This window comes from Diadema antillarum, unplaced genomic scaffold, assembly GCF_040938485.1.
Source record: "Diadema antillarum isolate AM-2024a unplaced genomic scaffold, OU_Dant_1.0 seq00000674_RagTag, whole genome shotgun sequence".
Classification (NCBI taxonomy): Eukaryota; Metazoa; Echinodermata; class Echinoidea; order Diadematoida; family Diadematidae; genus Diadema; species Diadema antillarum.
The window spans coordinates 1,442,747-1,503,694 of record NW_027271580.1 but is presented as its reverse complement, the minus strand read 5'-3'; the positions used below and the strand labels follow the sequence as shown (position 1 = coordinate 1,503,694).

At 39.6% G+C, this 60,948-nt stretch overlaps 2 protein-coding genes and 1 non-coding gene across 3 annotated transcripts in view; all 3 read right to left on the bottom strand.

The window, feature by feature from the left end:
- Window positions 1–6,231: 6,231 nt before the first annotated feature.
- LOC139736953 (protein transport protein Sec24C-like) lies at window positions 6,232–34,838 on the bottom strand. Its single transcript, XM_071647627.1, has 19 exons — window positions 34,737–34,838; window positions 25,416–25,906; window positions 24,444–24,588; window positions 22,516–23,052; window positions 21,026–21,137; window positions 19,928–20,055; window positions 18,843–18,981; window positions 16,905–17,020; window positions 16,432–16,556; window positions 15,511–15,702; window positions 14,923–15,016; window positions 13,953–14,069; window positions 13,232–13,402; window positions 12,544–12,786; window positions 11,326–11,464; window positions 10,610–10,728; window positions 9,436–9,615; window positions 7,312–7,593; window positions 6,232–6,553 (listed from the first exon to the last, which is right to left on the bottom strand). Exons 2-19 carry the CDS (start codon window positions 25,859–25,861, stop codon window positions 6,413–6,415), a joined length of 3,426 nt encoding a protein of 1,141 aa, XP_071503728.1. The 5' UTR covers window positions 25,862–25,906; window positions 34,737–34,838; the 3' UTR covers window positions 6,232–6,412.
- Window positions 34,839–36,462: 1,624 nt separating this feature from the next.
- Window positions 36,463–36,536, bottom strand: Trnat-agu (transfer RNA threonine (anticodon AGU)). Its single transcript has one exon. It is a non-coding gene; the product is annotated as a tRNA-Thr (tRNA).
- A 14,110-nt stretch (window positions 36,537–50,646) lies between these two features.
- The window catches only part of LOC139736952 (uncharacterized), a 17,431-nt gene continuing 7,129 nt past the window's right edge, over window positions 50,647–60,948 (bottom strand). Inside the window, exons 2-5 of the mRNA XM_071647626.1 lie at window positions 54,984–55,149; window positions 53,978–54,175; window positions 53,148–53,554; window positions 50,647–51,775 (exon numbers count right to left, since the gene is read on the bottom strand). Of these exons, the coding sequence (XP_071503727.1) occupies window positions 51,027–51,775; window positions 53,148–53,554; window positions 53,978–54,175; window positions 54,984–55,149 (1,520 nt within the window). The 3' untranslated portion in view covers window positions 50,647–51,026. The remainder of the gene's footprint in view (window positions 51,776–53,147; window positions 53,555–53,977; window positions 54,176–54,983; window positions 55,150–60,948) is intronic.

The window sequence follows — 60,948 nt, the reverse complement described above, 5'->3', positions numbered from 1 at the left end:
ATTCCCCTTAAGATACCTCGTTTTCAGATGTATATTCCCCCATGGACCGTTTTACACACACACACACACACACACACACACACACACACACACACACACACACACACACACGTATATATATATATATATACATATATATATATATATATATATACATATATATATATATATATATATATATATATATATATATTGTATATATATATATATCGTCGCTGGGGCGACAAGACCTCATATCTACAAAATGTCAAATGTTCAGGAGAGCCAAAAAATATGGCGGCCAAAGCACTATACTGAATGGTACAGCCGTTCCTTTGATGTGCCATGGTGGCTTCATTTTTTGGGTAAGACAACTAGGATTTGGACAGGACATCACTTAACCGAAAAGCAGAGATGCCAAGTTCAAAAAAACTTTTATGAGTGAGATTTTTATGACTCAGTGTCTCCGCGCTCGCGCGCATGCGCACGCGAAAGAGGAGGGTGTCCCAATCCCATGGTAGGGAGCTTTTTTTTAATTATTAGCTCTTAATGATGCTATCTGGTGCGTACTTAAGTGACTATTTTGTACTAATTTTGAAAGGCAAAAGGGAAATATACCTTCAATTGCAACTATCACTTTAATCCTTTGAGCTATGCTCCTTATTTTTGGCCCAAATTGCAGACTTCACCAGATGCGTGAGAAAAATGGGTGCCATGCGTGAGATCGTGAGACAGACCCTAAATGCTTGAGTCTCACGCACAATGCGTGAGACTTGGTAGCTCTGGAAAAGTCATTTTCACCAAAATTGCAGATACAAGGTCTTGTCACCCCAGCGACGATATATATATATATATATATATATATATATATATATATATATATATATATATATATATATATATATATATATATATATATACATATAGAGAGAGGGAGGAACTGGAAGATTTCCTGAGAGAGAGAGGAATATTGACCTACAGGGCATACATACACACATATGTACACTAACGGGCGTGTATATAGGGAGGTTTAGCAACATGTACATATGATATTGTACCTTTTATATGTGTATGCTTTCCAGAGTCTAATGTAATCTTGAATGCGAGTGAAAAATGAATCATAGGACTGCTGAACGATGTCCAGTACATGTGTATTAATTTGCAAGTACAGTACACGTACATATAAGATGAACCCCATATTCCAGTTCTTAGACAAAGCAAAATAGAAAAAATGAAATGGCTTGAAAAACATTGAAATAGAAATGGCTCATTGACACAGTGAGAGAACATGTAATCACAAGTGGATTATAACAAGAGCTTGTGTGAATTATAACAGGAGCTAACATGTTTTGACAAACTTGCCAGGGAGGCATCTGTTTGTGTGGATACTTGTTATGTTCCCATGGAAACCACATCCAACTCTGTCAACCGCCGGATTACTATAGATGACAAGTGAAAACATGTGCCTATTCACAACACGCAAGGCCTTACCATGTCAAAGTGGGTAGCTCCTGACAAAATAGATACTTCCGTAAGGGTGATTCTGGGCCTTTTCACCAAAACATCCTGAAGATGATATTGATATGCATGGTTTGAATTACAGTGGTGATATTCGAGTGTATGCAAGTTTTAATGTCATGTGTTTGCCAATGTATTGCCCTTTGTGTAGCACCAATATAAAATCTATTATATTTCTTCAATGATGTAATCATCCTGATTAAGCTGCATAAACTGTGAACATATGCATGTGTGTGTGCATGTGAGTATATATATATATATATATACCGTATAAGCTGTTATTTTCGTGCACAGATATTTTCGCGAATGAGGTTATAGACGTTTTCGCGAGATGTTGTTTTCGCGATCCGACGCCTACGCTAACATAAGTGCGCTATTAACCCTAGCGCATGGAGACATTTTCGAGTGTTGTTAAATTCGTGATCCAACTGAGATTCGCGAAAATTAACAGCTTATACAGTATATCATACATAATTTATCTATTCAAATAAAATTAATAAAACAAAAAACAAAATACAGTACAATACATAACAGGATAATAACTCAAATTGATCTTTATTTGAAATATCAGCAATTATTTTATTTGTTTATTCACAGGGTGTGATGTTTAGTGTACTATGTGCTAATAACATCTCTTATTAGAAGACCAGAAAGAGAGTGCACAACAGAAAAGAAAAAAAAAAAGAGTACAGCACTAATGCCACACACAACATACTGATCCAATTCAAGACCTTTTCTACCAATGGCTTCTTTTCTTGTATGACAAACTGAACATTAACACAGTGGTATTCTCGTTATCACTGGCTGCCAAACTACTTTACCTGGTCTTTAAAAAGTACAAAATTAAATGTTCTTGATAATATGCCTTGTTTCAACATACCCCAAGCCATATTTGTACAATATATGGGCTGATTCTCTCCATCAGCGGTGTCAATGCGGATTCCAATATATCTTTTAGCTATTTACACAGGTTTACCTTAGACAGTCCCTTCTGTAGCTTTAGCTGCTAAATATCAAAACATTTTGATGGCAGCAAAGCGAAAATATTGATAATAGTCATCATATTACATCTTTAAAAAAAAATGATAAAGAAATGCAGAAAGAATCTTAACATCAGCAATGATATAGGCATGAAACACAACTTTGAACCCTTTAAGTAGCTATCAAAGTTCTACAGGAATGGAATTCTATGGTCATAACGTCAGTGATGAAAATGGACATTAAATACTGCTATACATTTTGCCTATTATGTGCTATACATATTTCACTGACTGCAGATGTCTACCAAGTTGAAGTGGCCATCTTCAGACACTGCTACTTTCCACCTTGACACAAATTTTCATTGAAATCTGACATAATCATGCACAGGCAAATCAATCCAAATTTAAATACATGAATATGAATAAGCATCATATGCATATGTATGTTTCACAGAGCAATTGAAAAAAAAAAATGACTTTGTCGACTTGCATAGCCACCACTACAGTTAAACAGAAGTCAACACCTGCAACCTACAGAAATCATCCACCATAAAATTGTCACTTGAAATGGCTCCATCAATTCATCTAGCCTTCATTACCCCAGGAGAAGTTCATCTAATTGCGTTGAAATCAAAAGGCTTTTAAACACACTTCAGAATCAATACCATATTCGAACATTTTGTTAGTTTACACAAGCGATTGCTGTGACTTGTCATTTGAGATGCCATCTAAAACAATCAAAATCAGCCACATGTACATATGCAAAAAAAGAAAAAGAAAAATCACAATGATAGTTTGCACCAGCGACACAAAGGGTTGGCAAATTGTGACACATTGATGAGTTTGCATATGGATCTTATCTCCCTTTCTATTTTAAATTGCAAATAATACACTTTTTAAACACAGTAGTATCCAACATCTGTTTTTAGTGCTGTATTTTTCAGTGACAAGTGACAACTTAACCTTACTTTCCATTCATGGTCCTGGTGAAGAGCAGCTGTAATTTGAGTTGGATTTTGCATGTTTGTTTGTTTGTTTTTAAAATCCTGAAGACAACTGCACCACGTCTTGGGCCAAACTATAAAAACAGAATCTGATGAAAACCATATGAATAGCTCTGATATGTGCAATTTGACATATTCTGTTCTTAAAAATTGTGTTGTTTCTTTTTCTTTGTTTTTTTTTAAAAACAAGTTCATTTCATCCCTATTCATTGCAACAGACTTTACTACAGCTCCCTTAATGATGCGAGGGTCAGGGAGAACAGTAAAAGAAATAAACAAGACCTCGTCCCTCTCAGAAAATGTGGTAAATATGAAACGCAGACATTGGCAGTGTTACTCATGCTTAGTTGAAAGTCTTCTCTGGATTATTGGTCAAAAAGAAAATAAAAATCATTTTCAGACATTTTCCTCTCCAACACTCAAAAGTCATAGAAATTTTTATCATTCATCTGAATAGTGATGCAGCAGGGCAAAGGCAAATGCAATGAAAAAAAGATATTCAAGGAAAAACTATCCCCAACAAGAGATTATTTTGAATGCAAGCAATTAAACATAGGCAACAGCTCTGTGAATACCTGTCCAGAGTTTGACAAACACTCCAAACACGATGAAGTAACTATCATGTGAACATTAACAAGTCATCTAACATGACCTACAGCTTCTTGGTGAAAAACATCTTTCTCATGGAATACAGTATCCCTTGCACAGCACTCTCATGTACTTGGAACATAAAATGACTGAGATATACGGACTTGTGTGACAGTAATACTCGCTATCATCCACTGTGTTGGAAGACATGTAAGAGCATGCTGTCAAATGAAAAAAAAAGGAGTAAAACCTGCAATATTTAAGAAAAAAAAAATACACACACATACTCTGCTAGACATGTTACAATTATACAACGATGGTAGAAAAATAACATGTGACTGACATTTAAACAACTCAAACAACTTTATGAGTACACTATCTCTGAAATCCAAATAAGATTCACTACACAGCTGCTTATGTTTTCCACTGCTTACATTCAAAATAACATTCCATGTCAGGTCAGTTCCCCTCAAAGCCTGTTTAGAAGGTAGTACATGATTATAAACTCGGACATTGCATATACCTGCAGTTGCTAGTAAGATCAGTGGGGTGTTGCAAGAAAGTTGAAATTCATTGCAACTTGCAACTGATTGTCACTGGCCAATCAAAATCATTGTTGCATGCATGTCTTCTTAATAGGGCAGACCCTGAGCCAATCAGAATGGTTGTTTCAAAATTAGCAATTATTTGCAATTGATTGCAACTTTCTTGCAACACCCCACAGGAGAGTGAGAAAGAGAGAAATAAAGGGGAAGTAAGAGGATGACAGAATGAGCGACAGAGAGAGAGAGAACACCACTATTCACATTTAGGTTCTGACACAATGCAGACACATTTCATATTGAACGTGAAGGCATTTCTATCTCAAACTGACAGGTCCACGTTTACGTCTCTGTTCTCAACTACTTCACTCTGAACACTGTCATTAACATGTCTTTAGTCATAATAATTCAGCACAGACGAAGACACACAAGAAAGGAGAACCCACATTCAAGGAAAGAGGCTGGGGAGGGGGAGGGGCATTCAAATGATCATAAACCTGAATCCTGTGTTGCAAGTGTTTCAAAGTAGACTGCTCCTTCTAAGCCATTGGACTCTTTGCCTCAAAAATTATAAATTCACAGCTATCTTATTACCTATTTTCTTTTCATTTCCACTCTCAATAATACTTCAATGAGATACGGTAACTTTAAATAACCATCATGGAATCTGAATCATTGCTCAAATTGAAATAATACACTACACATTAAAAGGTTACTATCTCCTCTTGGCATTGCAAGCAATTTTCCAGCACACAAAGTACTCACGTTTACATCAGATAAATTCAATTCACATGTACCTTAATTCAAGGCTTGCTTTTTTTCTTTTTTCTTTTTTCTTTTTTCAATGGCACTCCGGCAAATATCTGTATCTATGTAGTTATCTTAAGAAGTTTGCGTCTATGTTCCTATTTCTGCGCTACCTCTTCGACAGAATGTATTCCTGTTCACTAGATATATGGGCATCTTGTTTTTGCACATGGTTTAAGAGGAAATTAGGGAAACAAGAATGCGAAGCACAGTTCTAATTTTGATACAGTAAGTGCGGCTACTGTTTAATACTCCATTTGGTGTAGTCAGTATCTTATCAGAACCAAATGCTGAGGTACTTATGTATTTCATTTAGATTCTGTTATTATAATCATACACTATAACAAAAATTCACATTGAATGCAATGACATGATGAACTAGTGCATGTACTATTTCATTACCTAGATCTTTTTTCTTTTTCTTTTTTTTAAACTGCAGAAATGCAACTGTACCAATGTCTCGCAATATCCATTTCACGGAGAACAAAATTGAGACACCAACTTTTGCAAGTAAATTGCTGAATCAACAATAATAATTTCAGGTTTGTGAGAATGCAAAAAAAAGAAAAAAGAGTTGGTATGTTTCAACAACAGCACATGGAACAAGTTTGGTTCACACAGGCAAGTAAAAAAAAAAAGAGAATTAAAATCCCCTTATCTACTTTGAGGACAGTGAGTGAGAGGAAAAACAGGACAAGAGGGAGGGGGAGAATTCATTAAAATGTAAAATGATTGTATCGCTCAGGATGTTTGACATATTGAATAGTTTGGCCATCTATCAACTCGCCAGTGAATGCTTCTTACTGACAGCCACTCAGAAGGACATTAGACAGCCGAGTCTCCGATTCTTTCAGTCAGAGGGAAGCTGCCAAGATTCATTCACACATCCTTTGCAGACTGTCTACACGAAGACCTACAGCAGACCACAACTACATGTGTATCCATCCCTCCTAAGGTCATGCAGTCATCCCCCGAAGGCTTTCTCACTCCCCCCTCAGCTCAGGATGTTCCGAATCTCGCGGTGCATGTGGACGAGGAAGTCGACGTAGGAAGCCGAGGCGTTGGAGCCCTTGTCCTCCATGAGGAAGTGACGGAACCAGGGTTCCAGGGTGTCACGTTGCCGCACCAGAGTCAGCTGCAATGTTTGTGGAGGACAAAAAAAAAGTGTTTTTCACCATCATCTGCATATCATATGCTTCATTTCCCATTCCACTTTACAAGACTATACAGCAATGGTCAGAGAATAGGAGACTACCCTTTCTTAAATGCATTTGTTTTTACAAGCACAATGCTGTGAGATTTCACGAGTAGAATGATTTTCATCAAATTATGGAGTACTTCTGACCATGGCAGGCAGTTGGTTAATTGATATAGGTGTGACTGTATGTGCTGGACTATCACATGACTTTTGAGGGTCATGAAAGAAAAAATAATAATCAAAGTATTAGTGTGTAGGAACATCACTTTAAGACTTACATATAAAAATTCATAGATGATGTGCAAGATGATTTCATGCCACGGTCTAAAGTCGACTCAATAAAGCAAGCAATGTAATGCACTGCCTTCAGGTCTGAAAATAGTGCATTGATGGACTTTGAAAATTGTGGAAGATGGTACATAAGATAAATGAACTTACGTACAGACTGCAATCTATATGACCCTTATGAACATGTAGTTTTGTACATCTCCGGATCAAACTTCACATTCACCGTTTTGTTCATTGCAGCCATACCAGAAGGTTAGAGGGTTCGACCCACATTTAAGCATCAAGTTAAGTATTTCCCACGTACATACAACATAGGTTAAGCTTAAATGTCCCAACTGCTACAAATCTCCAAACTTCCACCATCTGCATAAACCAAGCTAAATGACTAGTGCTCACGGGTTACCCACCTTCATATACCTGGGCCGCTCCGCCCGGACGGCACTGATGACGGCTCGAAGCTTGCGAGACGTCGGGTTGTCCCTCTCTAGTAGCTGCTGAGACTCAATGTTGATCTGGGCCGGCGAGTTGACGCCAAAGACGCTTTGCACCCACTCGTTGTTGACGTGTAGGCCGATCCAGAGGAAGAGCATGATGCCGTTTTCCAGGAGGTACACACCTTGGTCCTGGAAGCGCTCAACGGAGCAGCGTACCGCACTTGGCAACTCCTCGCTGTTCACATCCATGTCATGCTACAACAGGTACAAGGAAATGGACAGGTTTAATCATGAATATGTGTGCCCCAAGTGTTGACTTCAAAAATAATCCTAAAATAACAGCTAAAAATAAAATAATAATTTTTAAAAATTCTTGAAAGATATTCTTGAAATAATAGCAGACTTGCTACAATTGGTGCCTTGGTCTTCTGTGCAGCTGATACTGACGATTATTTGAGGATGCAACACCTAACAAACCAAAGTCTGTGACTGCTTTACCCTATCTCTGGATACCTTTATGAATACATAAAAGACGCATGTGTCTTACACCAACTTGAACAATTACTTATACTCATTACAAAAAGAACTCTTTGTACATTCTAAATAAAATCAATGTAACTTCTCTCCATGCTGAACAATTCTACTACAAATTCCTCTATATAACCAATTCACATGGTACTTCAAACGGTGAGAGATTTAATTTCATGTTATATGCTCTTCATTTACATCAGAAGCCTTTGTTTTAAATGCACAAAATCAATCCAAAGCAGCTATCCATTAATCTCCATTGCAAATTACTGCATGCTAGACTAGAAATGTCGCTATGGCAACTGGTATGCCTCCGCCATAATGCATGATTGTCCTAATAAGTCTAGATAATACATGTGGACAATGTGTGATTACATTTTCACAAAATTGGCAAAATATTACAATGACAAGTTTGTCACAAAGGTGTTGAATGTTCACCTTCCTTGACCTAGGTTTAATTGGATGAATAGGAGAGCATGTATTTGGGATTTAAGGGTTTTAACTTGACTTTGACCCATTCATACGTTTATGCATGGAGTAATTTTCAAGGTATGGAGAAAAAGTGCAATTTCTGTATTGAATAGTAAATTGTTACCATTTTCATCTGGCCTTTGACCCTAAAATTCATAAGATAATCACTGTCAGGCAGAAGATGCATAAATATGTAGTACGTTTCAAGATAACTTGAGCGACTTCTGAGATATGGAGGAAAAAATTAGTTCAGCACTTTCACTTGATCTTTGACCTTTTGACCTTTGAGGCAAAAACAAAAGAAAAAATAAACTTTCCAGAGAATCTCTTTTGGGTTATACATGCATATACCAAGTGTAAAGAAAAATAATAATAATAATCCTGCTGGCATTGCATAAACATGAGGGAAATAGTAAAATTTTGAAGCATTGCCCTTGACCTTTGACCCCTGACCTTTGACCCCATAAACCCTGAATTCTCTAGATAATCATTGCCAGTCAGTACATCTATATATAGTATGTTCCATGAAGATACCTTGAAAAATTTCCATGGTACAGAGAAAAAAGGTGAAGTTTTCATATTTTACTTGACCTTTTGACCTTTGACCTCATGACCCAAACTTTCACCAGAGAATCTTAATTGGGTAATACATGTATACACTAAGTTTCAAGAAAATATCTTCAGGCATTGCATAGATATGGTGGAAATAGTGAAATTTTATGTATTTGACCTTGACCTTTTGACCTTTGACCTTGAGCATGTGCACTCAAAAGTTGATAGGCACAACTTCACCCCCTAATACACATACATACCAAGTTTCATTAGGATACCTCAAAAGGTTTTGATAGTTACCCTGTCCACAAAATTCATTACGGACGGACGGACAGAAGGACGGACGGACGGACGGACAACCCGAAAACATAATGCCTCCGGCACCACTTCGTGGCGGAGGCATAAAAAGTGAGATTAGTTGAGGAGTAAGAAAGAAATGTTTACAAGTAAAATAAAGAGCATGTGGTAAAATTGGTTTCCCCTCTTTCTGTTAAGTCCTCGAGCACCACAACAGGTACATTCCAGTAGCAATTACGGTAGACTCACCACTGGTAGGAGTCTGGGGTAGAAGTAGGCGTGTGTGGAGGCCACATTCATAGAGAGTACCGTCTGCATCAGCCAGCTCCTGTCATCCGTTGTGATGTCAGTGGTGCCGCTGAAGGCATCGCTCTTGAGAACGCAGTTGACGTAGAGAGGCAGCACTTTCATGCACTCCGGTAGAATAAGCTGGAGTAAAAGCAGGGAGATGTGTTTACCAGGCAACTTCTGTCCAGCAATAGCCGGATTGTCCTAAACCACTTTATTGGTGTGGTCTTAACTTCATGGGCTGGCATTAACAGCATCACAATTGAGACCATCTTTCCTCCACATCTTTTGGGAGGAGAGCATTTTGTAATTCTACATTAACTCTAATCATCATCATCATTATCATCATCATCATCATTATCATCATCATCATCATCATCATCATCATCATCATCATTATCATCATCACTTTTGTCATCAGTCAATATCATCACCCTAACCACCACCATTATCATCACCATCACCATCACCATCAAATTGTCTTCTTCATAAATGTTAACACATTTGAAAACAAATCATCAAAACTTTAAAGGAAACCAAAACCCAAAGAGAAATGTGGATTGAGTGAAACTAGTAGAACACATCAATGAAAGTTTGAGGAAAATCGGACAATCGATGTAAAACTTATGAATTATGAAGTTTTGGCATTGGAACCGCTGGATGAGGCGACTACTAGATTTTATGACATCATGTGTGGACAACAATATAAAGAAAATATAAAGGGAATTCCACAAAAATTAATTTTTTATGAAAATTACACATTTCATCAACTTGACACTGACATATGTTAAGGGTAGTAATTATTCCCCCTGCTTTCCAAAAGCGGTTAGTCACATGCTCTTTCATTATGCTAGAAAAGTGAAATCATGTTTAATTTTCTTTATATTTTCTTTATAATAGTTGTCCGTACATGATGTCATAAACTCAAATAGTCTCCTCATCCAGCGGTTCCAACACCAAAACTTTAAAAATTCATAACTTTTGCATCGATTGTCCAATTTTCCTTAAACTTTCACTGATGTGTTCTCCTAATGTTGCTGCTTTCACTCCATCCACATTTCTCTTTGGGTTTTGGTTTCCTTTCATATGGTATGCTTCATCACCACCACCATCAAGGATGCAGTTGGTATCTCACCTGCCCATGAGAAGAGGGTGAGGCACAGTTCTTCCTATAGCAGGCGAGAATGTTGGCACATCTACTGATCACCCCATCTCTAATGGCCTTTGGATTCGATGTGAAGACAGACCTGATGGCTGCCAAATGGAAGACACAAACAACATTAACAACACTAAAAACTGAAACAATGACGAGCGCATTTCCTTCATAAATGACACTAAAAGATGCTCATATTTTCTTAGTACATCATTAAGTTTCAATTTCCATCTTTATTTACTTAATATCATCAGTAACAACTAAGGAAATACGCCATAACTGATACCAAAACAATTAATCAACATTACTGATGTTTACACAAGCTTGCATCACTGCATGGATGGACATGTTTTGTTATATCAACATGTATCGCAAGATTCAAACATCCATGCCCTTTTCTGTGTGTGGATATCTAAACATCACATACAGAGCAAAACTTGCTTGAAAACTACACAAACAATACTTTAGGCCCTCAATCTTCACTAACAAAGAAAATATCAACATGCATAGCAAGATTCAAACATCCATGCCCTTTTCTGTGTATGGATATCTAAACATCACATACAGAACAAAACTTGCTTGAAAACTACACAAACAATGCTTTAGGCCCTCAATGTTTACTAACAAAGACAAATAGCTCTCACAGCTGAGAAGTATTGGTTCCATGTTAGGGACATCTCTTTATCACAGATACATACCATGTTTGGCAAGGAAGTTGATGATGGTGTCTGTCTCACAGTTGCGGTACATGTCAGCCATTTGGGTGCAGCAGTTCAGTGAGAGGTTGATGATGCGTAACCTTCGCTGGCCACTCACGCTTGTGTATAACACGGCAGTCTGGTCCAAACACGCAACAAATAATCATATAAATGACAAACACACTCACAACAGCAATAGTAAATTCACCAAAAGAGTAAAATTCTATCCCGGCAATCATCAAAATCGATACATGTCAACCGATAGAATAGTATGCCTTACTTCAGTATACTTCATTTCATATGAAAACAAATCAATGTAAGATGTTTTGCCTAGATATTCAACACAGCACAAATTGAACATCATGTCAAAGCCTTTGATTTAATAGGATGAACTGCACACAATCAAACACACTTGTAACATAAGAAAGTAATGTAGGGCTTGTTAAGCACAGGCTCCTTCTCAAACTATGACATCAGCAATGATCTAACTAGGACTCTCTGATTACCTTTTACATGAAGGAAGTACAGTGTGACAATTTAGACAATAAAAGCCCTTCTCACTAAAATAGACTTTAAATTGCTACAGCTGACAATCATTGCAGTTATCATCTCAATAATTCTCAGTATTGTCAATACGCAGAAAAGTTCTGCGCACGCTGAAGAGCCCTGTCACAGATGCACAGTGGGATTCCTCAGTGCCATTGTCGCTTCTGGTTGTCTCGCACTCGTCACAGTTCCCATACGATTCAATAGAGTTATTTGTCTGCTTTTACGTTGTTACTCCTTTTTTTGGCTATAATTCAGCTATAAAAGAGTTGAAAGTTTTTAAATTTTACTGATTTGCAGTCACTAGAATCACGGTTCACTACTGCAAGGCTTCAATGTGCTGGTCACATGATGGAAAGCAAAGAAATCTTCAACAAAAAATACCCCTGGATAAAGACAGAACATGACCTGAGTGCATATGCAGCCAAACCCAGGGCAAGTTTGTCCCCTGAGCCCCCTGAGCTATCCCATAATGCATCTAAAAACGCTGCTCTGCGCTTGGCACCTAGGTATTGGTGATACCGAGAATTCAATTGCTCACTGTGGAGTGAATGTCATCAAGCAGCTGGCAGAGTGACATCTCATACTGTACTCTGTGATTGTAGGAAAGTGCTTCATGAATGGGTCTTTGTCACAGTTATGTCCCACTTGGCATCACTCGCCCCCTCTCACCTGGATGAACGCTCCCACATCCTCCTGGAGTTTGTCGTCATGCTTGATCTCCACAGTGACGGCCTTGTCCGCATCCAGGGATGCCATCTCCACGTCCGTGGTGTTGGACATGTGGAAGTTGCCGTAGAAGTCGGTCGGCCGGATGCCCGTGCTGGTGCGCACCCGCAAGACAGCGTCAAAGCCCACCTCCCTGGTCAGGTTCCGGGTGAGGTCATGGATAAACCTCTCTCCATCATTAGAAGCCTACACACATATGGAAAAAAGTTTGTGAGAGACAATCTTTGGGTGTGTGCATTGGGTGAAGCCCTGGAATGGGTCTTTTTTTCTTTTTAACTGATTCTTATTATCAAAATGATAAAGGATAAATCTCATTTATCAATAATGGACTCAATATGCTACACAATTACAATGGAATCTTTCTTTCAAATAAATTGGTTTTACTTGTCCATCAAATATCAATTGTCACACAGTAAAATACATCTCACACATACTAAAGTGATAATATTACAGTTTTCCGTTTAGCTTGGGTTAGAACCAGGTGCGAGCGTGAATAATAGTGTTAACAGACCAGGCCAGGTGAGGTTGTTTAGAACCAGTTTCCATGGCAATAAATGGATATGACATCACACTTTGGTACTCCATGCAATCACTACACTTTCAATGAGCATACAAACTTGCATAGTCCTACCTGGAAGTAGCTGTACTTGTAGCACTGGCCGCCGGTCAGCGTGCAGACCTGTCCTATCGTGGCCACGTCCACGTACGAGTTGGGGAAGAGGAACATGTCCACACTGCAGCCCTGCACCACACACTCCTGGCTAAGTTTGGTGTAGAAGCTGATTTGTGGAGAAAGGACCGTCTGTACGAGATACACCAATGAAGCAGATCCAGATGACACAGGCAAGGCAAACAGTATGTACACACATGCACTCCATCAATTCAGGGTTACTTCATACTGACAAAGATATCATTCTGAATTCACCACAAAAGGTACTAGATGAAGGCATCACTTACAAGGGTTTTATCACAGAAGTAACAAAAATAGATTCATTAAGGCACCACATACATAAAGTATTACTGATGTGTCCTCCCTAACATTTCTCAAAATTAAACTATGTAGCTCCATCAATTGACACGTTATAAGAGTTTACGTTTAATGAAGTTGTACCTCGTCTCATAAATATGCTTTATATATTTGAAAACGCTTTAACCTGTGCACTATTTCAGTATCAATGTTCTGACAACAGCAGTTTGAGTTTCAGTCACCTACACCCTAAATCTCAGTGCACATTGGCAGAATTTGAACTGAGAGGTTTGCTTGCAGTGAGTATGAATTCAAAGATGATGTTAATGACCACGAATCTAAAATAGAGGGAGAGAAGACTGTGACAGGTTCAATCTTGGCTTACCTTTTCCTTGTCAGTACCCAGGAGTTTCCTGTCATCTCTGTTCTTCAGTTTTCCTGGTCCTTCCAGGATGGCCAGGGATGAGTGGAATATTAATAGCTTTCCAGAGGCATCAGCAGCCTGAATGAGAGATAGTTTCCAAGAAATCCAGTCAAAAGATGCTAATCCATTTGATTCATATTAGAGAAACCCCCCCCCCCCCCCCCGATATAAGGATATCATATTAAGATATTACATTTACTTACACATGCAGCATTTGACATGAGAAACTCAGCAGAAAGTACGGTGATTAAGCTATGTTTCTTGCATTTCATGAAATATTATTGAATGAGAGAGATACATATTCAAATTCATGATTTTCTTCTGTCGAGATGTTTTCATTGCAACTAATTGACAAATTGCCCTACATCGACGTAAATAAGCACTGAATTGATCAGTGTTTTAGTAGTAGCCATGATAAAAAATCATGGGCGTACATACTCGAGCAGGATTTGAACCTACGACCTCCTGATCACCGAACAGGCGTCATCTCCACTAGACCACCGAGCTTTCGCCCGAAAGCAAGTGTTGGTTCTAATCCTTAGCATGCAGCGGGTACTGCTTTGTTATTCAAATTCATGATTTTCTTCCGTCGAGATGTTTTCATTGCAACTAATTGACAAATTGCCCTACATCAACGTAAATAAGCACTGAATTGATCAGTGTTTTAGTAGTAGCCATGATAAAAAATCATGGGCGTACATACTCGAGCAGGATTTTTTATCATGGCTACTACTAAAACACTGATCAATTCAGTGCTTATTTACGTCGATGTAGGGCAATTTGTCAATTAGTTGCAAAGAGATACATATGTAGACTTCTCTTTCATCCTATGACATTATCACATGACAGTCTGCTAGGTCTTTGTTGAAACCAAAAGCACTTAATGTATTACCTACAGATATTGACGTTGGATATTTGGAGGCTTGCTTACCTTTAGGGCCTCCAGACCAGCCTGAACCACTGGACCCAGCATGGATTCTGTTTCCCTCGTCTCGGCAAACATCTCTGGTATCTGGTCTAGCAGGCTGAGTGAGGTGAAGGCAATACAGTGGATGGTTATACAACAAATAGCACTCACAAGTAAACTCCATGCATACATTTTCCGAACAATCTTCTGATATACTTCAATGTGTTGATATAAAAGGCAACATTTAAAATTACAAATTACATGTCATGTGAAGAGTACTTCAAATCAAAAAGACAGTCTCAGAAGCAGAATTCAACTTCAATACTCTCTGTACAGCTTGAATATTTTCTGATCATCTAGCATAAATGTAAAGCGAATAAATTAGCAGAAGCTATGGCTACTGTAGTGTCAAGAATGCCTTTCTCAGGTGTAGGCCTTGGAAATAAAATTATAATGAATTACTCATTTCAGTGCTTCCAATGTATACTAAAGACACATTTACATTAATCAAGATCGTTCTCATTTGTTATCAAATGTTGTAAGGGTAGAGGATATTGTGTTTGTGTTCAAAATGATACCTAGATGTCAATGTTTGAAATCATTTAGACTTACCTTTCGATAACAGCCCTGGACTCTGATAGTTGGACCAGGAATCCGTCAAGCAGGGGCATGAAGACATCATTGATGTCCGACACAACCAGCATCTGTGGCTGGGCGAGGGCGCTGTTCACGTTGTAGAAGTGCAATGTTGTGTCATAGGTCACAAACCCAACTCGGATGCTGGACTCCTGAGCTCCATGCTCCCTGAATAAACAACCGAGAGCAGCAAAAAAACAAGCTGATTGACAGCATCAAAACACAAGCTGATTGACAGCATCACTGCCATTGACAATGACATCACACAAAAATTTTGCAAGATGTTTTGATATATCAACAGCAAGAGAAAATTCTGCCATTAAAAGCTAGAAAGGACCACGCATGAAAATGGAAGAGAGCCTTGTGCTGGCAGATGCATTTCATTTACAAATCAAGTGATATGTCAGCAGCTTATTGCTGTTAATGTCAGGCTGTACTCTACATTGTGGCTACTGAAACATGACTTGTCTAATAACACATCATACTATCAATAACAATGGGTTCACAGTCCTAGAAGGCAGTGACAAACATTAAAGTACAGTCAAATCTGCGGAAGTCGTTCTTAAAATTACAATTGACGTAAGCAATATCTGATTTCTGCACAGACAGAAGAATAACCCACATACGGCTATGAATGAAAATTGGGACTTTTCATTTTCATCAACTTAGCCGACTGTTTGATATATGTGTCACTGATGTCAGCAGAGTTGACTGTAACCCCCATAGGATGGTCATGGCGTAAATCTGGGGTACTGTGTGTATATGAGGAGGTCATCTTTTCAGAGAGGTTTGGTCCCACTGAGCAGAGAGAGACGTCAGGGGGCCTCCAGCCCAGCCAGAGTACTGGGTGATACAATACAGCTGGATAACCTTCTGGGAGAGCTGGGTGATTCTCACCTTGGTAGCTGATCCAGCAGTGTCTTGAGTTCCTGACAGAGAAGATTGACCATGCCGGTCTTCACACTTTGGTATGTGACATCGATCATGAAGATGTATGCTGGGGGCGGAGGCAGCTTGTTATTCTACAGGAAAGAAGGGAGAAAGAGAGAGCATTACTAAAAAATTTTTACTTGGCATCTTGCGATACTTAGCACATTCTTTAAGGAAATGTTCATAGCATCTCATCTATACTTACATTGCATATTCAAACATTTAACTCAGGAGCATCAAACTCATCTCCTGTAACTACACTGGTATTCATTAATGTTACACTTCAATGACAAAATCATATACCAAATCAAATAATGAACAAAACTGGCAACCCCATAAGATGGACAAGACCCAACTGAGGCTTGAAACAATAAGTGCGGGTGACCCTTCACTGAAATCTGTCCAGTTTATATGATTGAACAGCACTGTTGAATACTCACTTTACAGTAATCAGTCGTTGCAAGGAATTCAAATGTGCCCAGTGACAGTTCAGGTCTCTCATACATATCCACTCTTTTACCCATATGGTCAAGCGGCTGGAAGAATTCGGGTGGAACTGAAAGATTAAAAAAATATACAGAAGGATTCAAAAGCATTCTAAAGAGAATCTAACTACAAAGGTAAGTAGTTTCACAATGATCTTAGTGTATGAAAGCAAAAGATCTTATACAGTCTCAGCAAAACTATGAAGTGTACAACAGTTTGAGTGTCACCGAGTCATCTAATATGGAACCATTTTCAGACCTCAGAATGGCTGTCTCTGTCACATGACTTTGAATTTTGGGGGTACAATTTTTCTCCTTTTTCATATACAAGACAACAGTATCATTTTGATGCAAGTTCTGAATAAGAATTATGGTAAAAGGGTTAAATTTTACATTTCAACTATTAAAGGCAATACATAGTTCTGGTACGCTGGCAAAATTGTCAAATTTCCCTTCAAAATGTATACGTATGCCCAAGAAATGTGTGGAATAATGCTGTAATAAGAAGATTTTCGTTGGGTAACAACGAAAATGCGAAATATTAACCAAAAAAGTTCTCCTCTCAGAACTTACCCGAGCGAGGCCAGGTTAACTCGGACTAGGGGACAACTCGGTCTCACTTTGATGGCGGGGCCGAGTTGTCCCTCTGGATTGTACAGTGTTGTAATATGGGAGCGCTTCGCCTTCTGGCTGGTCGCAGTTACGGGCCGAGTTGATACAACGCGCGCATCAAAGAACCCCTTTGGCGCGCCTACAAAATGAACGTGCGCATATGTATAGAATATGGCGATCAAGAACTGCGTATAAATTGTCTGAAATAGGGCCGGGTTGTCACTGAGAACGAGTTAACCTGGATCCTTCAGGAATAAAAGCCGGTATACCGACTTTTATCTTTGATCTCAAAATACTCCGAAACAATTCATCATCCCGACAAATCGCGCCAGCCAGGTAAGTTTCTTGGTAGACTCTTTCGATATATTGCAAGCAAATATGAAATGGTGCAAAATGGGTTCTCAGACCCTTACCAAAACTATGTTTTCACTTTAACTCAAAAAGTGCGTGATCACAATGCATTCAATTTGGTTTTAAAACTTAGTAAAACTAGGATTACTTGTTCTGTTCATTTTTTTTGGGGATTGCCTACTCTGTTCATTTTTGGAGGATTGCAGTGGTCAAGGAGAGATTCTCAACTTTAAAGGGTCATGACAGGTTACTAACCATAACATCCAACAAATATATGAGTGAAAAAATCAAGTGCATCATTTCACCTTCTTTCACCCCTCTATTAGCAATTTAGTTGGCCTTAAAAAAGGCCATTATGTAATGCACAGAAACACTGGCAGAAAGTTTTGTAATCAGTATGGGAGCAGGTACAACAGGGATCAATCTTGAATCTGTGGCTGCCATAAACAGTGAAGTATGGTCCTTTCAAGACAAATCAAGTTACCACTTGCTGCATTATACAGGTGGTATAAGGTAAGGTATGTAACACACAATTTCTGAAACAGGGAGTTTGTAGTGAATGGTTCCATGGCGTTTGCTCCTGCGACAACTGCTCCCATGACAAATCTGCACACTGAGCCAAACATAAATTCTACCAGCAAACATAACCCTAACTTATTCCTAATCCTCAAACAAACTTAATCTAAAACCCTATTACAACCCATACCCTAACATCAGTCCTTGGAGAAAATGAAGACCGGAACAACCGTCGCAGGAGCAAATGTCATGTCACTATATTGACCATAAAATGCAGGACACTCCTTAGATAAATCTGACTATATATTGGTTCGACTTAGTTTGACATAATGAGCATATCAATGAACAATATGATGTAGTGGCCTATCTAGTGCTCATTCTTCTCAAAAAGAGATCTCCACGTTGAGTACTTACCTTCTGTGAGGCCACCACAGAAGGCACATTGGAACCGTCTGCCGCCCTCTACAAACTGCATGAAGGAACACATGTAGGCTTTACACCGAATACACCTCACAGGTCCATTGGGTCCATGGTCGACAATAGGAGGGGGGTTCTGGGAATAGAACACAGGACAGTAAATGGGATACATTTTTTCTCTCTCTCTCTTTCTGCTGCTGACAGATTTTTGAAGATCTATATCTGTAGTTTGAAAACTGTTTACAAAAATTTTGTTTATCAGTCCCCTTTACAAACTACTAAATAATGGCTTGCGACAGTGTGATGAACAGCTGAGGCTATTCACTTTCAGGCATATTACTTGAGATAATGATTGTTCTTCCACAGACAACTGAGACTGGAACAAATAATTCTCAGCATGTGAATATCATTTTTGATCTCTCATGCACTTCATTGACAGGAGGTACTGTGATATTCCAAAATAAACAGCTTATCACTTTCACTACAATGTCAGAACATTTCTGTGGATGGGAAAGGGCTGTAAATATCAGGGCACAAATAGCAACAAGCTAAAATTCCAAGTCCACAGGCTCTGAAGAACGCTTAGGTTCATACCTGGGAAGTTAATGCAACATACACATATGACGTTACAAGATGTGTGTAGTTTTAACATTTAGACTCTGTACAATTGGAATACAAACTTGCAGTATGCTAGGGATTGATATTTAGGTTTAAGTTCTGAAACACAATTGGATAAATGTATGATTTATTTTTAGAACTAGTGTTATATTCTTTATTACACCTGGCTACTCATTAATCAATTTGAAAGGAATGATGTACTGTGCTGACACAGTTTGCAGACTATGCTAGACATTTGAAGCAAACCCAATAGGTTAGTGTCATATGACTTTTTTTCTGCAGTTGATGCAGTTTGTTCATTTTATTTTATTTCATTTGATTTCATTTCATTTTGCACCGGGTCAAGAGCAGAAAATCTAGGTTTGACGCTGAACCACTGGCTTTACAGCTAGGCCTGGAAACTGGGGCATTTTCCTCCTGGTGGACATACTCTCAAGAGCAACTCCACACCGGTAGAAACTTACTTCATTATTGATGAGCTGAGCGAATGGTGAGATGACGACTCCAGTTGGTATCTGTGACTGCTTGACAAGGTCTTGAGTACATGGAATGCTATACATGGTGCTCCGCATAAACCTGGGGCTGCAATTTCCTGCAATATAAGCATCCATTTTAACTTAATAAATTGAGGGGGAAAATGCCTGCATATCTCAGAGGTATCATAAAAACGAAAGTGCAATCACTGTAAGATGGATAGCATTTTCTCTTTATTTCTTATTCAATTAAAATGAGAAACAACCTAATATTTTTCTGAATAGAAAGGAAAGCACACATTTAGACCTTTCACAGATTCAAAACTTATCAACCTTCGAGTCCGAGTTTTAGAATGCACCTTCTTGCCAACAGGCAAGCTCTGGATATTCAGATATGTGTGACTGCAACACAACCTTACTAATCTTCCAGACTTACATATCACTTGTATATTGAGTGAATGCAACAATATTAGTAGAACACATCAGCAAAAGTTGGGGGAAAATCAGACAATCCGTTCAAAAGTTATCAATTTTTTAAGTATCTGTGCAGTCACTGCTGGATGAAAAGACTACTACAGTTTATGATGTCATATGCGTACAACAATATAAAGAAAATAAAAAGAGAATTTCATAAAACTTCATTTCTTAAATAAAGTGCACATTTTCTTTGACTTGTTACTGACATATGTTAAGGGTAATATTATTACCCCTGCCTTCTGAAAGGGAGAAGTCATGTGTTCTTTTGTTATGCAAGAAAAGTGAAAATATGTTGAATTTTCTTCATTCTTTTTTTATTTCGTTGTACTCATGTGACATCACAAGCTATAGTAGTCTTCTCATCCGGCCTTGAGCGAGCAGAAACTTCAAAAATTCATAACTTTCGAACGGATTGTCTGATTTTCCTCAAACTCTCACTGATGTGTTCTACTATCATTGCTGCATTCACTCAACCCACATGTCTATGAAGGTGAACTGGTCCTTTAAAGTAATCCATCACCAGTCTGTCTCACAAGCCTCAATATCTTTCAGATAATACTGTCAAATAAAACATTGCAGTCAGCGGATGAAACGATGAATTAAAACACTTACCTTGATCAATGACTTGAAAGTCTGTGGTTATTAATGGTGGGACCTGGCCTCTCAGGTTTGTTATAAACTGTTGACCACCTCTGTTTTTCCTGTCATCCTCAATGACTTGGATCTGCAAAAAGCAAATTAGTGTGTAAAAACACAATGAAATAAAACAACCAAGCACAATGGTTTAATGTTGTTGCCCTCTTAAGAGAAAGATACATAATGTATATTTCTCTATCTCATCCATAAAAATTAAATCTTAACATGAGTACTTGATATGAAACAGGCACTCACTCACCTTTGCTGAGTGAAATAAAACAATTCCTTGACAGTCATTTTGAATCATTTAAAGTTTAGGCTTATTCATATTAGGACAGATCTATATCAATCAATTATAAGAGACAGCTTGGGGCAAGTTTATGATGTACATCTTCCAACTATCATTAAACACACGTGACTTATTCTAAATTTAACATCTTATACATATATATGTGTGTGTGTGTGTGTGTGTGTGTGTGTGTGTGTGTGTGTGTGTGTGTGTGTGTAACACTGTATACCATAGGAAGAGCACTGCCTCTACGGCTAAAACTCTAGGAATCTTGAATACAATCAACACTGAGTGTAATTGCGTTAAACAAATACATACTGCTACTGAACGTTTTCGACGTGCACCCTTCATCTGCTATCGCTCAGCACTTACTGACTAGTCGCGCATGCGCTGAGCATTTCACCACGTCACAGTTTCGCATCGTCAGTGGAGCCCGGAGCGACGTTCACCTGCATATGCTTGAGGCTATATTCATTCAGCTGACCAGACCTATTCTATGCAGGCAAAAGGAGTTTGTACGCACATTGGCGCTCTTTTGACTTAGATTCTGACTCATGTTTACGTTAGCCAATCAGCGTACGCACTGTTTCGCTTGAATGGTTTGCTCGTTTTGCTTATATTGTTATGTTCGCGCTTCCTGTTTCATACGTGCGGTTTCTACTCCGAAGAGTGCACGTCGAAAACGTTCAGCAGCAGTATGTATTTGTTTAACGCAATTTTGAAGTTTTGTACCACCAAGCATCACTGAATGTAATATTCTCATCCTGCTATGTTCTGACACCAGAAGCTGAACAAGTGACATTGCCTTCCTTTTCAGATGATTTTTCCACTGCCTCTCTTTTGGGTGTTACATATGTACCAGCTCAAGGATGATTAAAACCATGTTTACTGGATCAAGACTGAAAATAATTTACTCAGAATGCACAGTCATCTTCATCTACAAAATCAGTGCACACATACATCATACACATTGATTGTGATCCCCATAATCAAAATAAAGCAATGAAAGCAATAAAAGACATGAAAATGACAGCACATTGTTTGAAGTACTGAATTAGTACAGAGATCAATGATGGATGCATACTTTGTCACTATTTAAAAGACAACAAATAATCATGCCATGGGTAACCATTACAGTACAGAGGCATATACGGCACATGCAGCACAAAGCACTTACTGCACTAGGCATCTGATCTGGATCTAGCCTTTTGGGGGCTGGCTGTGCCTGGGGCTGGGGTTGCATGCTGCCTGGCTGGCCATAGCCTGCCCCTCCAGGAGGGGGCATCCCCATTCCTCCAGCACCAGGTGGAGGGCCACTTGGTACGTAACCTGGTTGAGCTCCTGTCCCCGGAGGCGTGGTCGGTGGGGTAATACTTGATCCCATTGGGGGTGGACCACCGGATCCATAAGGAGGCATTCCACCTACACCTGGTGGACCCCCACCCAGTGGAAGAGGTCCACCCGCCATACTTGTTGGAGGACCATAGTTTGACGATGGTGGAGGTGCTCCCGCATAACTTGACAAGGGTGGTGCATTGCCGTAGCCTGTAGGTGGTGCATTTGAATAGTTAGTTTGCTGTGCACCTGAGTAAGGGTTTGGAGGAGATGCCTGGTAGCCACCTTGACTGGATGGAGGGGGCTGGTTGAGAGGAGGGCCTCCGTATCCGGGTCCTTGCTGGCTGCCTGGAAACGTACTGGTTGGAACTTGACCACCCTGAATGACATAATTAAAAATGGCATTTTTTAATGTTTGCATTAAAAGAAACTAATCATCAACACTTATTTTCCACACAAAAATATAATCATCTTACATGTTTTCCTATAGCTAAAGGACATGAAACTTGAATAAGAGTTACATAAATCCTGGGATATCACATCACAGACATTATTGGTTAGGTTTTCAGTCCATCAAGTTTAGCAATACAGTATATCCAATTTTGTTGATAGTGTTGAAAAAAAAAAATGAAAGGGAAGACTAAGAACACATCAGCATATCTCGTCACAGTTCAGTTATGATATTCCGCACTAATGATTTGTATGCATAATAAAAGCAAAATATAGCTGTCTTCGGATGGAATGTGGTGTAGATTCCTATCCATAAGTAAAATGCTTTGCGTTAACACTTTCCTCTTAAAATCACACATCCCATATCGCTTTGTATAAACACCACAAATCAGAAAAGTATCAAATTTGACGTAACTACTGATCAATGTAATAGAAAGGCAGTTAGCAACATTTCTTAGAGAAAACTCCTCTGATTTCTGGATTGCAACAGAAAAAAAGTAGACGCATGACATTAAAGTCACAATGTAATTAGAAGAATAATACAACTCATTTCCTCCATTGTCTATGCAAGAACTCCATCGTCAATGTCAAAGTTTGAAGTTGGTGTAATAAACATTCTACTGATTTAGCAGACTCTACCTTTGAAGCAAATTTCCTATCATGTGCTTCTTCTGTTTCACTTCAGAATAGGGAAGTATTAGCCCTAATCTGAACAATATATATGAAAAAAAAAATATGAAAAAAAAACTCATTCATTCTCATAATTAACAGGAAAGCAGTTTGGTCAAATTAACGCACAATGTTTCTTGAGTACTCAGTGCATTCTACAGGTGAAATTCTGTATTCACTTTGGGAAAAAATACAAATGAAGGAAAACAAAAATGGTGTACATGGAAACATAAAAATATGCCATCTTCTTCTCTCCACTGCATTTCTATCAAAGCCAGATGCATAATTTGACAAATTGACTGTCACACTGCCAGGAAAGCACTTGTCACATGCTGAGCACATCCACCTGCTAATAGGTCTACTGAAAGGTCACGAGTCATAAAAAGTCCCATGCCTATATATCACTACATCATGGCAGAATCACCATGAAATTTCTCCATGCGGCAAAGTTGGCCGTGATGAAATTTGCTTTGATGTGCTCCTACTCACATCAGAGGCACTCTTTTCAAGTAGACACTAGTAGAAAAGAACTCTGCATCTAAGTCTTTGTACAACTGGAAATAAACTTTAAAAAGAAAAGAGACATTTCTGTAGCAGTAGGTGTAACATTGCACTTTGCGTCAGACAACATAAGCAGTTGGGACAACATACCATGTTGTAGCCAGGTTGTTGTGCCCCTCTGGATACACTCATTGTTGACATCTTATTGGTGACATCCTTCATGGGCGGGGCACCCCCAGACATGGGTGGGGCTCCAGGTTGGTAGAATCCTGGCTGTGAGCTGGACACTGGTGGTCTGGAGGTAGATACATTGCACAAAGTGAATATTAATGAGTTCACAGAGTACAGATTTTGTCCCGCAGAACCTTTGTTGCTGCAAGTGATACGGTTCCATGGCATTTGCTCCTGCGACAATTGCTCTCATGAAATATCTGCACACTAAACCAATCATAAAACCTACTCACAAGCATAACTCTAACCCTAATCCTAATCCTCACATCAAATTAAACCTAAGACCTGATCACAACCCTAGTCCTAACCCTAAGTCTCTGGAGAAAATAAGACCGGAGCAATTGTCACACAGGGCAAATGTTGTGTCGCCAAGTGAAACTGCTTGAAACTACCACTGCATTTGGTTTTGGTTTCCTGTATGTTTTTTGAAGACGGAGAATACCAAAAAAAAAAATGGAATACCTGGTAGTTGAAGTAAATCTAGATACATAAAACACAGAGTTAAGCATTTGAATGCCAGGATGTCACCTGACACAGTATCTCATGTAGACATTTGAATTGTTGTCTTCGTCATGTGACCACCGTGGTAATTCATCATTCAGCTTATGCAGTATGCACAATTTCACACTGAAACATGACTGTCACTGATAATGAATAAAAAAAGTACTAAATTTCTTTGTCATGAAAAATACGAAAATCTCCTCTGATTAAATCTGTTTTCTCAAAGATACAGTTAATCAAATGTTATGACACTGTTAGTGCATGACTCTACATAAAACTTTTTTTTTCTCTCTCAGGCCTTTGGAATAGGACCAATAGGTGTCTGTCGGTCCTGTCCAAGCACTTTAAAGAACAAGCATAATTAGAGTTTGCTTCTAATTGAATACCTACCTGTTTGGCATTCCATAGCTGCCAGGAAGATTCTGCGAGGCCTGTCCCTGTGGTGGTTGTCCTCCCATGGGGGGACCTTGTCCCCCTTGCATTTGCCCAGGTGGTGGCCCTCTCGGACCACCAGACGAGTATCCACCCATCGGCTGCTTAGGTTGGCCATACTGATTGGACATGGGAGCCGAACCCTGGCCAGACGGCCCATTCAAGGCAGGACCACCGGGGCCCTGAGGGTATTGCTGTCTCCCTTCACCATACCCTCCATACTGGGGCTTATTGGTTGGAGGGACACCACCACCCATTGGGGGTGGGGCTGAGGAGACTGGAGGACCAGGCTGGTTGTTGTAGTTGTTGTATGCATTGGGCTGAGCCTGACTGGAAGGTGGGCCATAGGGATTGTATGGCGACTGCTGGTAGCCTCCACTAGGAGGCTGGTTCATGTAGCTCATCTTTGACAGAACTAAACTGGTCTGTGGACAGCTCTCTGTTGGGGTCTAAAAATTAGAGAAACACAAATACAAACAGAATAAGATGATTGAAATGTATCACTTGTCTTACCTTTTTCATTTTCATTTAAAGGTCTCTTTTTAAGCAAGTACATGTATATCTGGTCTCACCATGAAAGTTAATCCTCAATTCATATACAAGACAAATTTTAACCTTAAGTAAACAAAATGATACAGTGTGATTATTGTGATTTACTGATTTGGTTGGCATCATATAAGACTCTTTACTAAGAGTATAACAATGCAATGTATTTGCCAATCCATTTTACATGTTTGCATGGTTGCCAGCTGACACACATCTCATCGGGGTCACTAAGTACACTTGCAATCCCACACCAACTAAGGTCAAGATCTATATCAGAATTGCAGAGGTTTTGTGTTTGATAGTACAGACTCAGTGATACAATGCAATTAACTCCACAATAAGAAGCAAACCCCTTTGAATTCAAAACAGCTATCGAAGCATTGGCCATTGTGTGCCAAGTGAGGACAAAAAAATCTCAAAATTTCACCTCAGCATATCCCCCTTATTTTACCACCAAATCCTGGAAATTCTACATCATCTAACTAATGACAGTCTACCATGTATGATGTAGGTGTTGCGTCTGGTAGATTTAACGTTTGAGGTAGAGTAACCCCGGCATGGGGCGCTGTTGTAACCACTAACAGTTTGCGTTGGGGTCGCTGGTGTGGTTAGAGATAGAGTTCTATTCACATCATTGTATTCCGCGCCTGTGTTCAGTCTTGGCTAAATCGTGATATCAGTCCCTTCTTGTTCTGCGTTGTGTCTTCACTATGTGCAAAGTCTATGGAGGTTGAAAGCATTTTAAGCAGTCATCGGCTTAGCCCGACCAGACGCTGTGCAAAGCACAGCTGCAGACAGTCGGAGCCTTGCCATCAAAGTGGAGAATCACAACGCACCTACAAATCTTATATCAATTTATACATTACTTATAGACATTTGTACATTACTCATGTAAAGTGCATGCTGATATTACAGAAGGCACAGAAGTCCACAGAGAGCCCTCATGATAAGTCCAATGAACAATGTTACGACCAAAATCACTCTGAGAATGATCGCACAAAAGAAACAATCAACTGATGTTCAGGCGGTTTATTAACAGTGATATTGTGGGTACAGACTGGTAATCGGTTTCACATCAGTACAATAATGATCAATAGAAACAAATATAGTCAGTAATGGAATCACTTACGTACGCATTACACGCAATATCCCTGGAAATGTCCAAATACGATGCTCGATGCACAAACGAATGATCCGCGATGCACCGATGAATGATTCCTTCGACGTAAATCCAGAGGCACAGGTTACAATAGTCCGCGTTATAAATCCAGGGTATTATGTCCACAATAGATCCACAGTATAATGTTCACAGCGAAATGTGCAGAATCCAACGACCACGTCCAGTCGATGCGTTGGATGATGATTCACTTTATATTGTCCAGCTAGGAATCCAGCCCGTCACAGCTTTGCTGTAGCAATGTCCATTGACATTAAAATATGGAGTCCAATGAAGGCACATTAATTCTCTGCAGGCAAAATGTCTCCCAGGCCAAGTATCTCCACAAACATAACAGGTCAGCAGGTAACACAGGACTGACTATAACAAGTCGCTTCAGAGCCAGAAGTGACGTAACTCTCAGAGCAGAGGTGTTGGGTACTCTGCCTACTGCAGAATTTCTCTAGCTTATATACTATCCATTCACCCCCTTCTAGCACATTCTATAACTCTCTCCAACCTACTAGCCAGTCCAAGTTCCAGGAAACCTGGATGACTCACTGCCTAACTATGTACAAAACATCATTACCAAGAATAACTACCAATCACATTGGGCTACAGGGACAGTGCCTCACTCAGCCAAACATGTAAGCACTTCCCAGAACTTTCTGGAATGGGTGAAATCATTCTAGATTGAGTGAGCTATAATGTATTTCCTGCTACATGCATGTACTGTATAGCTACATTGTATACCACCTAGAAAATTCTCCACTTATCTGGTCAGCCTGTATGTACTATATCTATACCACATAGAATGTTCTCCATTAATCTGGTCAACCTGTGTACATACACATTAAAACAACCATGCATGCAGTACATCATACATGTACATAACTACTAGTGATACATTTGTGACACCATCCCCCATGGGAAAAAGAAAGCCTTGCCGTAGCAAGGGTTTCTTTTACCTTCACAATTTCTCATTATTATTTACAATGAATGTGAGGTAAAATCCAAGTCAAGCTACAATAATCACACACTATCACATGCCTTTTGGATAGCTGTATTAATTCCATGTTCTCTTTTCATGGATACCATTTACAATGATATTGCTTGGATTCTTGGAGCTTATACAATCATATCAAACTATTTTGCACACATTAATGAATATGCTAAACACATACACTGTAAGTGATGTCTATGAGGTGAAAACTTTTCACCCTTGAATTCTACTGTGCTATTCACTACCTATGTCACACCAACTGACTTTCTGTCATAGCACTCTTTCAACGTGTTGACATGGCACATTTTCTGTTCTTTGCGTCTGTCTGGCGTACTGGTCACATCATTGAGTTTCTTTTTGACACAGTACGGGCCACTGAACTTGGCTTTCAGTGGTTCACCTTGTATGGGCAGCAGTACAAGAACTTTGTCACCTGGGTTGAAAGTTTGGGCTTTGGCATTTTTGTCTGCCTTTCTCTTCATGGAGTCTTGTGACACTTTCAAGTGTTCCCTAGCTACCTCACAAGCCTTTGAAAGCCTTTCACGAAACTTTGACACGTAGTCAAGTAGGTGGACCTCATCATCCTCCGTCATGAATTTCTCTTTGATGAGCTTCAGTGGGCCCCTGACTTCATGACCGTACACCAACTCAAATGGGCTGAAACCCGTCGACTCATTTGGGGAGTCTCTCGTTGCAAACAGCAGGAAAGGGATGCCCTTATCCCAATCCTCGGGATACTCCTCACAAAATGCCCTAATCATTATCTTTAGGGTCTGGTGGTAGCGCTCCAACGCACCTTGGGACTGGGGATGATAAGCTGACGACTTCAGCTGCTTCACACCCAAACGATACATCACCTCTTGAAATATGCCTGACATGAAATTTGACCCTTGGTCAGACTGCACTTCCTTGGGCAACCCATACCTAGTGAAAAACTGCACTAGAGCATCTACCACAGTCTTAGCAGTGATGTTTCGCAATGGGATAGCCTCTGGAAACCGTGTAGACATATCCATGATTGTCAAGAGGTACTTGTGGCCCGACCTAGTCCTAGGCAAAGGTCCAACACAGTCAACTAGAACCCGACTGAATGGTTCTTCAAACGCAGGTATCGGAATCAATGGCGCCGGCTTCACCGAATGCTGTGGTTTACCAGCCACCTGACATGTGTGACAAGTCTTGCAAAACTCAGCCACATCCACATTCAACCCCGGCCAATAGAAATGCCTCATGATCCGATCCTTTGTCTTTCTGACGCCTAAATGGCCGCCAACAGGTAACTCGTGAGCAATCCTCAAGATCTCACCGCGGTAACAGGGAGGGACAACAACTTGACGGACCACCGTCCAATCCTCATCAGCTGGCCTATGGGGAGGTCTCCACTTCCTCATCAAAATGCCATCTTTGACATAATAGCACTCAGGGACCTTTTCAGCCTCAGCCTCAGAACACGCCGTCTGAGACAAGCCTTTCAACTCAGAGTCTGCCTGCTGTGCTTCAACCAAGGAAGACTTGCTAAACAGCCCATCACTGTTAGCCTCGGAGCCTAATACAGCAACCCCATCATTCAAATCCTTGAAAAAGGTTTCTGCCAACCAAACACCGGAATTCTCCTCCACATCAACAGAATCCGCATCATCTTGAACAGCTCTACGAGCCTGAGACCTAGTCACAACACAATCTGGGAAAATCCCAGGAAATTCCTCCTGCAACTGCTCAGTTTCAGCAACCACCACTGGTTTCTCCGAAACAACTGGAGACGCAACCACCTTGTCCCCAGCCAAGTCATTCCCCAACAAGAAGTCAATGCCTGCCATGGGCAACTCAGGAACAACTCCAACAGTGACAGGACCAGAAACTAGGTCACACTTCAAATCCACTCTATACAGTGGCACTGACATATAACTGCCATCAACAGTCTGAATCAAGACTTTTGCATTCACTGCACTATCTGGTGGAAAAGTCATACCACCATCCACCATCAACGACTGAGAGGCCCCCGTATCCCGCAGGATGACCACTGGCTTACCTGCCTCACCAGAGGTACATGGGGTCACCTCACCATCAAACAAAAAGCTACGATAGCTCTCATCCACCTGCTTCAGCCTATCTTTGAATTTGGGAGATTGACTTTCAATGGCCTGTGTTTCACTGAACGGGACACTGTTTTCGGGTAGGACACTTTTTGACATGACAAATCCCATGTCCTTCTTTGTTTTGTTTTGCAACTTCCAACACTGTGACTTTACATGCCCTGTCTTGTTACAGTGAAAACATTTGATGACATTTGCACTTGTACTGGACCCTTTGTCAGATTGAGGCTTTGGTGCCGATGAAGTTTCAGAACTCGTGCCTTTTTCAGGACCAGCATTCTTTGGATTGCTCGACTGAATTTTGTCTCTCTTATTTCCAGAGAAATTCCTGAAAGGTGGTCTGTTGTCATTTCTGTGGGTCAGCTCATACTCATCAGCCATCAAGGCTGCTTTATGCAAACGTGTCACTTTGTGATCATCCAAATGTGACCTCACACTGAAAGCAACACTCTTTTTGAATTCTTCCAAGAGAACAACCTCACGTAGGTTATCAAAGTCCTGATCCACTTTCAGGGATCTGTACCACCTATCAAACATCATTTCTTTTTCACGAGCAAACTCAACATGTGTCTGGCCTGGTCTGCGGTACGAATTTCTGAACTTGTGTCTGTACGCCTCTGGCACCAACTCATAAGCATTCAACACTGCTTTCTTGACTGTAGCATAGTCACGTGATTGCTCTTCAGAGAGAGATGAGTACACATCAGCTGCTTTGCCGACAAACACACTTTGAAGGAGCAAGGGCCAAAATTCCTGTGGCCAGTTCAAACTGTTAGCTACCTTCTCAAATGACACAAAATATGCATCAACTCTATTTTCTTCAAACTTTGGCACCAATCGAATGTTCTTGGCCAAATCAAATTCAGAGGGAGCCCTTTCACGATTTCCAACAGTCTGTGCATGAGTCAATTCTATCTCACGCAACTTCATTTGCTGCTCCATTTCGAATTTCCTCATTTCCATTTGTTCTTTCTCCCTCTCTCTTTCTAATCTCATCTTCTCTTTTTCCAGTTCTACTTCCCTTGCTCTTTCTCTCTCCTTCATTTCCAATTTAGCAAGCTCAAGCCGTGTTTGATCTGAAATTTGAGCTCGATCTGGAGTATCAATTTCTTCTTTGAGCTCCATGTGACCAGCTACTAAGTCAAGAATCTCTGCCTTTCTTGCACCTTGTGGAACATCTACATTTAAATGCTGTGCAACAGCGGTCAAATCACATTTGCGTAACCTTTGCAAATCTTTGAGGGACAAATCTGTCCTCTGAACAAATGCCTGAACATCCATTGTACTGATTGACATTGTCACACTGTATTACACACAATATACAATTGAACAATCAACTCAACTGGTATTATGTCTGTACCAATATTCTGGATTCCGGAACGTTCCAAATTCTATATTTTGGCTTTAAATTCAATTCTCGGACACAAGCCCCCAATTTTGTTACGACCAAAATCACTCTGAGAATGATCGCACAAAAGAAACAATCAACTGATGTTCAGGCGGTTTATTAACAGTGATATTGTGGGTACAGACTGGTAATCGGTTTCACATCAGTACAATAATGATCAATAGAAACAAATATAGTCAGTAATGGAATCACTTACGTACGCATTACACGCAATATCCCTGGAAATGTCCAAATACGATGCTCGATGCACAAACGAATGATCCGCGATGCACCGATGAATGATTCCTTCGACGTAAATCCAGAGGCACAGGTTACAATAGTCCGCGTTATAAATCCAGGGTATTATGTCCACAATAGATCCACAGTATAATGTTCACAGCGAAATGTGCAGAATCCAACGACCACGTCCAGTCGATGCGTTGGATGATGATTCACTTTATATTGTCCAGCTAGGAATCCAGCCCGTCACAGCTTTGCTGTAGCAATGTCCATTGACATTAAAATATGGAGTCCAATGAAGGCACATTAATTCTCTGCAGGCAAAATGTCTCCCAGGCCAAGTATCTCCACAAACATAACAGGTCAGCAGGTAACACAGGACTGACTATAACAAGTCGCTTCAGAGCCAGAAGTGACGTAACTCTCAGAGCAGAGGTGTTGGGTACTCTGCCTACTGCAGAATTTCTCTAGCTTATATACTATCCATTCACCCCCTTCTAGCACATTCTATAACTCTCTCCAACCTACTAGCCAGTCCAAGTTCCAGGAAACCTGGATGACTCACTGCCTAACTATGTACAAAACATCATTACCAAGAATAACTACCAATCACATTGGGCTACAGGGACAGTGCCTCACTCAGCCAAACATGTAAGCACTTCCCAGAACTTTCTGGAATGGGTGAAATCATTCTAGATTGAGTGAGCTATAATGTATTTCCTGCTACATGCATGTACTGTATAGCTACATTGTATACCACCTAGAAAATTCTCCACTTATCTGGTCAGCCTGTATGTACTATATCTATACCACATAGAATGTTCTCCATTAATCTGGTCAACCTGTGTACATACACATTAAAACAACCATGCATGCAGTACATCATACATGTACATAACTACTAGTGATACATTTGTGACAACAAAAAAATGGCACTTTCTAGTGCAATTCCCGACTGTCGAGGTTCATCGTCGCAGAATTCAAAATGTCGCGTTGACCACTCAGCAAATTATGCGTGCGCATGTGTGGCTGGAAGTGCAGTGATCTATTGCGTGCGTGCCCTCTTTCAGTTCGGGAAACCCACTCACAAGGGGGGCCCCTCCTTATAAGTAACCCGTCCCCCTTATAAGTAACCCCGTCCCCCTTATAAGTAACCCCCGGGGCACCCCTTATAAGGAGTCTCCACGCTTTTTTGCAATGCAACGCGAAAATGAAAGGACTGCGGCAATTCGCTTGATTATGTCCATAAAGCTTCACAAGTTTCCTAGTTACTCACGAAATTTTAGCAAAATCGGTTTGAGGCATCATATCTAAAATCATGGATTTAAATGCGATGTCAAACGACCCATGCGAATGCTGAAATGCGAGCGATTACTGGCGTGAGTGTCGCCAGGCGCGGCGGCGCGGCAATGCTTGAGTGCAGACGTGGCGACTGAGTAGTTGCACTCAGTCGCCACGTCTGCACTCAAGCATTGCCGCGCCGCCGCGCCTGGCGACACTCACGCCAGTAATCGCTCGCATTTCAGCATTCGCATGGGTCGTTTGACATCGCATTTAAATCCATGATTTTAGATATGATGCCTCAAACCGATTTTGCTCAAATTTCGTGAGTAACTAGGAAACTTGTGAAGCTTTATGGACATAATCAAGCGAATTGCCGCAGTCCTTTCATTTTCGCGTTGCATTGCAAAAAAGCATGGAGACTCCTTATAAGGGGTGCCCCGGGGGTTACTTATAAGGGGGACGGGGTTACTTATAAGGGGGACGGGTTACTTATAAGGAGGGGCCCCCCTTGTGAGTGGGTTTCCCGAACTGCTTTGGTAGCAGCACGGTCGACAGCATGACCTTTAAAAGTGCATTCAGATCACATGAACTGCCGATTATCAGATGTACCGTTCGCACATGCTGCATAAATCTTCATTTGTTGTGAAATGTGCATGTCAATATCGATAACATAGATATGTAGGGTCATTAATGAAGATTACATTTAATGAGTTTGAGGTGACAAAAAATGATGTTAAGTATCAAAACTCAAAAGCGATCACAATGCGATTGCTGAGCTCTCTTTGTGTTGTGGGTTGTGACGGTACAGCCCTGTCGCTATTTATAGTTATACACTCATACAGCGACTGGGCTGCTGTGTATAGACGTGACACCTAGTTATCATCGGCTATCGCCTATGACCAAATGAATATGGCAGTGAATGGAGTGCAGTGGTGGACTATTTGACGATAATGCCCTTTATGTTACTTAGTACTGACTGGCAATAACCGAACATATGCAAAACACAGCCTGTCAACAGATTTTGATAAATGATACATCAACAAATGGAAATGAGAATGAATTGAAAACACTTTCTACAAATCATTTCGTTCTATGAATGCCAGCCCAAAGTGCCAAACCACGACCTGGCCTGGTGAATGCATTCACAGCACAGTACACCTTAAGTTTCACTCTCCCTTCCCCAACCTTTTTGTCCCAGTTCAGTCTAACATTTTATGTCCGCTTCGTGGAATCGTGGTTGCATGCAACAGTTACAAGTACACACCTTGAACACGTAACGGGAATATATCGCACTGCACTGCTAGCTGCTGCTCTTCATTGCTACTAATGCTAGCCGCTCGCTCGACCGGCTAAGTACTTACCACACAGCTGGACACTCACATGGAGCTCTGTGAGAGGTGTAGAATATTGAATAGGTTTATAACTGAACTCAAGGAACTGGTAATCGCGTACGCCCTAGCTGTGTTAACTTGCAGAAAGTAGGGTTCTCTACAAAATCTTAACAACAGGCTTTGAAGTATAAAGCGATGCCAGAATACGTCTACAATGGTTCAACTGTCAAAACACTCACCTCACAGAATACGGAAATTCGGCATATTCTCTGCGATAATCAGTACGGTGTGTATGCCACGTATGGTAACCAGTCTGTGACCTCGGTCATCGCACATGCGTGTCGTGGCCACGTCACCTCGACCAACGTAGTCTATTCACAGACTATCGGACAAGGGTGTAAGCAGATGACATGACAACAAATGCATCAGCAAAGTACATCTCATTACACAATGATGCTTATCATGAAATTCCACTATTCAACGTTCAAAAACTTGAATATGTGTCAATACTTAGCCGTTGTCCCTAACAAAGTATGTTTCTTTTCCTATTTCAGACTGGACATGTCGTCGACAGTGCTCTCGACAGACAACGTTTTTCTGTGTCAGGGAGGTAGAAAACAGCGTGATAGTGGACGTTGAATTTATAGCATGCCGTGGCTTTGACAGATTGGCCAGATGTTCCAGGGAAATGGAGGGAAAATCAGTTGCGTATTACTTAGCTAGCCCCACCGATAGAGAAGTTGATATAATGTACTAGAACCCTACAGTAAAATTCAAATTCATGTTCAAGTTGACAGCAAATTAAAGAGCAGTATGGCAGAGGTGTTGTCACCAATCATCGGACATATTAAAACAAGACAGTAACGGAATGTCTGCCATTTCACTTTTTGTTTTTGTTTTAAATGCAACCTATATATAAAGATTAGGAAGATTTGTCATCAGCTCACTAATCTGCCGTTGGTTTGTGTAAAGAAATGACATTACAACTAGGCGATGTTTATAATCGACAAATAAGCAAACTGTACAACCTTTTCATTCTAATGTTAGGTCGATCATTAAATTTGACCCCCCCCCCCAAAAAAAAAAAAAAAATGAAAAGATACAAATTTGTTAATTGTGAATTTCCTTATCAGAAATCATCTAGTGCATATATTGCAATCTAAGTAATGCGTGTGACTATGATGTCAGTAGAATACTTTACAGGGAGTGGCATAATCATACTCACATCTAGGAATGGTTTGCATAGGTGGTGTGTGGTCGTTATGTTTCTTGAAGACGTGATCATTTCGGACATTCCCGTAACTTTATTCCTGTATTCATTCGCGTCCAATTTCGATGAATTTCTAAAGCATTTGATTATTATACTTTGATTTTCGATTAAAAACTGCCTATAAGAGAAGGTAGAGAGAACAAACGATTTCTCGAGCGATGTAGGGTCCTATATAAAGACTTTAACAAACTTGTAACACGCTTTGATCACCGTTTTTGCGAGCGGTGCGGTATGCAGGTATAAAAAAAGACTTTTCTTGGGGCGGGGGGGGGGTGCTCTCTCTCCCCACTAAGGGGCATATGTACACACAGGGACTCGTTTGACGTCATCTCTGGTTGTACTATCTACTATATTGCTGATGATTTATCCTGGGATTCATTTTAATACAATGTTGTACAAGTTACCAGTTATATTCTTTAGGACAGCCCTCGACTTTGCGTCAGCAGTGATCGTCAGTAATCGTCCAATATTTCGATGCACTAATGTACCCCTGTGATATAGAAAGTAGACAGAAGTTCCAAAGTCGGATACTCTTCTTTACTCAGTTTCCCCAGACACAATTATCATCCGAAAAACGCTATTATATCTGATTACGGATCATTTCGTTTTATATATATATATATATATTAAAATAAGAACGGGAAAACTGACCAGAAACAAATAATAGATAGTGAAAACTTTGAGCAAAGGAAATGGGCTTTCATCGGGATTCGAACCCGAGACCTCCGGATTACTAGACCGGTGCTCTACCGACTGAGCTATTGAAAGCCCTAGATCGGTATCAGTTTATGTCAGGTTAATGTGTGTCGTGTGTGTGTGTGTGTGTGTGTGTGTGTGTGTACTATAGCTTCTTTCAATAGCTCAGCCGCACATAAACATACATACATATATGTATTACATATACATATATATATATATATATTTACATATATATATATATATATATATATATATATATATATATATATTTACATATATATACATGTATATATATATATGGTTTGCTATATATACATACACATACATTACACGATCATAAATACATCTAACTAAAAATTAAGCAGGATAGAGTTACAGAGAGAGAGGGAGAGAGAGAATAAAGTGAGAGAGAAACGGGAAAGCGGAGACATCAACCCACTCGAGCGTATTATTACACGCACACGTGTGGCAAACACGCAAACACAAACACACGCACACACATAATATTACTTTACATTTTGTATAATGAAAATGACTCTGAATTTTGTAGTCACTATACAGTGACTTCTAACCTTGCAATCAACCCTCATTTTGATATGTTTCACACTTATACATACACTGGCAAAGTGTCTTCATATCATTTTTTAAATAAATTCAGGCAGAGTCAAAGAAGTCTTTTGTCGTTTTTTATTTCAAAGTACAAAATAAATTCCCGTCAGTCAAGGCATACTATTGTTCTTCCCCAAACCTGTAATGATAAATACACAGAAATGATCGGTCCACTGTAGTACACTTTCTTTCATTTTTTTTTTCTCGAACTTAACGCCACTTCGATCTTTTCTTCGCGATAGTAACGTCACCTGTGTGATTACCACTTCTACACCACAGTACTTAAAAAATAATCGTACATATAGAGTTAAAATATCCAAATAGTTATTTACATTGTACTTGCATCATCATCGTTTATGCAATACGGTATATACAGATACATTGTTTTTGTCTTGCTTCATCGCATGGTATTAGTGAGTAAGCCTCCTTTTTAAGGGTCATCGCACTATGGTAGACGACTATGTGCTTCAGCGTGTGCAATCTGCATCGTTCTCGGATTTTTTTTTTCTTGTTCATTCACTATGTTAGTATTATATAAAATAATGACCTCGTACACACTTCTCTGCAGGTTGCAATGAAATCTGCTACAAAATTTGGATCATGAGAGCGACAATAGCAACGATCATAATGTTGGTATTACGTGAAGTCTTCATCTAATCTTTCAAGACAGCGTCATGGAACGTAAACAGCCATTAAAGTTCAAAGAAGGAAAGCGAAAGGAAGCGATTTCTCAATCCCTTCTGTCAAAGACGTATCCCTGATGCTATAGAAGTTTGAACAAAATAGCGGTTTCTTTAATTTTATCAAGAGCATTAAAACAGTGTAACAAGAGACAATGATTAAAAAAACATAAATGAAGACCGGAATAGCGTGAATTTGTTCTTTAAAGAGACGGAAGACAATTTAGTTGAAATACATCTCGCTTACTACGGGAATACTGCCTGTTCGGTAAATTGTGATCAAGAATTCTTCTCATAAGAGGTGTGCAGAAAATATGGACTACGAAAAGAAATAAAGCCAAATGGCGTTTCTCGGGATCCTTACGCTTATTTTTGTGCAATTTTGAAAGCCAAGACCAAAATCAAGAATACCCCACGTATAGCGGAGTTTCCAGTAAATACTGTGTCATCTCAATTCTTTATAGCGACGCGCCATTCTATATGATTTCCGTGTATTGAGTCACTGACCGTATCATGAACTATACTTCTGTGATACGTAATATCAAAATCCTACATGACTTTGTGAATGAAACAGAAAACTTTCCCAGAACTCTTCAAGAAGTTTCATTCTTCTGTAATCGATTCACAGGCATTATCTACCAACCAAATGAATGACTGGGCGACGAAGAAAGACAAAATAATGGGTACGTCACCTTACAAAGAGCATGAGACCAATAATAAGTGTGCTTCGACTATCATTATACCCTGTTTACGAATAAAGTGTATTGCGATATGTGAGCCAGTCCTTTGTGTCCACAGCAAGAAGAAGGTATATACTACCACATTCATGTATAAAACATTAACGAATATAGTTATATTCGTTCTTGTTAGGATATACTCACTATGCTTTCAACTCGGCGTGAATGAAATGATGATGCTATAATGAATCAATATATATATTTTCCACTGTTTATATCACGGAATTCAATAGAAGTTTATGCATTGAAAACTGCCGGGAAGAGCGAATACCATCTACAGAGTATATTATCCGCCAAACTTTTGAGGCACGAGGTAGAAAAATAAGGAGAAAGAGTTTTTCTCTTCAACTTTGACATATTCATGAAATGTATACAAACAAGAATATTTTATATCACAATAATCATAATACATCATAAGAGCTGCAGTTTTGGAAACGACAATCACAAATCTGAGCGAAACGGACAAAGACAGCAGAAGAAGCTAAACCACTTTCATCATCACTAAAAACTAGCCCTTTTTTACATTGATGTAACGATGTAAAGTCTGCTAACACATCTTAAGTTGTGTCAGGTTATCCTACACCGACCAAATTTTGCATATAACACTGCGACACTCATTATTTCCATCACTAAAACCTGCATGGAACCAAAAGGGGACTATAGGTCTACTGAAATTGTCTGGACGTGCAGGGGTTAAGCAAAAATTGCTCCTATTTGCAGAATTTTTATATTGCATTTAATCGAACGTCGAGGGGAAGAAATAAATCAAAATTGTATTAGGCCTACATAAAAACAAACGTGTATAAATAAATGACATCAACGTTCTTTTGAGCTCTTCGATAAGAAATTGTGCATAAAATGATGAATAGACAAACCTGCACAATATCCAGCATGAAACTGCGAAAACCTGATGATTGCTTAAGTTTGGAATAATTTTGTAGGCTTATCAGCAAATTCAATAAATAACGGAAAAATAGCAAGGCAAGGACAAAAATTTACTAAACGCGAGAAACAGTAAGTAATATCTGCTCAAACAACTGTGTACAAGAGTTTTGCTGTAAGCAATACAATGTGTAATGGACATCCTTATCCCCAACCATCATGGGCAAATACCCAAAATATAAACATCGAATCAATCTCAATTATATACAAGCAGATCTGTCTAGCAGCAAATAACAGATACCTATGTATTCTACAGTACATCTCAGCCGAAGGGAAAACCCCCACGGAATGTGCATATACTCTGAAAGAAACCAGTACTGGAATGTGGATATAAAGGGATGGGGAATTAAGGGAAAAAGCCATATAGAATATTCCCGAAGGCACCATAAAGTTCAACCACTCAGCGCTGCACGACATATGCATGCTACCGACTCCCAGAAGTACACCACGTATAAAAGAAAGCAATAACGATATTCAATAGCTATTTACAGTACAATGCAAACCATACATTTTTATACTCTTTGTTTTCCATGCCGGCGAGCCAGCATGCCTTGTTACAATTATGAAAGACAAGCTGTCGTAGAAAAGCACCGTATTTCTTCACATATTACACCCATTATCATAAACGTGCTGCTATTTATGACAGCAATAGATGTATAAACACAAAACAAGCACAACAGGAACGGGCACTTGCCTTTAAGCCTCTCTGTGTTATAACATTTTAAACTTATGAATCAAACTTCCCCAAATAGAGCACAGCCTTCAACAGGAAATAATCAATCTCATACACGCTGTACATCCTATACTTCTAACTACATAATCTATACCATAAAAATATGCTCTGGGAGAAAACTTTAATCAAATATCTCACTTTCGTGGTATAAGCTGCGGAAGAACAGTTGAGATTTACGTTCCCCTATTATAAACGGCGTGACTTTGATAGCTTGAAAGACAAGGACGCTCACCTTTCGGTGATTGCTTCAGATCTCCCTCACAACACGAAAGTGGCTGAAAGCGCGAGTAGTTTCCTGGAGTTTGTTGGCAATTTTTACCAATGAATTTCCCCAATAACGGCAAAGAAGTACTCTCTCTGGTTATAAGTACCATTGAGAGTCATGAAACATCTGACATTGTACTTAGGGATTCCTCACAGCATGTATGAGATATCCATTGGTCAAACAAAAACAAAAACGTCAAGGATTTTAAAAAAAGATAGAAACAAACCCACAAATCCCGTCTGTGGTTTAAATAATCTTTCTATACTTTGTGCGTTGGAAGAATGACAACAAATAAGGAGCATATAACTCTTGATTACAGAGGTATATGTATAAGTAAAATGGGTATCCAGTCTCTAATAAACACCCTGAGATTCTTGATGAAAATTCTTTTATGTCATGCAGAGACCACCACACGTTTAATTCTAGCTCATCGAAATAAGCAAGAAAAGAAGAAAAAAGAAGCAGGCAAAAAGAATCCCTCATTCGAACTGTAGGAGACAAAAGCACATACGCTATGTACTTTTCTCACCTAAAATTTAAAAGACAGCTACAGACGAATACCTGCATGCGCTATGATGGCAATACAAATACCACAAGAAACACAACTTCTGAAGGAAAATGCATAAAATTACACGAAGAATTAACTGAGAAAAATCATATCAGCATTTCATACTGAAAATCATACTTTAATTCGACAATGAAAGCCTACACTCTAATACAAACATAAAAGCGTAATTAATTGCTACTGAAACAAACCAATTTAATGATCATTTCTCTTTCATTTTCTAAATAATTTGAATCAATGAGGTACAACAGCGAGCGTGACGTGTTCTGTGACAAACGTCCACCTTGCCAACAGCGATCATAAATACAAATATATTGAAGTAGATATGACTTATATTATATTGGATGCACAACACGAGGCCATCAGCGTTTATATTATGTATTTGTAGAACTGCATAACATGCGGCGACATCCATTTCTTGATAATGATTTATTTATAGGGTCTTATTCCTCTTTCGTAGTTTCAGCGCATGTCCACGCCCCATCTGTGACGTAGGGATGACCGCGTCGACTTCCAGCAAAAAAAGAAGTTTCTTGGTCAGTTGGATGCGGCTGTTGGCATCATGTCGGCACTGAGGGTGCATGAAGGGAATAGCGAGGAGAGGGATAAATATACATATTTATAAATGATTTACAATTCGGCTTCAAGATCAAGAGTATTAACTTTTCATGCTCTTTCAGATGATGGGTCGTATGGAATTGTACGTTTAAAAAGACAAACACATAAGCCCCTTAAAACAAAAACAAAAAAACTAACTAAACGACTCAAGCTTACTTAACCAGAATACAATCCAATGTATATCAGCATTAAAATCAGAACAACTTCTATATACTTAAACAAAGCACTACGTCTACCATTTCATGGTGATTGACACGTAGTGGAAATAATTCATGGCATTAACGTTCGCTATTAAAGAAGAAACAATGGGCGCATGCTTTCTTGCTAATTTTGTTTTGCTTTTCTCTTTGAGGAAGGGAGATGCTGTTATGGAAAGGGAATCAGAAGGAAGATAGACTGAGTTAGCGTTTACATAAACATACACAGCACATAAACATACACAGCAAACAAACAGAAAAGGTTTTTTTTAGCTTATGTTTCACGCCACTATAGATATCGAAATAATGTTCAGACGTTTTAGAAGACATGAGCGTCGTGAGAACATGAACCACACGTCAAGTAGAACAGCAAAGACAGAAAACAATGAACACGCAAGAATGCAAACCTTACGTAAATTACTTTTAAAAAATGATGTACCAGTATATTCCTGTAGGCCTACACAGATACACTGATCTCTTGGCATTAACTTGCTCCTAAACATCAGTTACAGATTCACGGCGTAAAAGAAGCAAATTCTTGTCAGCGCGCAATGGTGCGACATGAAAACTAAATAAACATGAGGAAGATTAATCGATCATGCAGTTTGATGTTAATTCTCGTTAATTCTATTATATCAGAAACATGCCTGATAAACTCAAAGCTTGTTAAAACAAACGTTCTTAGAAATAAACATGGGAAAGTATAATGCGAGAAATTCACCTCAACTCAAAGTAAGTAAGAGAGAACATGGAAAGCATGCAGGGGGTGCATCCTAACTCCCTACAACATTGGACCGTGGCCAGTGGTTAATTTGGGCCCCTTGCTGTTGCAGTTGTTGTTGCTCTAGGAGTTGTTGTTGTTGTTGTTGTTGTTGCAGTTGTTGTTGTTGTTGTTGAATCAGAACTAGGTTAGCTTGCTGGAGTTGGTGGATTTGGGTCGCGTGGTCTACTGCGGGGAAGAGAGAGTAAGAATGCAGGGGGAAAACACGACGTTGCAGAAGAAGTTAAGAAGCACGGCAAAGGAGGAAAGCATGCACTTCACGAAGTGAACTTGTTATCGTTATAAAACAACCGAAGCAGATGTGAAGCGGACACTACGCAGAAATTCACACAGATTATCATCGTGACAATGAAAGACGAAAAAAAAAAAAAAACAGAGAGAAAATCTCAAAAGAAACTAGGAATTCATATCTGAAGCGACATCAACATAAGAAATGAGACAGTATTTCTACAGGTAACCAGAAAACAATTAGGATAAAACATGGTAAGATACAGGAAACATATATAAGAAGAAAAATATTGCTAAAACAGGAGGTGAGTGCGTGGGTCTACAATTTTGAGAACTACGAAAAAAAAAAGATTTCGAATAAACAATGTCAGGGTTACTGAAAAGGCTAATTTAAGCGATTGCTCTACAGAGGCACTACAAACAAATACAGTGCACTCTCGTAATAACGAAATTCTCGTTAGAACGAAGTGAAAATTCATGTCCGAAAACTATCATCTAGATATCTTTATATATGCCTATTTCCTGTTCGGCTATGACGAAATTTCGATAAAACGAAAGAAAACCGCCGATCCTGAGGACTTTGTTATTACGGGAGTGCACAGTACATGTATCGACAGCTTCTATATACCCTCTCCTCCTCAACCTGATTGATGATTTTAACAATTCAAATCAACCTTGTAACAGCTACAACATCCTGCTCAATCTATTCAAAGAATTCATTTGTGTTGAGAACATTTTCCCGTCAACTGCACGAGAGATAAACTGATCCTTTCGAACATTGATAAACGTTCATTGATCATATCAGATGAGCACTCTTTTTGATGTTTTTTGTTTCTTTGCTCATATTTGGCAAAGGCCTCCAGGGTAGTAGATGTTGCAATGATGTCACACAGACGGATTTTGATGTCATTTTAAAGGGATGCAAAAGGATAGAGCTTTCACGATTATAAAAGAGAAAGAGAGGGTAACATATAGGGAGCAAAATAAAACAGCGTAAAACATGCTAAGACATGCAAAACAGGATGATGAAATACATCAATTCACAGCAAGCACATGCAGCTAATCATCACGTCATACTAGGACATCAAGACAAAGACAATGGGGACTTTCAAGCAGTTCGTTTGAAAACCACCCTGAACATGTCCAGATCCCCCCCCCCCCACACACACACACATCCACACATCTACTGCTAGAGTCATAGACGTGATGATGATAGTTGAATTACTGAATTGATAAAATAGCATAGATGGTTGACAGTGTTAATCTACCCATTTATTATTGTAGAAAAATAGACTCCTTTATAGATACATGTATCTCCTTAATCTGAGTAATCACGAGGACTTTTACCATCATAATCATTATCATCATTAGAGGAATCAACATGCCGAATTGATTTTTGTCAGCTTACTTTGATCACTGGTGGAAGAGGTCGAAGTAATAATTAGTAGTAATAGTAGTGTCATTATCATTATCATCATCGTCATTTGTGTATCATGTGTTACTAGTACTATTTACTATCATTACGTTACTATATTTACTCCCTAATCTAATTATAATCATTATCATGATTATTGGCACTATTTATGTGTAGAGAAATTAACATGATAATTTACATCTTTTCCTCTTTGGACTCGTTACCCGGTGCCTCCTTCAGAAACTACACTCGGCAAAAAAAGAAAGTAAACGCTTTTTCAAGTTTAGATTTCTCATCGAATATTTAGCTGAAAGCTAATGTGTTATAACTATCATATTGAAGGTAATTTAATTGGCTATCAACCTGGTAGGTCATCAAAAGGGGAAACTTTACGCATGAGTGAACACCATTGTTTTTCTCTTCCAAGGCACAAAAGCAAAAATTGCAAAACTGAACAAGTTGTCATTCATGAGTATGTGCTCTTCCATGGAACAATAAGAACAAACAACAATTAATTTCACATAAAATAAACCTTTGATCTCTCTGATATCTCTAAAGCCCAAAAGATCAATGAAGGCTAAAAACAATGGAGGAAAATAAAGCATCTTATGTCAAATCTAAAATCAAATGAAATAAGAGAAGTAAAAATCAACAAAAATGGTAGAAATTTGAGGGGTTTTTTTCAAATTAAGAAATTGTAAGGAATGTTTGGTTCTTGAAATTGTCAAATGGACTCTTAGATCACTAGATTAAAAGAAATAGATGAAGAAATTCTGCTCATCTAATCATCTTTATTCTGATTATTCCCTATGTCATTTGAAGTTTGACTTGACAGAAAATTCTTTTTTCCCCTTTAGTTTCCCACTTTCTGTTTCTTAGAGGTTATAAAGAGATAAAGAGAACATGAACTTATTTTTCCTATTTCATTCATGTCTCTCATTGTGTAAAACCGGTCTTTTGTTGTCAATGTTATCGTGAAGGGCATTTGCAAATGAAGGAGAACATGTCAATTTTTGCAATTTTTAATTTTGTGCCTTGGAGGACAAAAGCGAATGTGCTCACTCATGCGTAAAGTTTTCTTTTTAATTAACCTTTTATCTTAATAGCCAATTACATAGCCTTTAACATGGTGTATAATACATTGATTTTTATAAAAATCTTCTATGAAAAATATGACTTCGAAAAAGTGTTTACTTTCTTTTTTTGCTGAGTGTATTTCAAGTCACGTCTTGATTTCTGTTCAATCTACTAGTATATCAAAGGTAAGCGTTTCCAATACAGTTTACTATGGTAGTCTAGTTGTTGTTGACATTGCTAGGGTGGTTTTGGTGGGGGCGTGGTTGGGTGGTGTTTTTAGCTGGTTGTGATACCTGGTCTGGAGGAGGCGGCGGTAGTGTTGGGCAAGAGGGACGGTAGGGTCGCGGTGTTGATCGCTGTCGAATAGGCCGTCTGGGGACCCGCAGCCGTGAAGGAAGAGTTCGTCACGTCTGGTGGTTACACGACGAATGTGAGAAATGAAAAGAGATTCAGCATCAGAGTTATCACTTAGATCAAGTCAAGCGATGTAGAACAAAATGATGGTAGCAAGTTAAAAATCCGGCTGAAATGCCAACGATGCATTTTATTATCATTATTATTATCATTATTATCATTATTATTTTTATTATCATTATCATTATTATTATCATTATCATCATTATCAGTGATACGATACAGCTCTCATGACGCCTTTACTGGAAGAGATTCAGCTTCAGCAACAAATATCCTTATTCTACATAGGATCTATTTCTTCTTCTTCTTTTTTGCCGCAATATTTCTCGCGAGTTTCACATTTGCATGTATTGGACTTGAGGTGGCGTTAGGCAACTCGCAATGCCAAAAAACGGCACAAGAACACAAGGCGGACAGCCGAAATTTTTGGTATAGGCCGCGTGTCGGCAAACCGACAGCAACAGCTAGTCCTGCGTTCCCCATTAGCACTAGCATCTTTCTCACATAATCGTACATGTGTAGAAGTGACAACTGCTCTCTTAATGAATAATTTCACTACATCGGTGAGTACTAAATTGAATTATTATGTCAATTTGAAATTATTTTGTTCAGGTGCTTGATTCCGTTTTAAACTCACTGGTCGGATAATGACTGTCATTTGGGTGGGTCTACTCATGTCTGTTTGCTTTCATGGCCAATTGAGTATCATGTACCAAAAAAAAAACCAACAGAAAACAATGTATTCTTAAACATGTTTGTTTCATCGTTTGGGTAACTAAGGCTGAATCCTCTTTTGAATATTTTTTTTTCCTCTGACACTCACTCTGTTGGACGGGCGCTGCCGACACAAGTTGCTGCTGGGTGTCGATGGGTTGCGGGTAGCCTAGAACAGTGGCTGGCTTCAGCTCGGTGAACGTGGCGTTGTCCACTCCCGGGCTTCCCGCCGCTGGGGCGGCGGCCGCTGCGGTTCGTCGCACTGTGGGGCGGGCGAAAAGGAACACAGTCGTGTTAATTTACCTAACTCTTGCGTCACAATCGGTGAATGATCATAGCGAGCACGTGGGAGAGAAACTAGGTAGGAACATATTATGCTGAAATATCGCGGGGGGGGGGGGGGGGGGGTCCAGTACGGTTAGGCTTAGTATGTTGCAGGTGACCTATGGGGTAAAGGGACACTACACTGATGTCAGTAACTCCCACAAAAAGTAATAACCCCCGTAAAATAATTTCCTTTCCCTTTTAACTTATTCTTATTTTTCAGTATTATCTGATACGGCGAAACAATGTACAGTGTAGTGTCCTTTGTAGTCTTGTAGTAGGCCTAGTATTATTACTTGTTGCCAGTCTTTGTTGTCCTTCAGAGGATTTCCTTCCAAGGCTAAAAATCAACGGGGGGGGGGGGGGGGGGGCGGCGCTACATATCTGGCATTATTTATATGTCATTTCTGAAATTGTTATGGTTTAAGTCTTTTTGGATACTTTTGATAGGTTCCATTATTCTGCACGTCTTTCTGTGTGCACTCGTGTAACTGTTCAGGAAATTTTAAGAAACTGCTACACTTGGCTGAAGTTCAAATATGGGAGAAATAGCATCGGTCTACGGCTACAAACCCAAGAACACTAACGTAAATCGATGTATTACAAATTGCGTATCGTTCTAATTTCATTCAAGTTACCTCTGCTTTCTTTCTTCATTATCAGCAAGTATATGAATTCTTACCTTGTATCATGACTGTCGGTTCTTGTTCTGTGTAAAAGGGACACGATATCATAATTATGAATAATAAGTATCTTCAAACAGTAGAACAGACAAAGAACAGATAAAAGTCAACTTCGCCTAAGTCGACCTCGCACAAGTTGAACATAGCAGACTAAGTCGAGGAAAATTTCCACTCTGCATGGATGTAAGTATGTACAAAGTTTGTGTGAGGCGAAACTCGCGTTTAATTTCAGTCGAATTCGGCCTGTTTATATTCGACTCAGGCGAGTTTTACAGTGCAGTGTTGTACTACACTATCGCACGCACACTGGGAAATAGAAGTACACACGTACACTCGTCCTTTGTACGTACATTTAAGCGCTTTGCTTAATATGAATGGACAAACACACGCACCAAAACGCACAACACTTCACTGATATGATACATTTAAAAAAAAAATCAAAAACAAAGATCTGACAAATCAAGACAGACCACACGAACACACATGAATTGTCTCAAGCTCAAAAATCTCCAGGACGGTGATAGCAAAAAATGAATAATTTGTAATTCTCTCTCTTCTTGCATACACAAACAAATGGACACGCTTATCACATTTCTTAGAGCTTGGACAAAAATGGGGAAATATGGAGCTATCCCACCCCGCCCTACCTACAGTTCTCCGATACTTTATCATTAGCCACTTTTTATTAGTCCATGCTCCACATCATTCTGCGATACTTTCTCGCCAGCAACTTTCTTGGAGCACATCGCAAATCCATCTTTTCCCCATCTGGTTTGGCGCTCAGTGTACGTGAGAAATGCAGCATGTTGTGTGCAATCAATCATATTTCAAGGGTTTCGCACATAGATCAGTGACATTGTGTCTATCTTTATTCAGTTATTTTACACACAGAGAAAAATATAAATAGTGCAAAACATTACAATGTGCCATCTGTGATGAGAAAAATAGCTCGTAAAATCAATCATGTACAATTATGAACAGAGTTATTTAATTCGTCACTCTGACAGAGCAAGAAGAGAATATCAAATGTGAGTTACAGCTTGCGCTCTATTTATTCGCCGCAAGTTTCTCTATTGATAATTTGACAATTGTTATTACAAGAAATCTAATTTGGACATTACGTACGGCGGCAATCGTCATACGAACATTTTGACAAGACTATGTCACAAATATTTTATATCTAATTCGGCTTAACTGTGTTTTACACTCACAAGCAATGCTCCCAAACAGAGAGAAAAAAAAACACACTCGTTGAAGATGAGAGTGACAAGGTTTTTTAGAGAGTACGCTCGAAATTGAATATACATACGTCAATATTCTTAAATATCCGTCAATGCTGACGAATACACAAGATATGTACGAGTATATCGACAAACTTAAATCCCATTCTGAGCTTTCGTACAATCCGACATACTGGTATAGCAATATCGATGAAAATAATATGCGATAGTCACCTTTTGTCATTCTCATTTCTTCGGGTTTTTGGCTTTCAAGCCGGGTATAACCGCCCCCTACGTTTGCGTCACTGGAAGCGGGTGCCAATGGTTGTAACCCCGCGGACTCGGAAATCGGGATCTGAGATCATGATAAAATGGAAGCACAAATTTGGACAGTTGGGTAAGCACCGCAGTCTTGATAATATTATATACGGCATGGACAGGCAGCCTTTGAATTTTCGTTAGGATTTGAGTAAAAGTAGGAAAACGTGAAGGAAATGAAGGTGTGCCCGAAGAGGGAGTTAATTTCCACAGATTTCGTCGCACTTTTTCACAAGCCCGACTCTGAAATGTGCGTAAAGTAGAACGAAACTTTCTACCAGTCTAGGAAGAGTGGTGAGACTAATGTGGTACTACCAATTTGTACCCATTACCCAGATGTTACAGAAAATAAATGTTATGGGTTTGAGATATGTGTGACGTGAGGTAGAGAATCAGAAGTGCGTCTGGCTATTTGGGGTTAGGACATCCGAGAAAGAGAGAGAGACAACCATTGACAACCAATGAGTCTGACCTACATTAGTACACACTACAATGAACCATACGAGACAACTAAATATTCAGAGGTGATGTTAGTAAAACCATACTACCGCAGAAAAATAATATATTTGTGCTTTGAAGAGAGAACACGTAACACAGCCAGTGAGAAAATCAGCACCCCGCTGATATCACACGAGAAAACACATGAGAGTCACCAAAATAGACTAATTTCATGTAAAAACGAACGCGATGGTGATGAACGAGTCGCATTTGTGTAACTACTTCAAACGTTGAAACATCACACACACAGAGACACGACCAAAGTATGGTGGATGTAGAAATTCCGGCACATTCGCAGTCTAACTCCACAGCAACAACAATAATTTCGAAATTACGTCAAACGCGATTTCTACTAGTACAAAGCAAAGATTCTCGAGGATCTCTTATCACGGAGTTGATGACAAATTGAAACATTCAAAGCGTGCCACTTCAGGCATTATACTTGAATATCAAGCTCATCAGTATGTCACTGCAGTATTGTGACACAAGTACGTTATTGTATTTTACTCTTTTTAAAAAAAGAAAAAACAAACTACCGGACCAATTGAAGAGAAGTTATATTTATCATCGACGTGTAGAACAGAGAATTAAGAATTGCCGAATAAATTATCATTGTTACTGCTTTCCCTGAATTGAATTAAAAGAAAAAAAATCGCAGTGGACACACGCGAATATCCACCCTAGAACTTTTTCAGAAAAGGAATGTTAATGACATAAGAACACAGTTACACATGACGGAGAAGATGGCATATAAGTAAAACCCACCAAGGGGTGTGTTAGGCGAAAAAACCCTCACCACGGTGACTGAGGAGCAGTCTGAAACAGTTCAGGCAAAGCTGCCTGGATTACAGTCTGGTCCCGAATTACAAAATATGGACAATGCCTTTAAACGCCTATACTATCCATTGCTCATTTCATTAAAAGATTACTTATTATAACTGGTCCCATAGAATTTCTGAAAAACAGTTTGGGACATTTTGCCTAGTATCACATGGAGCTGCTACCAAACGTTTCTTTTTTTGTTGGGTACGTTTGCAATAAACACTTTAAAGAAGTTACCGAATGACCGGTCATCAGTTTAACAATCACGGAAAAAAAATAATGACTCAACGACTGGTTGGCAACTTAATTTGTCGAATCAAAATCTATATCTGGTCCGTGTTAATTCTAAGGCAATCATTAAAAAGGATCCACATTACCGCTTAGTAGGAAACGATGACACTGGAGTGTTAGTTACCACAACCAAATTAAAGCGAGAATATATCATACATAACTGCAATGCAGTAGGTTCTGCCACAAAGTGTATTCAAAGAAGCTCTAAGCTCGTCGTAAACAGTTAACAGGTTAAGCATTCAGAACAAATTCACAATTCTATTGCACAGGCTCCTCAGGATGAATTTCAATTTGCTTGATATTGGAAATAGAACTCGACAGAGTGCGGACATCTCATTTAGTCGCTGGAAATTGCGATGATCATATCAAAGTAATAAATCAAATGGCAAGACAACTATAATTCATAAGCAAAGAGGCATAACAGCACATTCTAATGAACTGAGGTTACAGAATTCTCTTTCTTGATTTCAGAAATTGCGTTGGTTTGAGAATTTTTATCTTTCGATTTCATGGAATAATCTCTTGGTTTCTCGTAATCGTCTATCTCCCCTGGAGAAACTGTTTTCGATTTCGCAGTAGCTTGACTTGCTCTGACTTTGTGCTTCATTTTGGCTGGATTTGTTTTGGCTTCAGCCGCGTTCCTCGCTACAGTTCTAACAGCGTTTGCTACGGTTGAGAGGTCGATGACCTGCGAGGAGCTTTCTTGCGTAGTGCGAAGGCTCAAGTCTGTAGGTTTGGGAGTACAGTCTATCGTTTTGGGTTTCAGGACCCGTTTCGGTTTCAAAGGCAAATTTGAGGTTATCTTTAGTACCACAAGTCGCTGCTGTGGCGGGATGGCGCCGGCGCTCATGGCAAGCTCTCTCGCGAAGCTCTCGTAGTAGCCCTTGAGGCTGGTGGCTTTCTCTGGCGGTGTGTCTTCTTGCTCCGTCTTGATGGCCACGCCAGTAAAGGCGGCCATCTGGGCGGGTGTGATGGTGGTGGGCGAGGCCTGTGTGGTCAGCAGCGTCGGCATCCCCGGAGAGGCTTTGGACGGCACGGCTAAGTGCACGGTCCGCACCTCGGTCACCGCCTCCGCCATGTTGGCCGCTTCCATGCCTTTCGCCGGTGATAGCTGGGGCACGGCAGGTTTAGTGTGAGGACTGATACCATTCTGGGCTATGACTTGCCCGCCGTTGATATCTAAGGAAATTACAGAAGGTAAGGGAAAATAGTCTCAGTTCTACTGTTAACAGGGAAGTCCATAACATATTCTTTTTTTACTCCCAGAGATGAACAAGTTAATGGAGATGTTTACCGTCTGATTATGTAAATTACAGAAACACAATGCATTTACTATCAAATAAGCTAACCATCTATCAACTTCTTTGCAAACATGAGCACATACCCGTTTTTGTTCACATTTTGAGACAAAAAACAAACAAACAAATAAACAAATCAATTACTTAATCAGATGAGCATTTAAAGAAGACATGGACAGCAAACGGAACTCTGAAATATACAGGAAAAAACCTTCGGAATGAAGTTTTTCATATGTAAATCGTAAATGTTAAACACAACTGCAAAACACACATATGTCACACAACTACATTGCATTACATTACACCACACAGTGAAACAAAGCGATCATGCAAACGACTGATGCAACTATAAATCAGCAAAGTGAAAACATGCCAAACGAAGAAGGAATAAATTAAACTCAGAGTACCCAAGAAAGAATGTGTCTTGGTCATTATTGAGTACCTAATATTTGTGTGTTCTGAGTTAGAAAGTTAAAAAGAAAAGGCCCAACGAAATGTGTTTACAGAGGAAGTGCAAATACATTTCAAACTGAAATGATATTTTGTCATTTTAAATGACACTAAGCTAGCTAATACATGTATTGACAACAAAACATGCTGAAACAAAATGAAAAGGCACATGCGTTCATACACACCTGTGATGTATGAAGCTAGCTAAGACTTGAAAGACAATCAACTGTTGAAACAAAAAACTACACAAGAAGGCTACCTACATGTATTTCACCACAGCTCAATCAGATGGCGAGAAAAACGAACTGCTGATAACGAGATGTCAGATTATTTCAGTAAAGAAAGGAGAAGCTTTAGAGAGCTACAAACCTTAAGCGATATTTCAAACGCATGCAATATTAAACCTGCAAAAACTCATGGCACTTTGAAGCCAGTAACTAGGATGTGATTTGATGTCACAGAATTTGATGGAATGATCTTCACACGGTCAATGCTTCTGAGTTAAGTGTTCACTGCTTTAATTCAAGGCAGCTACATCTTTCAGGACGAACTCTAATCTACAGAACTCAAAAACATCCTGGTCAGAACTTTGGCAGCATGCAATAAAGGTTACCGAGGGTGTTAGTGACAGCGAAACAGGCCGATGGATTCTCATGCTTTTGAGCCTCAATTGGCTGACTATTGATCACACTTTGGAGTGAAGAGTAAAAGAAAGCACACAAGTCCACAGCAGACATATTTTGGGTGCAGTTTAGTGAAAGTGTTTGCATGCTTTTGAGATTGCTGTTCGGAAATCTATATACCTTCTTTTTCTACCATCTCCTCCTTAATGCGAAGAGGTTCCGCGTGAGCTTGTACCACCACCACCTGCTTACCCAACAGCTCCTTGATGGAGTAGGTCGGCGGCAGGCGCACCGTTGCCCCACCTGGAGCGGCGGCTATCTGCGGACTCGACGCAGGCACATGAATGGAGTACCCGGCGGCGGAGGCGTTTTGCTGGTGAATTCCGTAGTACTGTGCGAACTGGGCCGGCGTGAGTGCGGCCTGGTTGTTCGTCACCAACTGCTGCGGCGTGGGTCTCTGGATGGCCACCTGAACTTGCATGGCCTCATCGCTCATGTCAATATCTGCGTGCTGGACAGGTTTCTTTTTGTTCGTCAAGGATGCTTCTTCCCGCACGTAGCCGTTGACAATCTTATTTCTTAATATCCTGCAGGACGTAATTCATGCACATGGTTCTCATGAGCACACCTAAAAAACTACTTTAATATAGACATGCAACTTTTAAACAGTTCATCATAAAGTCCAGAATCATAACCATCTTTTGGGATAATATTTGAGTCTGCTCTTCGCACTGGTTTAAATTGAGTATCCTTGGAATTTGCATTGGCTATTATTATCAATCGCTGCTATCATCAGATTTCAATACAGGTTTTCAAATAAAACTGATACATCACTTCAAACCAAAATATTTGCCTTATGTAATATATTTCAAGCACACTCTAAGTACTTCTCAGATATCGCATTTACTATGTTGGGGTGCTTGTTTCAGTCTTGCTTTTCCTATTGCTAGACTCAATGTTTTAATTCAGAGCTGATTTAATACACGTAATTCCAGCTACTCGGGACTCACCTGTTTATGGAACTGACGCTGGGGGCGGTCTCCTTTACACAGATGCTTTCTGACAGTAACCTATCCCGTATCTCCCAGGCGAAAATTGTAGGATTTTCCCGCTTGTACTCTGCGATCTTGTCCACCACTTTTGAGGTGGCCACTTTGGGTTTGCTTCCACCAATGACGCCTGGTTTGATTGATCCCGTCTCGTAAAACCTACAATCAGAAGGAAAGGATAGAAGAAGAGGGGTCAATTTCTTGTGCACAAAGTGAAAGCAGTATAACTGGTATTATGTGGAGGTACATTCGCTATGATAGCTCCTTGACTATAGTCACACATTAGAGTGACGAAAATAGGAGTGAAACAATACGGTGGAGATCATACAACTATATTTCCATCAAAGCTGCATATACACAAGCAGACGTACATACTGGTAACTTTCATGATCCACATCCGAGGTGTATGGCGACAAAGTATGAATAATCCATTAAGCGTTCGTCTCTAATACTCTTAAACAAAGTTATGAGAGTGTTTATCAGTATCTACTAGTACACGTACTTGTTTTATTCACATTTACAAAAACTCTCATCAGTTGCACAATATGTCAACTTTTGCATACTACGTTCCTGAGGGAACTCTATGAAAGTGGAGAAGAAACAAGAAAATAAAATGTCTTTGAAATGTTCATTTTTCCAACTACATATACAAACCCACTGTCTTCTTGTGGTCCCTACATATCGGTACTACATTGTATAAAGCTATCATGGTCTTTTAATCACTGCGTGAATATGTTTATATTTTTGTGGAATCATTCATTAGCCGGAAGGAAAAAAAACAAACAAACGAAAGTAAATGCAAACCTCAGAATGGTTTTATAAGGGCTTGAATTGCTTCATAAATGTTGACTATAAGTGTGCTGTTCGATATTGTAAGACTGTCTGACACAATGCCATGTCCTCTTTATCTACAAAGAACTGTCTAGGGTTAGGCGTGATCTTCGTCGAGTAAGCAGACTATCATTACCTGACAAGAATCTTGCTGACACATCCATGCGAGACTTTGAGCTGGCGAGAGATGTCGCACGGACGAACTCCTTCCCGCGCTAGCTCTACAATCTGCTGGCGTATGTGGACAGGCAGGGGTCGACCGTTGGCAAACGAACCTCCAAGTTGGTTCACCCCTTCGGCGTCTGAGCAAAAGTAAGATGACACATTCATGATTTATTTCTCAAACAATTGAAAGGGATACTCTTTGAATATCCCTGCATATTATAATATGCTTGCTCAGTGGTTAAGATATTATAAGTTTGTAAAATGTGTTATCGTTGTTGTCGTTGTTGTTAGTTTTTTGTGTTGTTGTTTGTTTGTTTTTACAATGAGCAATCCATTTGATACGTCAGAAATTGAAAATACTGCTACTGCCACATCAATTCTGTGAAACCGGTTTAATCTCCCTTATGCATAATAAGCTAAGCCCCTTTTTTATATACTATGCAACGCGCGTTTAAATCACTGTTAAACCACAATCAAAGGAAAGTTTTCGAGAGATAAACAAGAGAACGAGGGAATACTGGCCGCTATTATGATACTGAACGGCGAATCAACAAATAGCCATTGAATGCTTTATATCTTTTTATCGGAGAGCTAAAATCCATGGCCAGTATATTAGTGAGGAGATTGTAAAAGGGGGTGAACGAGGAGCCCTTTAATGACTCCATCAGAAGAGCGTCAGAGGGCAAGCAAAGGAACGTAGAGTAAGGGGGAAAAGAAAACAACAACAGAAAGACCCTGGACATTATGAAGGAGGCTTTCTTTATTAAGTGTAGGCTTCGTGGGCAATCTGCTTCAAGGTGGCGCCGTGCGAGCATTAGGAGCAGTTCAAAGAAAAGCCTGCATTGAATTAGGCTCCGCTCTCGCAGTCACCAGCCAGTGGCCACTCCGAGCTGATACACTTGATATGCCTTATGGGAGGCAGTAGTCATCGCACAATCGAAACGCTTTGGTCTAGTAGATTCACGTGGACTTTCAAGTCGATATGAGTTGTGCGTACTGTATTATACCTAGTCTCAACTTCAATCTACTTCAGTCATGCATAACAATTCAGCATGTTCAATTTACGTCGGGTCAGGGCCACGAAACGCTGTAACGTAACGGTTCACCAGAAATTGTTTCCTTTTTTGTCTCATTAATAAAAAAGAAGAACATTGTGCAAAGATTCGCCAAAACAACGTTGTTCTCCATGAAAAAAAAAAAAACCCTTAGCGAACAGAGGACCCTACGTAAGCCATGTGTGGCATCATTCTGGTTAAAGGTGGTAGCACGATCTGGTTGTAAGAATATTGAAAACAAACAGAGCTAATGAAATCAAAATGTAACCCTCCTTTTTGAAATATGGCAGAAGTCCTAATTCAAGATCCGAACACCTTTGCACCAATTCTTCGTGCCATCCTCTTGCCATCGGATGACAGTCCTGAACAATCTTATACCAGGGAGGTGACCCCTCCCTGGTTATACCCGGGGGCGTCATATACTGTTCAACCAGGGAGGTGATTCTCTTCAATACCCCTTTCTCAATGAGACAGCAGTCCATGTTCTGGTTTATATGAAAATCTGCTTGGCGACAACATGAGCACTGAATATTCCTGAACAAATTAAAGAATGGGAAACAAAAGTTCTGCAGAACAGAATGACGAAATACAAATGGAAAATCAATATGTTTTCGAGGTATTGCTAAAGCGAGATTTTGGGTAAAGGTTGAGAAAGAGATACAAACATCCTATCCGTGACCCCGTATTATCATGTACCATCATACAATTTTCCCCTCTTTCCCTCTCTCCTCGTAGGCTGGTCGCTGGCAAAAATCCACGGATCGCTTCACTTTTTAAAAGGCTTCCACAACACCACACAAATTTTTAAAAACACTTTTGTTCTCGACCTATAGCTTACGCGGATTTCATCATTGTTATATGTGTGCTTTATAGCAGTGGCAACGCGATATAAATCAACATCTTTGCGGCCCCTATTGACCGTGCGAATTATCTATGCTATAAAAAACGCAAGCCAGCATCTTATAGAAAAGTACATGACTTTGATTTTCCGATGAATTGGAGTGCAGTATGGTTGAATTATTCTTACGTGAATGGAGCGTTCTATCAAATATCGACTATTATACACGGTTCCATGACATTTGCTCCCGCGACAATTGCTTTCATGAAATAATCTGCACGCTATAAGCCAAACATAAATTCTACCCACAAACATAACCCTAACCCTCATCCCAATCCTCACATCAAACTAAACCTAAAACCCTGTATTATCACAAACCTAACCCTAACCATGATATAAGTCCTTGGAGAAAATAAAACCGACGCAATAAGAATTGTCGCAGGAGCAATGTGTCACCATAGACCCTCGCAGCATACACATTTAAGGTAGGATATTTTGCGGGATTATAACATTTGAAATTATACCATCTTGTAATAAAGATAAACCGCTCTCAATGACCATCATACTCTTGTGCGGTGACAGTCTACGTTCTTGGATGCAAGGCTGCTGCACTGGTCAGCACACCTGTGATAGAAATTCAGATACTATTTTCTTTCTTTCGCATCACTACCAATCAAAGAAATAAAAAATGTAAAATAATCAAACTATTCAACAAAAAAAAACATCTATATGAACACGCACACTGCAATGATTTTCACTGAAACATTTATATTTCTATTTCCCTTTTATCAACTATAGCTCTGGCATAGGCCTACAAATTTGGGCGAGAGTTTGGGATACGTCCTAAACAGCATTCACTCTCCTATATTTCTATACTTTGGACATAACAAATATATGACACCTTAAGAGATAGATTATCAAAATATGACATAATATTATGTATGATGGTATTATAGGATATGGCTAGTACAAACTACGTTATTACAATAAACTAAAGTTTCCCCGCAATGTAGATTAATCATCTTCATAACTCCCGCTTAAAATAGAATAGCCGAAAAAAAATTATTGACCTTGATCTGATTTTATATTAAACAAAAACTGGATCAATTCGACTGCCGCGCACAGTCGACTGGGAAGCCTTTGCTTCTCACGCAACCCCTATAAACTTAAATTATCTGCTGTATGTAAGTACACCACCCTTCACTTACAGTTTTACACACCAACGTATTGATTTTGACAACAACAAAAAAAGATTAACCCCTGTATAGTCCTATCTACCCAAAGTTAATATTCTCCCATTTATTTCTATTCATTTCACAGCATAACACCATTGCTGGATTAACCTAAACTTTATCCTGACAATGACCATTCACCTATGCCATTTTAAGAAAGTGTTGTTTATTACATCACATCTTTCTATAGCCAGATAGCACGAGCAATGAACATTCAAGCTCCAGTTACGACTGGAGAATGAAATTCATATATCCGAATTCAATGACCTTTTACATTCACATGAACTATTATCATGCTCATGCAAAATTAATCATTGCTGAACATTACGAGCAACAATAATGGCTGCCATGGGAATGGCATCTTATAGACGGTTATACCGGTTTTGCAAAAGTACAGTGACCCTTGTCCGAGTTTATTCACCATTATCATTTTAGTGCCTACATATTTTCCATCATTATAGTAGATTGTATGCCACAATAAAGACGAAGTTACGTCGGGGGGGGGGGGGGTGTAAATCATAGCGGAAAAAGTCCAATTGACCTAAGCAGATTTTGGCCAAAAGTATTCAGCACAGTCATGCACGAATCATGTAGCATAATATACCTGGTACAATGATGTAAACCACGAAAAATCCATGGGCCTAGTTCATACCAAGAAATATCTATTTTGCGGCTTTGCTTACATAGTGATAACGAGATGGGGAACGGATTGACAGACGGACGGACATCCCGAAAGAAGATGCTTCCGGCACCCTTCATGCAGGGCGGAGGCATAAGAAAAAATAAATAAAATAAAGAAGCAAACAAAAAGTATGATGTTTACAGCAATCTTCGACATTACAAAAAATAAGGAACAAACAAAACAACTAGAAAAGAGAGAGAGAGAGAGAGAGAGAGAGAATATGAACATTGAAACTTAGTTATTTACGTATGAATCAGTACCGAAATAGACGATCTGAATGAACGCACATGCAGGTACAAAAATATGCAATAACTTTCATCGTGACTGGAGACTCGGGCCTCGAACTGAATATTGTGATGATTGAGACAAGGGAAATTGATTTAGTGAATACAATAGGGAAGCTTGGAGCTCGCTGACAACTTAACTATTATACATATATGCATATATACATGTAAAAATCGGCAGTATTGTGAGCGTCGCGTTCTATGCCCTTTAGTATCTGAACAGCTTATCAATAATACTCTCGACTTCTCTAGCCAAATGGAGAAATACAGTGAGAGCAATATTGAAGGCAGCATCATAATATACTCAGTATTTTCTATAAATGGACATGCTCACTTTCCCTACAGACTAAGTACTTTATAAACGCCTATGATAATAAAACTGACAACATAACGCACGTGTGATGTCACGCTTTGAAGTTTAGTGGCAGGCCTGGATACGCATATGTATGCGGACTTTAAAAAAACAAGACCGAAAAAGGCATTTTAATTCGTCTTTATGGTGTTGTTTCACATATCATTTGCTTGAAGCTGCGCGTAGAGAGGTTCAGTAGAGGCAAAGTGTTGCGATTTCACATCATTTTACAGGATAGGGTTCCAAATTTTTGTGAGGGTTTGTTTATTAAAAATGGTTTACCTGACCTTCTACAAATACAAGAATGACAACAATTGTGCGACATTCCAGGTTACAAAATACTATTGGCCAATCTGCGCAATCCTGTCACTGCAATCCTGCCCTATAAGAACTATTCAAGTGGACTTTGAATTAATAAAATCAAATAGGAAAAGCAGAATAAGTTTCATTACGGACATTAAATATGAAAGCTACTGAATGAGTACTCGAGATTAATTACGTGTATTGACTGAAAAGAGATTGAGGCAAAGCTACTCTGTATAAGCTGTTACTTACTTTCGCGTACAGATATTTTCGCGAATGAGGTCATAGACATTTTCGCGAGATGTTGTTTTCGCGAATAGACGCCAACGCTAATCTAAATGTACATGTAGTACAATATCGTATTACCCTATAGCGCATGGAAACATTTTCGTGTGTTGTTAAATTCGCGAACGACTGTCACAGTGCATTCGCGAAATTCGCGAAAATTAAACCCTCGCGAAAATAACAAGAGACCCGCGGGTCTAGCGCTCACCTGAGTATCGCAAGTTCACCTTTCACGCAGTCACTAATCTAAATTATTCACAGCTCTACCAAAATTTGACCAGGCATTCTCAAGTAGAAGATGAAAATGTACAATAAGGGCCCAATTTTTTTAAGATTCCTTAATTTGGGGGGATTGGGGGCCCCCTGGGGCCCTCTGGGTGGGGCATGGTGCCCATTTTGATAAATTGAGATCCTGACCCCCTAGGGATGCTACCTGCCAAGTTTGACAAAAATCCATCATGAGGTTTTCAGGAAGAAGATGAAAATGTACAATTCAGGCCCCCATTTGGACCCTTCCAACCACCACCCCCCCCCCCCCCCTACCCAAGAGGGGCACCCCTGGATCTCCTATGAACAAACTTGAAACTACAGTCATTAATGTACTCACTCATAGTATTATCTCAGCTCTATATATAACTTCTGATTCTAGAGAAGATTTATAAAGATTCCTTCATTTGGGGGATTTGGGACCCCTGGGGGCCCCCTGGGTGGGGCATGGTGCCCATTTTAACAAATTGAGATCCTAACCCCCTAGGGATGCTACCTGCCAAGTTTGGTGAAAATAGGTCATGGGGTTCTCAAGAAGAAGATAAAAATGTACAATTTAGGCCCCATTAGGACCCCTCCTCACCCCCTCCCTCCCCTGGGTCCCAAGGGGGGCACCCCTGATTCTGCCATGAACAAAC

Coding starts and splice junctions, on each gene's coding strand:
- LOC139736953 (XM_071647627.1), bottom strand. CDS start 25,861: ATGAGCTACATGAACCAGCCTCCTAGTGGAGGCTACCAGCAGTCGCCA. Junction 24,589..25,415: donor AGCTATGGAATGCCAAACAG/GTAGGTATTCAA, acceptor ATCTACCTCCAG/ACCACCAGTGTCCAGCTCAC. Junction 14,070..14,922: donor CTGGTCTGGAGGCCCTAAAG/GTAAGCAAGCCT, acceptor TCTCTCATTCAG/GCTGCTGATGCCTCTGGAAA.